This window comes from Nelumbo lutea, chromosome 3 (genome assembly GCF_056320005.1).
Source record: "Nelumbo lutea isolate HS-2025 chromosome 3, American lotus-T2T, whole genome shotgun sequence".
In the NCBI taxonomy this organism is placed as follows: Eukaryota; Viridiplantae; Streptophyta; class Magnoliopsida; order Proteales; family Nelumbonaceae; genus Nelumbo; species Nelumbo lutea.
Window position 1 is genome coordinate 108,212,789 of NC_142686.1, and position 72,089 is coordinate 108,284,877.

The 72,089-nt window shown below is 38.3% G+C and overlaps 3 protein-coding genes across 6 annotated transcripts in view; 2 read left to right on the forward strand and 1 right to left on the reverse strand.

Moving 5' to 3' along the window:
• The first annotated feature begins 7,903 nt into the window (after positions 1–7,903).
• LOC148867495 (putative histone-arginine methyltransferase CARM1) lies at positions 7,904–54,952 on the forward strand. Of its 4 annotated transcripts, none has more exons than XM_088978747.1 (15): positions 7,904–8,764; positions 8,916–8,984; positions 9,177–9,282; positions 10,522–10,665; positions 10,888–10,991; positions 11,102–11,200; positions 11,312–11,381; positions 16,695–16,791; positions 29,693–29,747; positions 32,288–32,371; positions 38,828–38,905; positions 39,317–39,420; positions 39,512–39,684; positions 39,771–39,922; positions 54,632–54,952. In XM_088978747.1, the coding sequence occupies exons 1-15, from the start codon at positions 8,564–8,566 to the stop codon at positions 54,686–54,688; spliced, it is 1,593 nt and encodes a 530-aa protein (XP_088834873.1). In that variant the 5' UTR covers positions 7,904–8,563; the 3' UTR covers positions 54,689–54,952. The 4 variants fall into 4 exon arrangements, with proteins under 4 accessions (XP_088834873.1, XP_088834874.1, XP_088834875.1 ...); XM_088978748.1 differs by having other exon boundaries at positions 39,801–39,922; XM_088978749.1 differs by having other exon boundaries at positions 7,972–8,764; positions 8,869–8,984.
• A 9,658-nt stretch (positions 54,953–64,610) lies between these two features.
• On the reverse strand, positions 64,611–65,546 carry LOC148867496 (uncharacterized). The gene has a single exon (XM_088976482.1). It carries the CDS (start codon positions 65,544–65,546, stop codon positions 64,611–64,613), a length of 936 nt encoding a protein of 311 aa, XP_088832608.1.
• A 5,948-nt stretch (positions 65,547–71,494) lies between these two features.
• Positions 71,495–72,089, forward strand: part of LOC148867497 (stress-related protein-like) — a 1,818-nt gene continuing 1,223 nt past the window's right edge. The window contains exon 1 of the mRNA XM_088979299.1: positions 71,495–71,687. Coding sequence (XP_088835425.1) covers positions 71,655–71,687 — 33 coding nt within the window. The 5' untranslated portion in view covers positions 71,495–71,654. The remainder of the gene's footprint in view (positions 71,688–72,089) is intronic.

The window sequence follows — 72,089 nt, forward strand, 5'->3', positions numbered from 1 at the left end:
AAATTCAAATCGAAACATAATGCAATTAAGTGAACCGAATTTGACTCATTTGTAATTGGATCAAATACCATCTTACACACTTTGAACCAATATGCATCTAGTAGTAAAATTGGTTTGGATGTTGTAAGTTTACTAAAACGTCATAGGTTCAAGTCTCATACAAGTAATTTTTTAAATCATCTTATTCATCATATAGAATATCAAAGTCATTTCTAGTTAAAATTATTACTATATATAATGTATTGATTATTTTAGTTTAATTTATTATTGGTATACAATGTCTGAATCCAATCCGAGTCTGATTTGAATCTGAATGATGTAATATCTAGTAATAACATCTGATCTATTTGCTGCCTACCATTCACTGCATGGGGAAAGTCATTCCCATACCCACCTTCTATTAGTTCTTTTGCCAAGAAAATTTGCCTGAAAACAATTCTGGGAACAAAGCAAGGGGTTTTAAGATTAAAATTGACCATTAGCAGAGGCCGGACAGAGGGCAATATGGGGCCATTTTGAACCCCAAATCAAAACATTCCACGTGGAAAATCCTTAGCCGTTCTGTTGTCTTCACTAGATAACCCGACTGGTAGAATAGACACCCTTCCCTATATATATCGACAACCAAGATAAAACCATATTAGTTGGAGTGGTTTGATTGGTTGGCAAAGGTAACAAGCTTCTAGTATTTTAATGTATTTTTTTGCAAAATTATTATAAATTCTGCATTTTTTTTATTTTCTTGTGATTTCTACAAAATTTCAGGTATTTTCATGTATAATTGTCTATGGCTTTTAGGCATTTGTCACTTATCAAGATAATATATATTGGGTTTGTATTTTGCATCATGCCATTTAGATATTACCATGAGAAAAGGCAAAAACCGTGCTAGGCATCCTATGAGCACTCCTACTAGGGGTAGTAATCAATCCCAACTGAGCTCTAGCCATCGAATTGAGTCCCAATCAGCTGGCAAGTGATGGTGGTGTAGGAGGTGAGTATATATATTTATATTCATGCTTTATATATATATATATTTTACGCTTGTTTTTCGTAATTTTAAATAAATGCATTTTTCATGTTGTTATTTCTTTTACTTTTACTAGACAATAATACCTCACATAAAAGAACTCAAGGACCTACAAGGTGTTTGGGCGTGTGGACATTGTTTGAAGGAAAACAAATTCCTATTGAATCAAACAAATATACACAATTTATTGGACATACAAGTCAGAAATTGGTTACCTTTATGAGCACGACGGCAAGAAATGGAAGTTTAGCACCAATAACATATAATGATTGGAGATCCATGCCTAAGGACAAAATGGAAGAAATATGGAAAATTATCAAGGTATGCTAATTTAAAAGCTACAATCAAGTTATAAGTATTTTTTATGAATATTTTGACACATGCAATTAATTAATAAATATAAATGATGCAGGGGAAATTTGATGTCGATGACAGTAGTAAATTTTGGGCAATAAAATCTAGTGTGTCTTGTGTCTCTGATATAATTATTCAAAAGATTGTTGCAGCACTGATAGTTGAAAAAGTTACAACAGCTTGGGTATCCATTCACCCAAGAAGATATAATACAACAATGTCCCAATAATAAAATTACAATACAGCCCAAAATAGTTTATATTTTGGTTAAATTTGCAATGTTAAAAGCTTATATTCACCAGCTTTTCAATTTTATGGTCAAGCTATTGCTCCTAGCCCTGACTGTGGCCTTATTCCTAAGCTTCTAGCTCTATATTTGTTTCAAAGGCCTGCCCACAAGTCAATGTCAAGATAGATATTGTTAGAAGTGGCCTTGAATGCCCAAGCTTAAGCGTCACCTCCATTGCTGCTGTAGAGTGCTTGCAGAGGGAGGTCCCCTGAGAAAGGAGGTACTGAGACCCTCAAAACTTCATCCTGAGCACAGGTTCTGTTATTTGTCGTGTTCAGGGCTGAAGCTAGCAAGAAATTCCCCTGTATATTTCATGGTTATTGATCCGTTTGGCCTAGACATTTTGTTGAGATCCAGAGATTGAGGGTGTATTCTTCATATTCATACTTTCATATGCGAAAAATATTGATAATTGTTAATTTTTAGATATATTGTTTTTTCTGAAAGGAAGTGATAGAGGAGCTGACATGTCAGATCTGAGATTTTCTAAATATATATTGATGGGTAGTGGGATTATTTCTGTAAATGTTTTGAAGTTTTTTTTTTTTCGAGTCATTAATAGTTTTCCTAACTGGTTCAGAGTTATTTTATTCAGTCTGAATTCTTATATTTTTTGGGGGGTAAACAGTCAGTCAAAGTTATGTTAGTAGGTCATGATCATGGTCACAATTCAAGCTGGATTTGTTTTATTCCTAGTCCTAAGCCAGCAAGGATTTGTCTTAAGTCAAAGCCCCAGTCCTTAGCCAACTAGGATTGGTTCTATTCCTAGTTAGTGCCTTAGTAGCATTTCTTAGTTGATTTTGGAGTAGGAAAATAAGGGAGAAGGACTGCCCAACCTTCCTATATTTGCCTATTAATATATATAAGGCCCTCTCTTTTTGGCATTGGATTATAACATTTAAATTCTTTACATTCAACATTGCGAGTAAGTCTAATTCTCTCGATGGTACTGATTCCTTCTAAAAGCTATTAGTTGATTATTCCTAATAGTATCTCTAAGTGCCGACTCCAAGAGAAGCCTAGGTGCTACTGATTCCTAGTCTTATTTTCTTTTTCTTATTTTGCCGATCAATCCTGCATTACTTGGTATCAAAGTAGTTAGTCCCTCGTTAAGAAGTAATCTGCACTTCCATGAAACTGCACAAAGTCCATGAAACTGCACAGAGACTGTAGATGCTGGGATAGTTGATGATGAGTGCAGGAGAGTGTGGTGAGAGAGTTAACTGCTGCCTTGTGCTATTTGTAGACATGGCTAGTTTGAAACCATTTAAGGCATTAATTTGAATGTTAGCATAAATTCACATTTTGGTAGTATAAAGTGGAGGGTGTGGTGGGGTGCACTACTTGAACAAGGCAATTCCTAAAGAAAAAACTCTCTTGTCAGTTTTAGCTGTTAGGAGAGGTTTTGATTTGATTGGTGAATTTGATTTATTTGATCACATGTATTTAACATCTCAAAGGCAAAAGCCAAAAACCCACCACATGCATGCTTTATTTATTAGTTGCAGCTGGCTTTTAGGGATGGTGGTCATTGTGCTGGTTTACAACAATATTCTCCATTAACAATTGTCCTCTGTCAATAAGATAAATAGCTCTTATGTTTTTAATTCCTTTCAAGTGAGGTAGAGGTCAACAAATATGGTATATTTATTAATTATTGAGCCATGCATTGCTGATTGCATTATAACCATATAAATTAGCTCAACAGCCCTAAATACTGGGTCGGTCTAGTTTGATCTTAATTAATTTTCTGTCAGATATTTATGTTGGTTTAAATTTATATCAGAATTGTGTCTAACCACAATGCTGGTGGGTTGAGTAGGGTGTCTATCTGTAGGTTCAGTAAAGAAGTAGGTGGTTTCAGGGTTGACTGATTAAGGAACCGTTCAACTTCATGATTGCAAAGGATGCATGATAAGGTGGTTTCAGAATTGCAAAGAATGCATGATTGCAAGGAACCGTTCAACCACAATCGAGGGGAAAAAAAAAACATTTTTTTGAGACTCTCGTAGAAATTTCAGGGTTGACTGATTAAGGAAGGGTAAGCTTGAAACAAATTCTGATTGATGACCCATATCGTGTTCATATCAATCAATCATAAGGGGAGCATTATTTGAACTGCTTACACTGCCATATTCTTTAGTAGGTTTGCCAAGAACCAGCAGGCTTTCCTCTGAAAAATTGAGTGAAATTGGAACTTGATCTGCTGGCTCACCACAGTCACCATGCCTCCTAATTTGATCTGGTGTACAAGAACAACTTTGATACCACCTTACTAGAGAGATGGCATCTTATTGGCACTTGGTAACATGTGGATTTACTCTGTAGTCTGTACATAGTATTTAGTACCACAAATGTATGTGTGTGTGTGAGAGAGAGAAAGAGAGAGAGAGAGAGAGAGGAAAAGAAAATTTCTTTTCCCTATGATTTGCTTGGCTTCGTGGAACCTCTACTAATGCTAATTTGCTACATTGCCCTTGACCTTCTGTATTCTTTGTAAGGCCAAAAGGCCATTACTCAGTGTTGGTTCATTATTGTATAAACAAAGGCAGAAAGGGCAGAAAAACAGAGGCCAAAAGGTAGAAAAACAAAGGCTAAAAGGACAAAATCCGCCAATCAGTTTATAGATTGAGGGAGATTAAATGCCCCCCCACCCCCCCCCCCCCAAAAAAAAAAATTATAGTTCTCCTCTAGTAACCTCTCTCCTGGTAATGGAGTCAACAGACAACAACAAGGACATTAGAAGATTCTAATATCCAATAGAACTAGATATTCAGATTGGATTCTAACAACCTTTCTTCTCTCAGTAAATGTTTAATACCTCGATAATTAGGTTGCTTTCAATGATGTCCTGTTTATTTATTTATTTTTTAAGATTGGATTCTAACAACCTCAATAAATGTTTATTTTTTTTAAATAACATGCATTATAAACAGAAAGAGGAAGGACGTACATGGGAGGATGTAAGTGGGACCCACAAGTAATATCTGCATATTTTAATGTGTTATTAGGTCCCACACATAATATTAACATGTATGTAAGAAGAACCGATAAGCATGTTTGCCAAACGGTTTATCTATCTCTATGCCATCTATTATTAGATCCAAAGATATAATATTATATCTAGTTTTTATTAACAAGATGTATTTGTTTTTTCACGAAATTGTTAACATGGAGGGTATTGAAGATGTATACTTTGGATTTTGATGAAGATTTTGGACATTATAGAGCGAAATGGTTTTTTGTTGGTTTTTGGACTATACATTGTGGGTCTATGATTTGAAAGTGGCAGTTGTATATATAAACATTTTATGATAAATTTGTTTTATATGAAAATGGTTTCTTTGGTTAAATTTTCATAATTATTTGATTTTTTAATTAAATATATAATATGCATTTGATTTAAAGGGCATGATGAAATTAATATTTATTGATACAGGTCCAATTACCATTATATAATAAGCAATATCTTTTTTGTTGCTTCATTTTTATTATTTGTTAGCATGCATGTATGAATATGTTTAAACATCCTAAATGAATTGAATGATTATAACTTTTTAGTGACAATTATAAATGCCAGATAAATATTTTATGACATTTAAAAATGCCGCTTTTACGATACCCTTATAGTGGCACTTATAATTGTCATTATAGCGGTTGTTATTTAGTGGCACTACGAATTGCTACTAAATGTGCCAATAAATGCTATTATTAAATTTAAAAATAGCATTTGAAAATACCACTAAAGGATGAATAAGACACCACTAAAAATAATTTTTATCGGTGTTTATATAAGTGCCATTAAAATTTGGATAAACGGCAAGTTTTATTGGCATTTATTTAAGTGCTGCTAAAAATAGGATAAATGCCACTAAAGCTTTTACTGACTCAGGTATCGGTGGCGTAATTTGAAAACGCCGCAATAGCCTTTAGTGGTGTTATTTTCTATCTTTAGCGGCATTACTTTTCTTGTAGTCCAATCTCCTCCCCATATGGGTTGTGGCATTTTACTAGTGATTGTCCTGTAAAAAAAGGTAAATTATAAATATCCTTTGTGTACTATGGGGTCAATGACAAAATGTCCACCTCAACTTTCCTTATTTTTTATTTCCTTTACTTTTTTTCTCTTAGCCCCATATTTAACTAAAAATACCTCCATTTTCTCCCAACGAGACCAACAAAAATAACACGAATCGTTTCATGATAAAAAAGTTTTTATAATTATTTATTCATTTCTTCATATCAAAATATAAAAATTATCCACTCATTTTTCCAATAAAAAAATAAACTAAGCAAAAACTAAATTTATATCTACTAAAAAGAAATTTCCGTCACTTCCATTTGAATATTGAATCAGACAAAAAATCTACAAGGATCTATTAAAGCAATTGAGAGGACTTCAGTATTATGTTTAGAAATATAATCGAACCATAAATCATTCAAATAAATAAAAAATGACAATTTAGAAATTCAAACAATTTTAAACTGCTAAATCAGAGTTATTTTGGAAGTTTATGACAGAACTATGAGATATTTATCATAAGGCTCCATTTGGAAGGAGTACAAATACAAAAATGTAGAGTGCAAAACCCTGTATTTTGTATTTTTTTGTACATTACATATTTGTGTTTGTACTCCTTCCAAATTGAGCCTAAGGCTACATTTGTTTGGGGTGGAAAATCGAACTAGGGTAAACTTTACACCCTGGTTCGATTTTACATGTGTTTGGTAAACATGTAATTTTACACAAAAAATCGGTGTAAATTTTCATAATTTTATTTACATCGATAATCAATGTAATAAATACATCGCTCATTATTCTCTCTCTTATTCTTCTTCTTCTCCTTCTCTCTCCTTGTTCTTCTTCCTCCCAGTTTCACTCTCATCTGTTCGTACCTACCATCAGTCTTTAGCTTCCCCCCTTCTTCGATTAGTCTTCAGCTTGGGTGCTCTACTCAGCCTCCATGCTGCAAGCATCTTCACCGGCGTAATAATCAGTGTTGTAGATTTGTACTTCCTTCACCCAGGTTGGTACCAAATGACAACGAATTGGAACTCGCACCTCTTCCCAACAATGTAGTGGTAAACTAGGTTTGACCGACGTTTCCACCATCGCATAGCACCTAGGGTGGGACCTCACGGAGCTAGAGCCGAAGGACAATGGGATCTGTCTACCTCATGATTTTTCTGCTAGAGTTCTAGAGTTCTTGGTAAGTTTTATGGTGATTTTTCTCCTTGAGGAAGATTTCCTAATGATTTTTTCTGCTAGGCTCCGTTTGGTTTGTGGGATTGGGATGGGAAAAAGGGAATATTCCATTTTTCTCTCATTTGTTTTGAGGGAAATAGAAGGATGGGATGAGAAAAATATGGGATGTCACAAGATTGCTAGAGTTATAGAGTTCCGGAGTTCTTTGATGATTTTTTTGCTAGAGTTCCATAATTCCTAGTTAATTTTCTCCTCGATGAAGAGTTCTAGAGTTCTTAGTGATTTTTTTTTTGCTAAGCTCCGTTTGGGTTGTGGAATGGGGATGATAACAAGGGAATATTCATTTTTCTCTCATTTGTTTTTAGTGAAATAAAATGATGGGATGAGGAAAATGTGGGATTTCAGATCCCAAAATCGTGGATTTGGGGTCACACCAAAACAGTGCGACCCCATTGGAAAAGTTTGAGAAACCACTGTTACCATCGAAGGAACCATTGTTACTGGCTTCCTTCTTCACCTGGAAAGGAACCAATGCGAGGGGCGGTGGCGATCTCCCTCCATCTTCTTATTCTCTCTTCTCCCTCACCTTCTTCCCATCTTCGCTAGATTTGAGGCGATTTGCGAGGGGCACTCCTATTCTTGATGTCTTTTGCCAGATATGTGGTAATATGCGAGGGGCACTCCTATTCTTCTCGTATTCACCAGATTTTCTTTCTCAACTCTCATTGCTACAACTCATGGAGCTCTGTTCTTCAACTATCGGCAACTCTCGTCACTGCAACTCATGGAGATCTCGCCGTTGCAACTCATGGAGCTTTGTTCTTCAACTCTCACCGCTGCAACTCATGGAGATTTGCTTTCTCAACTCTGGTGAAACTCCGACGAAGAGCCAACTTGTTATAAAAAACCAAACCATCCTATCTCATATTTTCCCATCCCACTCAAATCTTTATACTTTCCCATATATAAAAAAACCAAACAATGGAAAGGTAAATTTTTATACTTTCCCATACCATCCTATCTCATATTTTCCCATCCCACTCAAATCTTTCCACAAACCAAATAGAGCCGTAGAGTTTCTTGAAGCAAAATCTGGTAACATACTTGAGAAGCTTTTGACTTCATGGCGGCCAAACATCATCAGCGTAGAAATTTAAATCTACCTTTGGTTCTATTTTTCATCTATCACTAAACTGGCGCCAACTTTTTCTTCGGTGTAAAACTGAATTTACACCGAAACAAACACAGCCTAAAGTGAAAATTCAGGGATGTTTGTTACAAAGAAAAATTCGGGAAGTATTTGTTACAAAGAAAAATGGGGTCTTTATGATTTACCAAAACAAAAAGTAACGACCGTATCCATTGCTTGCCAAAGGGGAGTTCACATCGGCGCCCCACTGGGGGAGTAGAGAGGGTATAAACAAATTCGGAAATCATTTCAACAAGACTACAGATAAGTACTTGCACCTCCTCTTCTCTTTTTTGGCGGCTGCGATTCTTTTCTTCGAGCTTTTGTCACCTATGTTCCATAATGACGCAGAAACCCTAGTTTCTCTTCGCAGATATTACAGCATAGCGATCAGTTTCAGAGTATTACCACTGATTAGTTTCAGAGTATCACCATTGATCAATTCCAGAGTATCACCATTAAGTAAATAAGCAAATAAATAAAAACCAGCCTCCAATGATGGAGGTTTCTCTGGGGCAAAAACAGAAGCAACACGAGTTCACATTATTATCCTTCTCTCTACTACCATCCTCTTCTTCACCTTCTTGTTCATCAGCAGTGGCTTGTTTCAGCACCGAGTGTGGAGCTACCAAGCTTCAGTTCCACCAAAAATCAGAATCTGCCGAGGCTGTTCACGTCGATATTTCTACCGCACAGGTTGGTTTCCTATCGTGTAATTCTCTGAAGTCGTTACGTGCCCGAAGTTCCTCTTAATAGAGGGTTTATTGAGTTACTTTCTATGGCCTCGAAAATCTGTTCAGCAATGGCGTTAACATGCACATTGTGGTCGATGTGCTGCTTGTTTCAGCTTTTCAAGTTAGGCCCTGTCAAGTCCGTATGCATAAGCGAAAATTCTGAAGGCAACAGGATGGGAAAGGTAGGCCAGCTATTTTAAGAATTAAGATATAAAAAATGTATTATCGAGTGGTAACTGGTAATCCGGGGCTCTAGCACAGTAGTACCTTTGTATGAAGTTTGTTCTTCCTTCTGATCCTTGTACATGAATTTGTTTACACTATTCTATTTGTATTGCGTCTTTCTTATACTATATTTCATTTTCAACCGGCAGTCTTATTCAAGGGGAATTACTCTTCGATTTAGAACAGAAGACGAGAGCAAAGCCTTCCATTGTGCATTTGAACAATGGAAGAGCAAAGCAGTTGATGCTAGTGCTGGTATCATACCTACTCCTAATTCCTTTGCCATTTTATTTGGTGCACAAATCATTACCATCATAATACGTTGTCAGACATAAAGTATTGATAAACATGTCACCAGAAATAAAGTGTGATACTTTATTTCCACACCTCATCTGTTGCTTCTTTGAACACTTAAAAAAATCTATTCTATCTCCTATTGAACGTGGAAAGTCATTACTATTTTGTTTCCTTTCCTGTAATGACTAAACATGTTATTAATCTTTTTACTGCCATCCCTCGGAAGAAGTTTTGGATAATTTCTTTCTTAATGTAATCTGATATTTAAGGTAGTGAAGTTTGATTTGAAGATAAAGGAACTAATTATTTTAAAACCTTTTTTTTTTTAATTTGCTAAGATGTAGTGACTAAATGGGTTCAAGCTATTGCATATTCAGGTTTCAGGGCATGAATTGGGTAGAAACATATTCACTTTGACTTTTCATATTTTTTTTCCTCATATTGTGATAGACTTTCTTTAAGATATATCCAGTAAAGCTGTTGGGAGTTTAGGACTACAGATTGCGTTATTGAACATGGAAAAACTTTAGGATATTTGACAATGCATGTTGCTTATTGCAAAATTCACTAACGGATTCTGGATTAACACACTTCAAGGAAGTTGGTTGCCAATGGAAGTTTCAAGGTCATATAACATGGGCATTTTATAGAAAGCTTTGTAAGCTTGACGATCTCATAACATGCTAAGTATTGTGAACTATTATTGTAAAGCATTATCTGACAGAGCTCATTTGTCTTGTGATAGACTTTCTTTAAGAAATATCCAGTAAAGCTGTTGGGAGTTTAGGACTACAGATTGCGTTATTGAACATGGAAAAACTTTAGGATATTTGATAATGCATGTTGCTTATTGCAAAATTCACTAACGGATTCTGGATTAACACACTTCAAGGAAGTTGGTTGCCAATGGAAGTTTCAAGGTCATATAACATGGGCATTTTATAGAAAGCTTTGTAAGCTTGACGATCTCATAACATGCTAAGTATTGTGAACTATTATTGTAAAGCATTATCTGACAGAGCTCATTTGTCTTGGCTGGTGAAAATTTTAGTTTTCTGCATTTTCTTTCTGAATTTGATTTCTTGTTGCAGTTTTCTAATGCAAATCAGATAATTTTTGGTTGAATGCATTTCTATCATAGAACTACAGTTGAATCTAACTTACTAGGATTGTGATTGCTTATTTTTTCCATTTCAGGAGCATGCTTAGAAAATGGAAAAGTTGTAACTTCTAAAAGCAAGTTTGACAGAAAAGTAGAGGCAGCTTCTGCTAAAATGTACTTCCATTACTATGGACAACTGCTGCATCAACAAAATATGTTACAGGATTATGTGAGAACAGGTTATACCATAAACCTGTAATTTTGTTGCTCCCTTGAAGACTCGTGTCTGTTCTATCTCAGTGAAACTGCATTGTTGTTCTTATGCTCTTAAGGTTAAAATGCAAATGTTTTCAGATTTATCGTCAGCATTTGTGGATAACAGAGAAGAATACGGGTGTATGTGTAAAATATCCACCAAGAAAAATCTGTGTTGATCCAAGTAATGTTTCTATTGGCTTCAGGAACATATTATGCTGCTGTCATTGAGAATCGCAGAGACTTTATTGGCCGTGTAGTGGTTGATGTGGGTGCAGGTAGTGGTATTCTGTCACTATTTGCTGCTCAGGTAAGTCCATGATGCTCTGTGCAAGAGCTTATGCCTGTTCCATGTATGTGCATCTCTATGTTTTATGCTGAAAACTTCAAAAGTTTTCTTTGGTACTGTTTCTGCATTAGGCTGGAGCAAAGCATGTTTATGCAGTGGAAGCATCTGAAATGGCAGAATATGCACAGAAGCTTATTGCTGGGAATCCATCGCTAGCTCAACAGATCACAGTAAGATTCAGTTTGCCACTTAGAATCAGAGCTAAATTTCAAGTTTTTAGGTAATGCCTTTATTGGTTCATATTCTCATTTTTTTTGTGGTTATTTTATTATCTATTGCAGGTGATCAAAGGCAAAGTTGAAGAAGTTGAATTGCCTGAGAAAGCAGACATTCTGATCTCTGAGCCAATGGGTAAGCTTACTGGTTTACAATTTGTTTGTCATTGGCAGGGAAAGGTGGTATTCTTTCTGGAAAAAAAGTTTTGCTTTATCCAATGACAACTGGAGAGTTGTGTTGCGCACCCTGCCTATCACAGCTAAGAGTGTCCAAATGAACCAAGGTTGAGATGAGAGCAAGGATGTTCTCAAAAGTACAAAGGGTACATCTAAGGTTGCACTTTTTATCTGGGAAACAAAGGGGTGACTGTAAACTAAATATTCAATATCTTTATTTTCTTGCATAACTGTAGCCTATATTGATTTATTTGTGAAACTGCATCAATATCTTAAATTTAGAAAAGTTATTTTTTTTACAAGTGCCCGGCTAGTCTCTTCTTTCTCTAATTAAATAAGAAATTAAAGTTTTTAAAGTGTCAGGAACACTTGTCTAGCTTTGAAGTTTGGAGAAGCAGGATAGAAAGGAAATTAGGAATAGGAACCCATCCAAATACACTAGTAGCAATCAAAAGGCCTTCTGGCCCCTTTATGATTTGAATAATCACCACCATGATTAGTCTTTTCTCTTTTTCCGATTAAATAAGGAACTGGTTCACCTTCGTCTTCTCAAAATGTTTTTGAAGGTACTTAACACATTCAGAAGAGTTAGAAGGATCAATGTGAACTAATTCATATTCAGCCCACAAGTCAAGGAACCCAACATAATACTCCTGTATCCTCTTATTTCCTTGAGTATAAACAAAGATTTCAGATTATATTTGATATTACCTTGACATGTTAGACTAACAATAATCTTCAGGTTAGTATACATCTCATAGGTTGTCCTCATTCTCCTCATAGGTACAACAACAGGAGGCACAATAGCACTAAGGATCCAAAGGAGGGATAAAAAAAAGAAGGTTTCAGGACTGCCGGTCCAAAGGAGGGATAAAAAATCCTTCAAAAAGTAATCCAAAATTGAGCCAGACAATAGATATGATAGATAACCCTAGGATGACACCAAATCTGAAAACCTAAGCTGATTGGATCAACCAATTGGGAGAAAACTATTAAAATCCAACCTGCGAGGTGTCTTTTCCAGGTAGAACAACGGCTTCTTGGACTGATCAAAATAGTCTCCAGAGAGCTCTCAATCCAGCAACCGAAGATGGAATAAGAAGCCCTTGAAACACTCTTCTAAACCCAAGAATCAAACTTCTTTCTCAGTAGATCGAATTGTCTGCTTTGATACCATGTCAACTTGGTGGTTCAAATAAGAGAGAAAACATATATTTCATGGGTGTCAAGAGATTGAATCGACCCCCACCCCCAAAGAGCCCTTTATATATATAAATATATGTACAATTACAAAAATTCCCTTACAGGGCTAAAAAGAAAGCAAACAAAGAAATAAAGAGTATATAAAGTACAATAGGGACTATGAGAGTATAGCACATCATTAGGATTCACAATTTTTTGGTGAAGATCAAATCTGTTTTTCTATGGTTTTGTTCCCTTCTCTTATTCGATTTCTCTGAGAACTCTCCTTTTTTGGACTGTCAAAAGTTTGATGGCACCAACTATGCCCTGTGGGAATTTCATTTCTAGTTTTATGTTGATGGAAAAGAGCTGTGAGGGTGTATTGATGGAACCCCCACCAAGCTTGAGAAAACTGATGCGAAGGGGGTTGCAATCTTGGAGGATTAATAATGTTCAGGTTGCATTCTGGAAAAGGTTTATCAACAGTCTAACATCTCAAGGCAGTACCAGATAAAAGCTGAGAAATTTTCATACAGCTAGGGTAAAAGTAAAATTTAGGAGTATGCTGGTTTTTACAATCCTTGGATAGAGTATGAACTTGTTCATACTTGTGAGATATCTTCAACTTGCTGTATCAAGGCACTAAAGGAACACTTTGATAGGAGAAAAGTAATGCACTTTCTGATGCATCTCCGTCCTGAATATGAAATAATAATATCAAATATTCTTTGTAGGAATACTGTACCGACCCTTGACACTATCCTTGGTGATTTGCTTTGGGAAGAAACTAGGATGATCACTTAGTCGGCAATGAATGCAAAGATTGATGGAGTGGAGGCTATGTTTTTTGCAGCAGATAAGTCCAAATCAAAGGACTTATCCAAAGTACAATGTTATGAATGAAAGGAATTTGGGCATGTGATATCTCACTACGGAAAGAAGAATACTTGTACTTAATGCAAGAAACATGGATATATTATTACCGAATGTCCTACTAGGCCATCTAAGGGAAACCGATTTGGAGCAAAGCAAAATCAGCATAGGGTTTACCAGACTATTGTTGGGGGATGCGGTGATGCTTTATCTTCCATTGATCAGACCAAGAGTGACACTGCTAATGTTACGATTGAAGATAAGATTCAATAGCTTATGTCCTCAACAATTTCCTCTGCCTTTTCTGCTTTTGGCTCCTCAACAAAATTGAGTTGTTGAACACAAGAATAGTCATATTTTGAGTGATGTTAGAACCCTTTTTTAGATTTGCATGCTCTAGCAACCTTCTGGGTGGAGGTGGCCAGCACTGTTGTGCATTTCATTAACCTTCTTCCATCTTGGTAACCTGTCTCCACATCGGTCCCTCTTTAGAACTCCTAATGTTCCTATGCTTCATATGTTTGGTTGCATATGCTTTGCACATCTTCCTCATGAGTGTACTAAGCTATCTGTTCAGTCTGCCTTTTGTGCTTTTTTGGGATATAGCCTTGATCATAAAGGGTTTGCTTGTTATGATTTGAAATCTCACCGGACTATGATCTCTCAGAATGTATTTTCCTTGAAAATCTTTCATTTTTTTAGCATATCACCAACATTTCTACTCCTTCAGTGTTCATTTTGCAACATTTTGAGCCTACAGGTACTTTAGAAGCACCATCCCTTAGTTGCTGCATCAAACATATTTCAGGAAGTGGATATTTTCTCTAGTTCCTACGATCCCCACCTCTCCTCCTCCTCTAGGGCATGATACCTCATCTACGCTAACTCCTGTAAGTATACTATCATTTCCTGTTACTATTGCTACTCCACCTATTGACATTCCTACCTTACGACACACTACTAGAATTTCTAGACCACCTTACTGCTATGATTTTCCGCTGACCATAGTTCCTTCTTTGTTGTATTGTCTACCATAGATATTCACAGGTCCTACCAACAAGCTATAGTTCACATTCACTGAAGAGAGTCCATGGATTTTGAGGTAGATTCTCTTCTTGTGAATGATTCTTGGGAGTTAATTCCTCCTCCTCTTGATGCTTCAGTCATAGGCAGCCGGTGGGTGTACTTAGTTAAGCTGAAGTCTGATGGTAGTCTTAACAGATAGTGTATAATGAGACTTTTGCGCTAGTTTCCAAGATGACCACAGTTCATCCTCTCCTTACTACTTTTCAGTGAAAAGTTGGGTCATTCATCAAATGGATAAAATGTTTTCCTGCATGAGGATTTTAAGGAGATAGTGTATATGAAACCCCCTCCTAACTATTGTGACGGTTCTCATCTTGTTTGCTGCCTCAAGAAGTTTCTTTATGGTTTCAAACAGGCTCCCCATGTCTGGTTTTCAGAGGTTTAAATCAATTATTATTTGATGCTGGTTTCATTTAGAGTTCATGAGATTACTCACTCTTCACCTCACAACGCCCTCAAGGAATTACTCTATTGCTGCTTTATGTTGATGATATTCTCATAACTGGAGATGACCGAGATGACATATATTATCCGCTGAAACACCTTCTCAGTCAATCCTTCATGATGAAGGATCTGGGACCAGTGACATTTTCTGGCTTGGAAGTTCATCATAATTCCAGTGGTTACTTTTTTAATTTGTAGAAGTATGCCACTTACTTGGACATCTTATGCTGTCCAAATTCCTGGGTTACTTATTTCCTGGAGATGTAAGAAGCAACAAACAGTCTCTAAGTCATTTATTGAAGCAGAATATCGAGCCATGTCTTCAACATGCAGTGAAATCATTTGGCTTCAGTCACTCTTATGTGACTTCAATATCAAGCCATGTCTTCTAATCTTGTTTTTCATGAGAGTATGAAGCATATTGAAGTGGATTGTCATTTTATTCAGGAGCTCCTCACTATTTGCTGCATTTCACTTCCTCATGTATCTTCCAACCTTCAGTTGGTGGACATTTTCACAAAAGATATGACTAGAGCCAGACATACCTTTCTCATGGGCAAACTAATGCTAGTGTCTCTACATCAATTTGAGGGGGAGTGTAGATATTAGGGATAGTGAGGGTTGAAGTTATAATTTTACCTCTTATTGTATATATTCTTTCATTCTTTTATTTTGTATCATACTTGTTGTATTTTTGTGACAGAATTGTCCTCTTACTTCACATTAATATAAATACTATTCTTTGGTGTAGTCGATCCATTAGACTCATCCCAAATCTTTTCATCTTCTCTGGTTCGAATTGCACTGCCAACCACCAGATAGAGGGTGGATGAAGGTGAAGTTTGAAGATAGCCGTTTGGGCAATCCTGGGCCTTCTGGAATTGGGTGTGTAATAACAGATGAAAATTGAACGATAAGGGCGATGCATTCAGTTCTAATAGGTGAAGGAGATTCAGTTTGGGTAGAAGTAATGACAATAGTTTTTGGGGTGCACAAGGTTAGAGAAATGGGAGTGGAAAGTCTGGTCATTGAAGGTGAACCACTGAATCAAAAGTAGTGATTGGTTGGCTAGTGAAGAACAAAAGTGCATCATGGAGCTTCAGAAATGAAATCGGAAGATTTAATTGATATTCAAGAGAAATGCAGATTGAAATTCGATGGGTGCAAAGGTCAGCGAATAGTTTAACTGATAGGCAAAGCAAGGGGCAAGTAGGCAATAATTGTTTAGGCCTCAAATGTAAGATTGGGGAAGGAGTGAGATAGTGGGGACTATATCATGTTAGATTTTTGTTTGTAATTCACAACCTGTTGTTGTACTTTCTCTTTAATTAATGAATGGATTCATCTTACTGATCCAAAAAAAAAAAAGAGTAGTAGGAGTGATTCACTCATGGTTGGTGAATCATAAACTTTTTATAGTGAGGAGTTACAATCCTTTTTTTGAATATGGAAATCTTTTTGTAAACATCTAAGGACTGATGATACAGTGAATACTTTTATAGTTTGTATATTTCCAATGTACAGTGCCTAGTTGTACAATGGCTATTCTGTTTCACTTATGATCGATACAATGCCTTTTCAAAAACCAAAAGTTTACATGTGAACATTATCTACGTCTTAGTCTTACTATACACAAAAAATTCAATATCAAACAAATATTTATGTTTTTTTATGTTTTTCTAATTAGGTACTTTATTGGTCAATGAAAGAATGCTGGAATCATATGTGATTGCAAGAGATCGATTCCTTGTCCCTAAGGGGAAAATGTTTCCAACAATAGGAAGGTAACATGCAGTCACTGTATGTACGTCTATGCTTCTTGAATTTTTTCTATTATGTGCTTTTGAAAATTTTCATTTGTTGGCTTCTCAATTTCCTTTTCTTTTGGTTATAATCAAGCCTTTCTTTTATCTACTAATACCAAAACATTGGTAGCATTGTTATTGTTTATCAAAGCTGAAAAACATTAGTAGCAGTATTTACTCTAACTGACTTATATTATATGCTTTTTTCCCCTTTAGATTGCACTGTTGTTGTATCGTATACCATTAAATGTTCAAGTTTGAATTGCAAATAAGATAGTGAAAATCATTTGAAGGAACCTAGAATAGCTTCAATTAGTGATAAAATGAGGGAAAGTAGATTAAAATGGTTTGGTCATGTACAGACAAGTGATCTGTTACAAGTTGAAGGGGCTAGAAGAGCCGGGTCTGACCAAAAAGGACATGGATTGAAGTTGTAAGAGATGATTTAAGGGCTCATAATTAAACAAAGAATATAACACTCAACAGAACAAAATGGCGAAACAGGATTCTTCTAGTTGCTACATATGGTTGGGACAAGGCTTAAATGATGATGAAGATGATGATAATGAAAAATATCTGCTCTTCAACTCAAACCTGTGTTCTCGTGCATGTTTTCCCAATATCTTACCATTTTCCCCCAAGCAATTGGCCCTTCTTTTAACTACTTAAATGTGCATTTGCAAAAAGAGGTTTTCTTTCAAATGATAGACACAATCACACAAAATATATTTGTTCAGATTGAGGCTGTGATCCTTCACCATACCCAAAGTTTGCCTTTCAAAATTTGTTCCATTATATGTGCTCAGTGCTTCTATCAGTGCCATCATAAGGAATTTCTTACGTTTGCTTTTTGTTTTTTTCCTTCTTTTTTAATTTGCAAAAATATATTTTTAGTTTGACGAAAAAAATCTCTTAGTAGAGCATAACGGCAGGGCATGATTCGTGTAGCCAACCCTAAATAGTTGAGTTTATATTTTTAAAAAGTGTTGACTCAGTTTATTATAGTGGGATTTGTAGAGGATAAGGTATATAAAAGAATGTGTTAAAAAAAAACCCAACTCCATAATTGGCTAACAGCTTCAGAGAACCACCTGATATTATTGATCAGGGTATACAAAAGCAAACAACCAGACTTGGATACCCTCATATCATGGTACTTAGCCAAATTGTTGGCAACTTTATTAGTATATTTTGGCACTAAATTTCTAGGTAATCAATTTTGTCATTCTTGCCTCCGCTCTATTAGGAAATATTTTCTTCCCTAATTTTTGAAGTTTCTTTGGTTTTACTTATTTTCTTTATTTTATCTTTACCTATTTTCTTGATAAACACTTGAAAGAAGAAGGAGAACTGTTTACTATATTACAGGTTTGAAGAGAAGAAGAGAGAGAGAGAGAGAGAGAGAGAGAGAGAGAGAGAGAGAGAGAGAGAGAGAGAGAGAGAGAGAAAAGAAAGAAGGGGTTTAGTGGTGAATGATTTGCTGCCCCATACACTCCTTTATTTATAGCTTTTAGGATCCTTACAAGAATAGGAAATAAACAAAAAGTAGAAACAATAAGGCCAGCCAACCCAACTTAACAGAAATTAGAAACTACTAATAAAAGAAATTAGAAACAACTAGGTGTGGGTATGAAACCACACACTTTAGAGCCCGAGTGTGGGTATGGAACCCCACACTTGTGGCTAACCAATTGTTTCTTCACTCCCCCTCAAGTTGGGAGTAGATATTAGTCATGCCCAACTTGCGTAGATGTGTCTCCAATTTGCCTTTTGTGACTGCTTTGGTGAAGAGATCAACTAACTGCATGTTTGAGGCAATGTAAGGAAGGCATACTTCTTGAGATGCGACTCGCTCTCGGATAAAATGTCTGTCAACCTTGATATGCTTAGTCCTGTCATACTGTATTGGGTTGTGGGCAATATTAATTGTAGCTTGATTATCACAATACAACATCAGAGGCTTCTCATAATCAACCTCCAACTCATTAAGCAAGGATTTCAGCCATAACACTTCTGCAACACCATTGGCCATGGATCTGTATTCCGCTTTTGCATTGGAGCGAGCAACAACATTTTGTTTCTTGCTTCTCCAGGAAACAAGATTTCCCCCCACAAATGCACAATATCCAGAGGTGGACCTCCTATCATCAACACGTCCAGCCCAATCCGCATCTGTATACAATTCTATTTTCATATGACTATTATTCTTTAAGTAGGCAATGATCCTTTCTACTGCAAGGAGATGGGTGGTCCTAGGAGAATGCATGTATTGACTGACAACAGTGACGGCATAAGAAATATCTGGTCGGGTTAGATAGAGATAAAGAAGTTTCCCAACCAGCCTTTGGTACATAGCCCTGTTCTCAAGGAGTTTTCTACTTTCTACACTTATCTTATGGTTAGGCTCAATGGGATTATCAATAGGTTTCACTCTTAACTTGCCAGTTTCTTCTAATAAGTCCAGAACATACTTCCTTTGGGAGATGAAAATGCCATGCTTAGATCGAGTTACCTCAATTCCTAGGAAATAGTGCAACTTTCCTAGGTTTTTGACTTCAAATTCCTTGTGAAGGTGCTTTTAAGGGTTTCAATTTCACTAGTGTCACTTCCTGTTATCGCAATGTCATCTACATAGACTACAAGTAGAGTCAGGGAATGACCTGTCTTAAAGAAGAGAGTGTGATCTGACTGAGCCTGTATGTATCTGAATTTGTCCAAAGCCAGTCTAAACCTATCAAACCAAGCTCTTGAGGATTGTTTCAACTCGTACAAGGTTTCTTCCCTTCAGAAATGTTTCTGTATAGTTTATGCCATAAGTTTGTGTGAATCCCTTTGCAACCAATCTGGGCTTATACCTTTATATAGTATCATCAACATTATATTTCACAGTAAACATCCATATGCATCCAACAGGTTTCTTCTGTTAGACAGTCTTGTATGCCCTTAGCTTCAATCGAATTTGATGTACTTTTGTTATTTAGTGGAAATAAATTAAAGTGCATGTTTGATTCATGTTGTTTGGTATAATTCTGTGTAAGACCCTAAAATTGGACACTTATAGAAACTTGTGTTAGTTTTTTAAATGTTCACAGCCATTGGATAAGTCTGGGGAGATTTATCCTGCCAAGGCTGATACTGGTGTGCCACCAAGTGTTGGGATGGCTTGTTTCGGCCATCAGGGTAAGACCCAAGGCACATGCAGTATGGGATTGCTTGAACCCTTGAACCGGACCAGATTTCCAGTATTGCCCTAGACCTTGGAGACAGATGGGCAAAACTGGAAAGTTACATCTGACCCCTAGACTCGATTATGACACATCACTAGGTGTTGGATCGAGCTGTCTTTGATGTGTCAATCAGTGAGATCCTTAGTGGGGGTCAAAACCTGGACATGTTGGGGCAGTCTGAGAATTCATCTGAGTGAGTGGTCATAGTGACAGGATCAGCCCTTTTGTTGGACAATGGTAATGATCGGTGATGCACTATCTCTGATGGAAACCAAACTGCCGGCAGTTGATTTCAATTGTTGGAATTTTGTTTTGCAAAATAAGATATATATATATAAAATATGTATATGTACGGTTTCAAAAGATTTGCAAAATGTTTTAATTCCCGGGATCCATGTGAGTAGAGAGTGCGGCACTGTTCCTTGCAGCCGAGAGAGAGGTCTTCTCTTGCCGGACAATGCTTGATCATTAAGGGCTAAGTGTAAGACAATTTAGGATAATACCTGATGGGCTAATCATGCACCTGCCCACAGTCCCTGGGTTTTTATAAGATGGCTTGGCCCAGGGACCACTTAATGTAAGTGTTGGGCCCATAGGGTCCATGTGATGGGATCAAGGGGGTCACTGAGTCTTTTAGTGAATTCGGCTGGGCCTTGTAATAAAGGCTGGGCCGAACCCATGTGGCTGGTGTGTAGATCAATGTTTGGGTCCCACGCCATACAAAGAAGCCCAATTGTGCAGCAGGTTGGAAACTAGTTAAACACTGAACACTTAATAGGCCAATAGCCCATTTCGAACTGGGCTGATATGATCACCAGTTCATAGGGCGAATCTGAGATTAGTGTTAGTAAAAGGATTGGGTCTTTGACCTTATCCACTCTAAGAGACCAAATTCAAATTAGATTTGAATCTAGTAACCTCCTGATAAGATCAGGAATTAACTAACTTAATCTGCAGATAGGATTAAGATTAACCTCTATCCAAATACTGATTTGGATTGGGATAATTCCCAAAATATTGGGAGGTTTCTTAATCAAAAAGAAAGAGGAGAAAACCCTAGCAGAAATATCAGATTTTGAACTAAGGGGGTTGGAGTAAGCAAGACACACATCCTGCAATCTGAGATTTGATCTCTCACAGACTCCAGAGAGAAGAGAAAATTCTGCCCTCTTTGTCTCTGGACTTCTCCTCCTTCAGCCGCCGCCACTACCTGTTGGAAGATTGGATCTTTGCAGCAACAGGAAGTTAAGAAAGCAGTTCTTGACAATAGTCTTGCAAGAAAGACACTAGGATTCAGTGTTCAAGGTTTCCAAAGGGTTCTTGTGAAGAATCCAGTGTGTAGGACGCACCCTGCTGGTTCCGTTCCATCCACGGCTGTGTCATCTTCAGCAGGAGCGGATCTTGGTCACTTCTTTGGGCGTGAACACCAACTTTGGGAGATATAATTTCTCCGGATCAGGTATAATCCTTACTGTTTTCTTTTGATTCAGATCTGGTTTGTGTATGGTTCAAGTAGGATCCTTGAATAATGTATTCTAAATTTAGGGAATATGATTCCTAGTTGGAAGAAGGTAGGAATTTTTTTTTGAAATTCGCCTCCATTCCGCACCTTTTTTGGCGTCCATTAGATGGATCCTACTATTCTTTCATCTTCCCTTCAGGCTGGTTAATTAGTTCCCATGTGTTGTTCTTGACAAGAACATCCATCTCTACTTGCATTGCTTCCTTCCATTCAAGTATCAAAAGAGCTTCTTGCACTTTTTTGGGTAAGATTCTGAGAGACAATTATAGGAAAGGAACTTGGAGATGCAATGGGCAGTGGATGAGGTGCAACGACGCTTTCCTTTACGAATAGCAATTGGAAGATCAAGGTCATCTGTCGGTGAAGGTTGAACCTCTGTAATAGTGGGATCAACAGTGGGAGTAGTAGTAGTGTCTGAATCTGGAGTTGTAGAAGATGTTGGAATTGGCCTGGATTGCTGTTTAGTATGAGAATCAACCTACCTCCACCACTTTTTGTGATACACTCTCAACTCCCTGCATTTTTGACAACCTTCTTCGCATCTCCCCCCCAGTAACCGGGACAGGTAAAGGAACTCTTGGAGCTGAAACTGAAATTCCTTCCTCACTATTCTCTCCCTGAGGAGAAGCCTTATGATAGTAGGGCATATCCTCAAAGAAGATGACATCCATGGACACAAAGCGTTTCCTTGAAATTGGCTCATAACAGCAATATCCCTTTTGATTTTTGTGCATATCCAAGGAAAATACACTTAGTGGCTTTGGGATAGTAGGAATCTGCTGAATTAAAAAATATGAAAGAAAGTAGTATCTTGAAGAGAGAAGGAGAAGAAGAGAAGAAGAGAAGTTGAAAAGAAAACTATGCCCTTATAAGGCAGAAAAACATAAAACAACATATATAACACTCAGAAACATAATAAAAAATTGGACTCACATAACTATTGTGGTCTCCACCTCCTATCTAACAACTAACATAAAACATGTACTAAAAAAACAACATAAACTAATTAATCTTCAACACTCCCCCTCAAGTTGGGAGTAAATGTCACACATTCCCAACTTGTGTAGATCATGTTCAAGCTTGTTCCTTGCCACCCCTTTAGTGAGAACATCAGCCATGCAGTTAGCTGATCTTTTATTACTTGGTTTAAAAGACTGTCTACAATGCTTTCCTAACTAACAATTCTCACACCCCAAAGTAGATAATTGAACAGACTCAAACAACTTTTGGAAAAGACATTTCAAAGAACTAAAAGAAAGATGTTCCAAGTGATTGTGCCAAAACATAATCTGGTTCACCGACTCTGACCCACTACTACTGCTACTACTAACATAATGGCCCTGATGTCTCAAAATCTCATCCAGAAGGTAGACTCCATTCACTTCACGACCACTCCCAATCATCTTCTTTGACTCCAGATCCTGCAAAACACAATTATCAAGAAGAAATGTCACTGAACAATTCAATTTTTTTGTCAAAGAACTAACAGACAATAGGTTGGTATGAAGTCTAGGGACATGTAAAACAGAAGACAAAGTTATATCATTGGTCACTCTAACTGTCCCCTTCCCAAAAATGGGCATATGTGAACCATTTGCTGTAGAGACTCTATTTCTACTAGAGCACAACTGATAGGAAGTGAAAATGGTAGGGGCATTAGTCATATGCTCAGATGCTCCTAAGTCTATAATCCAGGGAGTCCCTCCTTACCTGAAGTGGATGCAAGATTTGTAGTTGCATATGAACTACCTGTATGTGCAAAGGAAGTGGTGTAGTTGGCTCCTGCATTCTGCTGTCCATCTGGAAGACTAGAGCTGGGTGAATCTTTCTTACTCATAAGATGTTCAAACCTCTCCAATTCTATTCTCATTGCTGCGACTGCAATGGATTCCCAATCAGTTTGGGAGAAATGGGCTGAAGAGTCTTCTGTAGTGGCTACATTTGCATTTCCCTTCTTGTTTCTTATCCGAACAGGCATAAGATTTGAATGAAGCTTCCAACAAGTGTCCCTAGTATGCTTAGGCTTCTTGCAATAATCACACACCAAGTTCTTATCTTCCCTTCTAGTCTCACTACTCCCCCTGTCTCCATTCGACTTAGGTTTTGTTGTACCAATTATAGCTGACTGGTCAATCCCAGGCTGTCTCAGCATTACATTCCTCCTACTCTCCTCTCCAGAGACAAGCATAGGCATGAGAGAGTGTTACACCCTCCCTAAAAAAAATATGCTGCCTAGCAATGTCAAATTCAGGGTTCACCCTGCCAAGAACTCAAAAACCCTATTCCTCTCTACTAGTTTGTGATAAGTTGCTGCATCATTTACACTTTCCCATACCACAGTTTCTAAGTGATCTATTTCCTACCATAGGGTTTTCAGCATGGAGAAATACACAGCAAGAGGTTTTTCTCCCTGTTTCATACTTATCACTTGTTTTCTTAACTGATAGGCTTTGGTTTCATTTTGCTTCTGAGAGTAGGTTTCAGTCACTCCATCCCAAATCTCCTTAGCAGTATTTGCCCGTATAATTTTTTTTTTTTGCAATTTGAGGTAACGTAGAATTACACAGCTAGGACATTACCATGTAATTCTCTTGCACCCATGATCAAGGAGATAGGGTGCCAAGGGTTTTGCAAAGTATTCTTTGGCATTATCAGATCTAAGAATTTTGATATTGGTTTCAAATTGAGTAAGGATAATCTGATGGAAAGCTTGGGTCAGAGAGGGGATCTCATCTCGAGAGTGCATAAGATAGACACATGAAAAGGGGGTATAGTCATCAACAAATAATAAGAAATATCTGTACCCCCATGGCCCCATGGTGGGAGTATGGTAGGGCCCCCAAACATCGGTATGCACAATCTCAAATGGAAGGTTGCTTCTTTTATTACTTAAAGAATAAAATGATCTACTATGTTATGCAAATTCACAACTTTCACATTTTAACCCAGACACTTCTACTGACTCAAATAAGTTTGGAAAAAGACTCTTTAAAGACCCAAAAGATAAATGACCTAAGCGGTTGTGCCAATGCATAATCTTACTACAAGACTAAGAAACAAACAATTTCCCTGCTTCACTCTACTCCCCCTGTGAATCAAGGTTTAAAATGTCGATGTCGATAGAAATGTCGCTCACCAAAATATAGGACATATGTTGGAAATGTCGAGGGGAAATATTGTAAAAATTAGAGACATTGTGGAAATATTATGAAATATGCAAAGATATTTTGTAAAATGATAAAAGAAGCATTAATACATATTTCTAGATTATTATCTTATTCCCAACCATTATATAAAGCTAAGAAACTAAGATCAATAACAAATTAGTAAATGATGATTTATTGATTTATTATGCATTTTGATGTTTTTACAAGGTTATATGATATTTTCTTTTCTTATTTTTAGTTCTGATTTATTATAAATTCTAATATATTTATTTCACACTAGTAAATAGAAATACATTTATTCTGATTTTTAAATATTAAAGTTATAATACATTATGTTTTATTTTATAAATTTAATAAACTGATTCTCCTTTTTGTAGTATTAAGATTATGATAAATTCTGATTTCTTATAAAACTTAGTGAATTTATTATGATTTTTAATACTAAATTTATACTAAATTATGATTTAGTTTAAAATTTATTAAATTTATTTTGAGTTTTTATATTAAATGTAGAATATGGTTTATTATAAAATTTAATAAACATTTTCTGATTTTTAAAAATATTTTAAAAATACTAACTAGTTAATATTTTATTACTTGAAAAATATTTTATGTTTTATATTATAAAGTAATTAATTTATTCTTTTGTTTTTATATATTGTTAATTCTTTTTATAAATATTTTATTTGAAATATTAAATAGAAATATTAATGGAATAATATATATTAATATACTGTATTATATTAATATAATATGCTAATATATTATATTTTTAATGTACATTAGTTGACATCCTGTCGACATTAGTCAACATCTTGTCGACATAATAGGAAAAACTGCATTTTTTTTTGGTTATTTGGACCGATTTGGTCGACATTTCCGAAATATAGGAAATGTATACCGATATAATGTAATTTTTATATTACCATCCATTTTCATGTCGGTGAGCCTCGACATCGACATATGTCGGGCGACATTAGCAACATTTGAAACCATGCTGTGAATGTTCTAGCAGGTAGACTCCATTCATCTCAAGGCCAATCCCAATCACCTTCGTTTCCAGATCCTGAAAAATACAATGATCATGGAAAAAAGTTACCGAACAGTTTTGACTTTTAGTAATACTAATAACTGAAAGTAAGGTAGCACTAAGCTTGGGAACATGCAAAGCTGAGGTAGGGTAATAGTATCTAATAATCTAATGTCTCCCTTGCTAGAAATTGGTACAAGAGAATCATCAACAATAGAAACTTTGTCTCTCCCAGAGGATAAACAATAGGTGCTAAATAGAGTAGATATGCTGGTCATATGATCTGAAGCACTTGGATCTATTACCCAGGAAGGTCTAGTATTACCTGGGACAGAAGCATGACAAACAGTAGCTCTTGTACTTGTATGAGCAAGGGCTGAAGTAGGCTGTTGAGCTGATGTAGGTTGAGCTGAATTACTAAATTCATTTTCTAGTTGAGTTAGAGCAGCTCAGACTATGGGTAGGGTATCTAGAGGAGTGCCTCTTGTGCCTGATGAAGTTGTACTATCAGTGTTGACAGCCATACTAGCATTCCCTTTCTTATTTCTGATCTTTGCTAGAACAAGATGAGGGTGCAACTTCCAACAGGTGTCCTTAATATGTTTAGGTTTCTTGCAGTGTTCACATACCAAGTCCTTCTTAGCTTCCTTCTTCTTATCCCCCCCTCGATTTAAGTCTAACTGCTACCAAGGCTGATTCGGAGGGTTGTTGCTACAACATAACCTTTCTCCTAGTTTCTTCACTATGCACTAGGAAATAGGCTTGTGATAAAGTCACACTATCTCTTATCAACAACTGTTGTCTCACAATGTCAAATTCAGAGTTCATACCAACTAGGAACTCAAAAACTCTGTTAGTTTCAACCTGCTTTCTATATGTTTGTGCATCTTTCTGACTCTCCCACTCAATTGTTTCAAGATGGTCAATTTCATGCCACGGGGATTTTAAGGTTGAAAAGTAAACAGAGACCTGCTTCTCTCCTTGCCTCAGATTTTTAACCTCACATTTTAGCTCATAAGCCCTAGCATCATTAAGAGGCTGAGAGTAGGTTTCCTTCATAACATCCTGTATTTCCTTAGTTGTTTTGGCCCACAAGTAGTTTCGGCTGATGTGTGGCTGCATAGAGTTGCACAACCATGTCATCACCAAACAATTCTCTTGGACCCACCTAGCATAAGTAGGGTCCTCCTTGGAGAGTTGCTTCACATCCCCTAGCAAGAAATTCAATTTTCCTCTACTCCCAATAGCCATCATGGCTGATTGGGCCCATTTCAAGTAGTTTGATCCATCAAACTTAACAATTGTAATCTGAAAGGTGTTTTTAGTCATGTTACTTGAACCACCAGTCCCAAAAGCACCTTCCCCTTGGTTCTTGTACTCCATTAGTTAAGAAGAGGCTTTAAACTACTGTGACAAGAAAAAACTGTATTCAAGGCTGATAACAGCCGGCCTAGGACAATGATTTTGCAGTTAGATAACAATCAACTACTGTCCTGGGATTGATATCAGTCCTGAGATTTTCTACCCGTACCTCTCTGAATGAATAACAAACTCCTTTTTGAGTATCAATTTCAAGAAAAAAATACTTACTTTATGAAGAAAAAAGCCTAGAAAACTGATTTACCTTCAGTCTTCAAACTTGATCAATCGATTATTGTCAGCACCTTAAATCTTGATCAAAGAACCAAGAAAAAACTGATCGACACCTCCAATCTTGATCAAGAATTGATCTTGATCACTCAATTCCTGCCTGATTCTTCCTGATTACAAGAAGCCCTTTCCAATCTTAGGACAACTGCTAAGGCCTTCTTGCAACATCCAAGAATCAGCCGAAATAAGGATCTTTCTGAACTTTCAGCCCTAAACAATTCTCATGTGGTCGGCTGAATTAAATTCACATGAGAAACCCTAGATCTAAGGCTCTGATACCAACTTGAAAGAAGAAGAAGAAGAAGAAGAAGAAGAAGAAGAACTGTTTACTGTATTACAGGTTTGAAGAGAAGAAGAGAGAGAGAGAGAGAGAGAGAGAGAGAGAGAGAGAGAGAGAGAGAGAGAAGGGGTTCAATGGTGAATGATTTTCTGCCCCATACACTCCTTTATTTATAGCTTTTAGGATCCTTAGAAGAATAAGAAATAAACAAAAAATAGAAATAATAAGGCCAGCCAACCCAACTTAACAGAAATTAGAAACTACTAAAAAGAAATTAGAAACTACTAATAAAAAAAAATTAGAAACAACTAGGTGTGGGTATGAAACCACACACACTAGAGCTTGAGTGTGGGTATGGGACCCCACACTCGTGGCTAACGAACTATTTCTTCATAAACTACATATACTTTCATGCTATTAATGCAATACTTAACACTTCTCTCTCTCCAAGAAAAAGGAAAGAAAAGATAAACTAAATATACTTCTGTACTTTCTCTCAGTGGCATTGGTTAACCTCATAGGACTAAATTAGTGAGTGGCTTTTTATTCAAATTTTCCCACTATATAAATCTTTTTTGATTGTTCTCTTGGGATAGGATAATTAAGTCTTTTATTCTGAGTTTTATGCCCTTTAACTTATTTTATGCTAGGCCATGTATTTAATCATTTAAGCCTAACTAATTGTTGAAAGAAGGTCTGGTTAACTAGAATTATTCATGGTTGGGTTCTAAACGTTGACTGTGTGGTGTAGAACAATGTTCCTGACTTCCTGTTATATCTGAATGATATTTTTAGGCACCTAAATGTTTTCAGCATTCAAGTGTAAGCTGCATCTTACTTTTTTCTTCTTTTTTCCTGGGAATTGGAAGTTTAAATTTGATTGAGATGCAAGACTAATAAATTTGTACATACACCTATCTATTTGAGTTTCACAAAACCAAATTTCTAATTGAATCTCACTTGTCTGGATGCGTTATATATGGGCTGTATACTTGTTATCAATTATAAGAATTTGTTCCATTCCACCGCCAGAGGACGATCAAAAGAAAATGTAAAATATGTTCCAGAGCCAAGTTAGAATTTGTATGTTAGGTAATAGAATCTTAGACTTTTTTTTTTTTTTATTATTTCTTAAATTTCAACCTTTAAATGCATTCCAATTGTGGGGTCCACCAAATGGATAATAAATTGAATTTAGTCTCCCTCTTCCTATCTTCCTCTCCTCTTCCCTATATTGGTATATGAATATCTATTTCTTCTTATTTACTAGAGTGAGGAACTTTTTCTCCCTTTCCTTCCCCCTCCTTATGTGTATCTTTTGTCATATCCTTTTCATTAGCTTTTCATTTGAGATGGAGTCACATTTTCATTTGAATTGCAGATAAGGAAATTTTCTTTACGTGCTTGTCATATAATTTTCTCATTTTTGGAAGTCATTCTTTTCTAAATTCTATAAAGTATTTCTTTCTTTTATGTTCTTGAATTATTATTCCTGTAATTTTGATATAAATTTTGAATTGTAAAATAGATTTCTAGATGCATAAAGAACTATATCTTCAATGCCCTGTTATATTCTTGCTATTAGGCCCATGAAACAATTTATTGGTTGTTAGTCACTGTGGTTGTGTTTCTAGTTTGTTTCTACTCTTTGTAGACTTCAGTCTAATGAAAACACTAGACTTGTCAGTATAATTTTCAGATTATTTCAGAGGCTAATCACAACCAATCATCATTGTGATACTTTCTCAAATTTCCTTATGCCATGGCAGTCATAGGATGGTAACTTGTTTTGCAGCTTTTCAAATGCATATCATTAATCATCAATAAATGAAGAATGAGGACTTGCTTTTTTCTTTTCTTTTTTTTTATGTTTATTATACCTTTACTGGTTGGGACAAGACTTTGATGATGATGATTGTAGCTTCCTGGTATCTAATGTTTCTTCAGATTTATTGTATCAATTGCTTTTTGGTTCTGACTTGTTAAACTGTGTTACTGCTCTAGGATACACATGGCACCATTCAGTGATGAATACTTGTATGTTGAAGTTGCAAACAAGGTATTTTTAGTCAATGCAATTATCTGTTCATTTATTGAGAAACACTTTGATTCTTCCACTGATACACTGTTGAATATAATCTTAGTGATGTATGTCTGCTTCCTCTAAGGCTTGAGATTATCATTTCTCGAAATGAGTCATTGTTGGTTCCTCCTTTGTTTATCATGTTGTAATAATCGTGAACATCAGGTTTCAAGAGAGAAGTTTAACTAATCTCCAAAGAGAAGGAACCTATTTTCTTCTTTTTACATGACATTGGGAACTTCATGTTAGTAAACCTCTTTGATCTAGTTACTGATGGGGGGTGGGCCCTTTCATATTTAATCATTAATACAATTGTACTTTAAAAAGGTCATTACCCAATCCTAGTCCCATCTATCTGGGGCCTCATGAAGGGTGAACTGGACTTAAACCTACCCCTGTTTTTGCACCAAGTGTAGAGAGGGAACAAATGTTCTGGGCACAGTTGTAAGCAAAAAGAAAAAGAAAATCAAGTGGACTTGTATATATATATATGTATATATGTGAGCTTATTCCTTTATAAATAATAAAATTTGACAGTTACAGAAAAAAGATTTTCAGTTCAGGTTACATAAGGACACGATGACAGTAAGGAACAAGGAGATTTATGAATATTTAAAAACAACTCTAGAATTTATAGTTATGCACAAAATTTCAGTACATATGAGAATATAATCTAAGAAAAATGTTTTAATAATATCTATAAATTGGTGGTTGTCCTATGAGCTTGTATTTTTTTGGAAAATGACCATCCTTCGAAGTACTATTTTGTATAATACTTATGAAATAGAAACAGCTAGTAAAATACAATGATACTAGCGGTGACCTGTGCGATGCACGGGCTGCTTTTTAAAAATGTATTTTAAGGGAAAAATGAAGTAATAGTGACTTACCAAAGTTTTTATATATTTCTAGTTCTTTACATATAAAATATTAGAAAAAATGAATTTTCTTTTCCTTTTAAGCTATTGAGATTCAAATATCACTGCCACTAAGGTTGGGGGAATAGACTACCCTCCACTGTAGTCCTATAAAGCAAAAAAATGTGCTTAATATGAGATCAATATCCAAGTTAAAAAACAATTTCAAAATTGAACTGACAAAGATAACCAAAGGCTCATGTTAAGTGCTTTCTTACTACATTTTATTGTTGAACCAGAAGAATCCATGAAAAACATCTCCATTAAATAAATAAAAAATAGAGAAAAACCTAATAATCTATGAAAAGGAGAAATGATTTCTTTAGACTTTTATAAGAAGAAAATTAGTTCACTCCATGTATAATGTATTAGAGGGCAAATCTGGGTTTTGACATCAGTTTGTGTCCAGGCTAGGGTTCATATTTATTGGCCCTTGACCTAACCCAATCCATCTATACCCCTACTTTAGAGGTGTCAATGGAGATGTTCAGTCACAGCTCAATGGCAGGGGGCATGGGAACTCTATGAGGGATGTAATGTGACAGTTGAAGAGGACTAAAACTATGTTTGGATGGTAAAAAGGGTAGCAAAGAACCCTGGCAGCATAGACACACCATGAGAGAAAAAAGAAGCCTAGGAAGAGGAATGATTATCAATGCCTATTGAGTCCCAAGGGCAGCTAATGACTTGGCAGTTACATTGGCCAAGAATGGGTGAACAGGCATGAAATTTTTCAGGGTCAATTATGAACAAGGAATGTAACATGTAAACAAAGGGTTAGATACCAGTTGCTGGCCTAAAAAGAGGGCTGCTAGGCAAGCTTCATTTTAAATTATAATTATTTTTCTCCATAATGAACAAAGGTTCTCATTTACCCATAAAAAAGTGCCTATGGAAGTAGTTTTTGCCTTGTGATGTCCTGTTTATTGATTGTTTATCGGCTGAGTGTAAATTTGAGTTGATTAAGTAATATATTATTAATATTACTTTTTCTTATTGAACTTTGGGTTAATATGATTTTGATACATATGGTTGACACTGGAAAAAAGTATAGGAATATTTTCCGGAACTAAACTTTGGTTATTTAGTTTTCTTTCACATTTAGTTAACCTGGTTGATGATTTCTAGTTAAGATGAAAGAAGTATTGTCTTTCCAGTGTCTTCAGTCTTCACATTTATGTGTTTTCATGAATATGAAGCTGCACGGTTTGGTTGCAGAAAAAATGTTGATACCTCCCAACATGGATAAACTAGTCATACAAGAAAAAAAAGATCACCCAGTGTTTTAAATTTTGAAAAATGGGGATTGTGTCGGTGCTTTATTGAGCAGTTGGAAATTTGCAGCAATCATGGTTGCAGCAGATGTGAGCTCAGTGAGTATGGTATAGAGTGATATTGTAACTTTCACTATGGATTAGTTTCCTGTGGGAGTTCTTATCTGTACAGCTTGTTTGTGTAGTTCCATTTGTAAATTTTGCTTCTTAATATTTGCAACTTTGGTTTCTTCCAAAAGGTTCACATTTTTTTTTTTTTATATTGTTTCCTCACATCTTACTCTAACCCTTGGTCCTCCGTATGTTTTTCCTTTGGGGTGTCTAGGCCCTCTTTTGGCAGCAGCAGAACTACTTTGGCGTTGATCTCACTTCTTTGTATGGATCTGCATTTCAAGGATATTTTTCTCAGGTACGCATGATTGCTCTTCTCTGAAATATATTGGTGCCATTTCTGTTTGCAATCATGAACCTTAATAAGCAACTGGCTGTGACACCATTTTGCAATTCTATCCATTTATATATGATGAGTTGAAATCTCAAGTATCAACTGGAAATCTTATAGGCTTTAACATGGTCTTTATTAATGTTATACCATCTAAAAAATTGAATTACCGAAGATGCATCATGAATATAGTTTGTACTTGCTAATAGTCACACCTCTAAGTAGGATATTTATAATTTGCTTGTTTGTCTCCAATACCTTTGACGCCTCTATATCTTTTGGTTTTTGTACTTTTGTATTTGCCCCTTTATTGTTACCATTAATTGCATATTTAACCTGAAGCAAATATATTATCATGCTCGATGAAGCCAAGAATGCATGTTTCGTTGGGGGGGGGGATATTGATTTGATTCTGTTCAGCAAAAATGTGTTTTCTATACATGGATCATGTTAAGAAACTTAAATACACCTTGTCAGGGGTGTACCAGATGAATGCGCTTGATGTGGGAGTTTTTCTGACAAGGAGTAGCATGACATAATATGTGTCCAGTGGATCCAAGCATTCATTACAGAAGAAGAAACAATGCTTTAGAGCACACACAAAGGAATAGCATGACATTATACATGTCCAATAGATGTTTGCTTTTCTTTTTTTTTTTCTTTGAGGGTTTTCCTTTTTTGATCATAAGAGTGATGCTCCCTACATATGGTAGATCTGAGCACAGAAACTGATTCCCACTGGTGCAAGAAAAAGTGGATTGGGGAGTCTGTTGTGCACCTCTTTCATGAACATTGTGCTCTCTACAAGTAGTTACTGAGATTGGTTTTCATCACTTGAAGTGCTTAATACTGGTTTTAGCATCTAGGATGAGGAGATTCCAGTTAATTGTATGGTCATCTTTTTGGTAGCTGGAAAACCATATTCCCCCTCCCTTTGAATTAATCAAGAGAGAAATGCAGCCATTACAACAGTGTTACATGGACTTTCCTAAATAGGCAAAGTGTCAGTGGCTCCTTGGTGGACATGCATTAGGCAAAGGGACGCTTGTACATATGAGTTTCCTCTTTTTCCTTGTTCATTTAACATAAAAGAATATCTAATATATGCCAGTATTGACAATCTTTTCTTCTTTAGTATATTGCTCGACAAATTCATGTATAAAATTACTAATTTCGTTGACTTTTATAGTTACCATGGGTGTTTCTCAATTTCTTTTTGGAAGCAAAAGAAAAAAAAATGCCTTAGAGTAGAAGAATACTTAGGTATTTCTTCTATTACCCTAAACATGCCAATATTAGCACTGATGGCCATGGATGTAACTCATTGATCGAGCAACTAATCAGAGTTCCTAAAGTTCCTCGTAAGGCCTGTTGGGAAACTTGTCACACTTGGACTAATCAATCTTTATTGTTCAAAACGAATAGTGTCATTTTTGTAATTTTCTAATCCTTCCGTGTTCTCATAAACTCAACAAATCAAATCAAAATTTTCTCGTTCTATCTCATTCTATTTCAGAGTATCCAATGCCTCCTCCACTTAGTTCTGAATTTTAAATAGCATTGATGATCAATTCCGTCCTGGTTTCTACTTTTTTGGTAATAAAAATAAACCCTTAGATTAGAATAATACTCAAGATCAATTTCATCTTTGTTTCTACTTTCTAGGTAATAAAAATAATGGTATAAGACTTATACATATCCTGAGTTTTTGGTAATTTACTTAAACATACCCTGAGGTTTTAGATTGGACTTAAATATACCTTCTTCCTAGTGTATTAAATGTATACAGTAGAAAGACTTTTTTGTCCTCAGTTAATATATGAAATCAAAATGGATACAGTAGAGACTTGAGATCCAGTTTTTATTTCTCCAGAAAAGAAAACTGGGAGAAAGGAAACCCAGTTTTTATTCCTTTGGTGGTGGAAGGCTGATGCCTCCTAATCTGAATAGCTCATTTATCAAAATTCTGAAGGTGTTTGGGTCATACAAGTACACACCATAGATTTCTCATCTGAAGAAGAGTTAGCTTGGAATTCTAACACTTTTTCAGCATTGTTTCACTGTCGTTAGACAAAGATGAAGAATGCACTAAAAGCAAATAACATGTTCAAAGCCATCACACTTATACTTCCAAACGAATAAAGCCATGGATAAATGCTGGTTGCTTTGCCTTCTAGGCAAAATTTCAAAGTAGCATATTCATCAAAAAAAAGAAAAAAATTTCAAAGTAGCACCAATCACCAGAAATGAGGCCTTTTTTTTATGTCAGATCAGAATCTGCAGAAACTATCATTTCATATGTAAAATGTTTAGTCGACCATGGTTCATTGTAAGATAATTCATTCAATTCAATGGGACACCATCAACAGCATTGCAAGAACGGCAGAGGAGGAAGCATACCGGTGTTGGAGCATTTTGGTGGCATCTCTGGTACAAATGATCTGCTTCAATTCAAGAAAGAATGGAAAAATAGGGGTTTTCAAGTTTTAAACGGGCGAGATAATGTTACATATAAACTAAATGAAACTCTTACTAATGAAGGGTATATTTAAATCTAATGGGGTCAGCCCGTAAGGTATATTTAAGTCTATTCGAAAAAATCAGGGTGATGTTTAATTCAATTTATGAAAACTCAGGGTATGTTTATATCTTTTACCCTAAAAAATAAACCTCTAGATTTACTCATGCAACCTTGTGTATGTGATGTAGGCTGCAATAGGGGTCCTAGTAATTTAAGATCTGGTGGTGGGCTTTGTGGGGTGAATGAGGGGCTGTGGATGATTAGACGAAGAATATGGATGGAAAGCAAGTATAATGCTTTCTGTTTAACAAGGAATGAGTAAGAAATTAGCAAGAAAGAGGTGAACTCTTGCTGCTAGGATATACAACAAAGAAACAAATTGCTTAGAAGAAATAAGAGAAATTTCTAGTAACAATCAAGAATTCACTAAACCAAACTTTATTTCTTCCAATCGGCTTTTCTTGAACTCCAATTACAATGACTATTTATAGACTCAATTTAATAAAATAAATAAAATTCTAAGATATAAACTATGTTATTAAGACACCGAAATAAATAAAAAACTGAAACAGTACCAATATACTAAACCCAAAAATTCGGAAATTGATATAGGAATTGGAAAGCTGACTTGATCCTCCATGGATTCTTTCTTTGCTTCCATTTCTGCATCACATGTATATGATAACAGGATTTGCAATACATGGAATTTTTAATGGTAAATACTAATTTGGATGTGTTCCCAAGTTCATTTTTCATACTGTCAGGTGCCCAAGTACTCTTGGAAACATTTTGAGTTCTGATTCCTGTGTCTATGACCATGCACAATAAGTCACAATAAGGGAAGATGGCAGAAAAGCCACAGGGTGAGAAGCCAACCTTCTATTACACCATAAAACAAACAATTTGAAGTATATTGGCTCTAATACATCGCCTACGTATGGCAAAAGAATCAGCTGGTTTATTGGATTATTCTGGTTTCTGATGAGACATGATATTTACCTTGATGCCAAAAAGGAAAAAGAAAACCAGTGCCTCTCTAATGATATTCCAAAGATACTAAGCTCCTTCTCCCCCTTTTGGCATTTATCTAATTATCACTTGTGACTCACTGTCAACCTCCACCCCTAGATCTGTAGGTTTTGGAAGAAGGATGACTGATGTTGTTGATAATTTGTTTGTATTTGAATAAAAATCTTCCTCTTTTGATGTCATTAGAGTGTATCCTTGCTTTCTTGACCATAGATGATGAATGATGTTGTTGATAATTCATGTGTATTTGAAAAAAAATCTTCCTCTTTAGATGTCATTAGAGTGTATCCTTGTCTTCTTGCCTATAGATATTAATTTTGAAGGAGATGAGAGGCATTAGTTATGGTGGTCTAGGAATGGTCTGATTGGTGTGCTCCATTCACCTTGCATGAATGCCTTGTAGTATTGAGCCTATCCTACCTTTTTTTTGGGTGAAGAGGGGGCCCAAGGGGTGTTCAAGATGCGACCTGATGGGAAATCTTTTGGAAATGGCACATTTTGGCTTGGTGGTGTATCTTTTGATGATGAAGGCTTGATGTGGTCATGTCTGCAGGCCTTAATGTTAGGGATGCAACTTGGGATGGGTTGGGGTTAGGAATTTGTTAAATTTCTAATGGGCCTGAACCCTGTGTAGGTGATTTTTTTTTTTTAAAAATCTGGCAACCCAACTTGCAGCCCTACAATGTCTACACATGTAGGCCCAAACCCACAAGTCCACAGTCTCTTACTAGCTTAATTGAAGAAAAAGAATACGTGGATTTTCCACCACTTGACAGTTTCTTATGGAGAACATACTATTAGATGCTGTCTTACTTTTCAGGCTAAGGTTTTGCCTCAGAAGCAAACCCATCCATCACTACAAAAGGCATTATTCCTCATTTTAGAATTAATGAAAGCTTGCCAAAATTTTTTCTGCAACTTGTGCTCAAAACAAAGGGTTTCTTCTTCCTTTGGTGGTGAGACTTTTCTGTCCTGTTTTCGGTCTGGAGAGACACCATTCCTAGGTGGTTTTGTGTAGTTTGGTTCTACCTGTTGTTGATTTTCCTTCGATGTCACTTCCTTTATCCTTCTTGTTTTCTTTTCTTTCTGGTGAAAGCACCATTAACATTAAAGGGAAGGGCTTGCCACATTAAGAAGGAGATGGAATTGGTTGGGGTGACTGTGGTCACCCCTTGGGGCAGTATGGTTTCTGTACATTTTTACTTTTTCTCTTACTAATGAAATTAAAGATACCAATAAAAATGCTACCATTTAAGGTTTGCAATTTGAGCATCAGAAACTACCTTGGTGTTCATGTCTTTGTTGTAATGTTGCCTTTGATCTGTGCCACTACCAATGCTGCATCATTTTGGTCTTTAGTGGGTCACATGGGGGGGGGGGATTTGTTGCATTTGATGGAGGTGCCTATTTCTTGAATGGTCTTAGGATTGCCAAACACCTTTGCTTCCTTGCAATACTGGTGGAAGTGAACTTGGGAGGCACAGTTCATTGGAATAATATTCGTTGCAACTGTAGTTGGATGTTCCATCATCTCTAACTAAGGTTAGAGGTCGTCTCCATATTCTCTCTTATCTGATAAGGTGGATTGGTCCTTAATGCAAAAGTTGCTAAAGGTCCATTACCAATGACAGTCCTGGACAACCAGGGTCTTGGGAGGGGGTTAGACTGGATACAGGCCTAACAATTCACATTTTTGGCACCAACTGGCCACTTACAGGTTTGAACCTCTGTTTTCATTCTTGTGGGCCTGAATGCAAAAGATGCTGATTAACATTATATGGTGTTGGATATTTTTTATTTTGGGAAAAAGGTTTAGTAGTTGGGTCAAATAGTGGGATTCCATACAATGCCTGTCATATTTCTTCCCCTCTGGAGAGATGACGTGGCCAATCTGATTCATCAACCAAATAAGGTACCCTCCGGATTAGCCATCTTTCTCTTGCTCTTGATTCTCAGGATTACCCAATTATTCAATCCTATAGGCTGCATTAGCCCTGTACCCCACCTTTTCTAAGTGTTCGCCACAGTTAGTATTGACTATTGAATGTTTCAGTATCTTATTGTTAAACTTCCCCTAAAACAAGGCTTTATTCTGACAATGTAGCAAGGGTTTTGGAGCTCAAATTTGGCCCATAGATAGAGCAGAGTGGGAGGAATGTGTTGGGCCATTTTGGACCTTGAACTAGTTTTCAAGCAGAATATTCCTTAGTTGTTAGGTCTTTGCTAAACAATCCAACCAGCACATCCACCCCCTTTATTTTATTTTTGACAAATGTGTGTACTGTATTAAACTGCAGAAGGAAAGGAGCCAAGTCATACAAGTCTTATCTGGTCTATAACTCATGATTTAATGTACAGTATATATGGCCTTGAACAGCATAATTAGATGGGAAGATAATGCTTTGTTAGTGATCACATTCAAAGAAGATAATCTTCGATTTACAAAAATAACAAATGATCAAAAGTTCAGTTTGTGAGTCGCTTGGGTGGCATTCAGTAGCACTGAATTGATCACTGAACTCTGATTTTTTTAATTCTTTCAGATGTTTGACACTGATATTTAGTTTATATATATACTCACACACACACACACAAATATATATATATATATATATATATATATATATGTATGTATATATATATATTATCATATTTTCTTACATGAGCAATTAATTTTTTTTATCGGTTAGGCATTTTCACATTACTCCTTGTGTTCAACCCTTTTTGTGCAATTTTCTTTGTTTTGGTGGCAATGACTTTTCATTTTGACCATGTCAAAAAAATACTGGCAGTTATTGTACTAGTTATGATGCATATATCATTGTAATTATGATTTAATCTTTTATTTTTCTCCTAATTCATTTATTGTTCAGCCTGTGGTGGATGCATTTGATCCAAGGTTGTTGGTATCACCAGCCATATCCCACACAATTGACTTCACTTCTGTAAAGGTATAATTGGCTCTTGGAATAGATCTGTTTTCCGCTTGAAAGGAATCTTTTAGGCTCCTTTTTTTTGTTTTTTAATCTGTGTTCCCTTTGTCACTTTGTGGAATCTTTTGTTTCTTGTAGCTTTCTCGTCTGAAAATGTTCCTTCAGAATAGTGCCAACCTCTCATTTAGCCATGCACCTTCAAAGCACTACCAGATTCTCATCTAAGACATGCATATTCAGAACAAACTCCTACTCCACCCCTGCACCCCTACCAAAAAAATGGCGTAGATCCTTCTCTGTCAAACATTTCTCTTGACTCTTCCTTTGTCTATCCCCTTGAGAAAAACAGCTGTCTTGTCCATGTATATTCAAAGAGGAATTTTTTTGCTTCTCAATACATGTTTGTTCATATTTTCTTCAATTCTGTAGGAAGAAGAGCTGTACGAAATTGATATCCCACTTAGTTTCATTGCCTCTGGGGGCACTAGAGTGCATGGGCTTGCCTGTTGGTTTGATGTATTGTTTAATGGGAGGTAATCATGGAGCCTTTCTTTGTAATTCTCTTTTTTTGCAGCTCCTTTGTGCTTTTTATTCTTGTAATCATCCAACTGGTTTAATCTGCAGTACTGTACAAAGGTGGCTTACCACTGGTCCTGGTTCACCTACAACACACTGGTACCAACTACGTTGCATTCTCTCTCAGCCAATATATGTTATGGCTGGCCAAGAAATTACAGGACGATTTCACATGGTTGCTCACAATGCTCAGAGTTATACTATATACCTAACCATGTCAGGTTGGAGAATTTGTTATGCTCTTTGTTTGTACTGTTTTGGCATTGATGAAGGGTTGCATCAATTACTAACATGTAAGTTCTAAAAGCTAAAATGTATGGTGCTGGTGCTGATCAAGGAGGAATACTTCAGACTTCTTCATGCAAACTTGATCTAAAAGAACCATATTATCGAATGTCGCAACCACAGGCATACACATGGACCCAAGATCAGCAGCCACATCAACTAGGTCATGCACAGGTTTGGCTCCTGTCACATGTGATTTTGTAGGCATTAAACTCTCATTATATGTTGCAAATGTTTGGTTTGGGAATGCCATATGCAGCATGGGGCTTGAAGCAGAATCCTCCCAGGGTGCAATCACCCTAGTCTTGTACTTGTCATCAATGGTAACCTTTTAAAACGTGCCAGACAACACTGCTAGTTACCATCACTCCTACCTAGGGCTGTGAATATGTCGAGCTTTGCCAAGCTGGTTGTGGGATCCTAGACTAATAATTAGTCTCAGGCTTGGTTTTGGCTCATTTTGAGCCTATGGTGATGAGATGAGACTTTGCCTTCTAAGTATTTGCCAGGTTTGGGCTTGTCACAGCCTTGTATTAGCCTGTTTAAATCAAGATTTTGTTAAGCCTCTTCAATTACTAATGTATACCTAACAATTTGAGGCCCAGAATTATTGTTTTACTAAAAGAAAGAAGAATAAGCCAACTAGCCAAGCTTAAACGAAGCGAAACTGCCCTAAGCTGGCTTGGCTTACTTATACAGCTCTTAGCTCTAACTCAGGCCATGTTCAAGTTTGTTTCTGGAATATTAGATATTAGCTGATAACTGAAAGCCCTGTTTGGTTGTACTTTTCAAAATATTTTTTATACTTTTGAAAGTATGAAAGTACAAGGTTGCGTTTGTTTGATGTTTTTTACTTTTAAAAAGCACGGAGTAGAAGTATAAAAACCAATGTTTAGAGAACCAGTCTAGTCATAGAGCTGGATAAGGGAGAGGTTCACGTGTCATTGGTTCAACCGAGGTTGAATTGTGATGATGTGGCATATATTTTTATATATTATGGGTTATATAAATATTATATATAATATATTTGACAACTTTTAATATACTTAAATGTGGTGGATGGATGGCAATTTCCCTAATTTTTAAAGCAAACAACCAAGGTTCAAGTCTCTTTAATTACATTTTCTTTAAAATACGTGTGTAATAAAGTAACATATACAATAAGCCATTAAATAGCACAAGCAAAGAGGTGGATTAGTGGTAATTAAGCAATATATGAAGATAAGAGGTCACGAGTTCAAGTCTTGTTACACTCATTTTAGAAATTCAATTACTTGGGGACCTAGGCGGTTTCATGAAACCGGGACCAGTTTTCCTGTTAAATCGGATGGTCAGCTGATTTTCATCGGTTTTTAGACATGGCCCAGAGTCACGGTTCAAGCAGTTCGATCGTCCGGTTTAGTCTGGTTCTCTAAGCATTCAAAAAAACACAAAAAGAATGGAGTCGGTTTTTGATACTTTCTAAAACATGTGCACCAACCACACGTGTAATGCTTATAAAGAAGAGCCAGAAGGAAAGAGGAGTGGGAAGGAAGATTGAAGGAAGTAAGGTATATTTGAGGAAGAAAGGAAAGCAAAGTGAGTTAGAGAAGCTTAAGTGTGGAATAAATTATGAGAAGAAGGAAAAGAGGAGCCTGAAAAGAAAAAGAGGGGAATACTAGGCAGTTATTGATAAGGGGTCACAAGAAGGTTGAAATGAAGATAATTGGCTGGAATGTAAGAGGTCTATGAAGTGCCAAAAAGATGAGGGCAATGAAGAATACTGTTAGAAAAGAAAGACCAGATCTGATCTTGATTCAAGAAACCAAATTATCAGAACTGAATAGAAGATGGATAAGAAGTATTTGGGGAGCCAGGGGCCTAAGATGGTCGTATGCCCCATCATGGGGAGCCTCAGGAGGGATTTTGACCATTTGGAGGAATGAGGAAATGGAATGTGTGGAGGAATTGATTGGGAGAGAATGAATGGTAACCAACGTATATGGTCCTAACTCCTATAGAGACAAGGAGGCTTTTTGGGAGGAGTTATGTGCTATTAGGGGAATTTGGGAGGGACCATGGTGTGTGGGAGGTGATTTCAATGTCATCAGATATTCGGGGGAAGCAAACAACCCGAATCAAGGAATCACTACCAGCATGAGGAAGTTTAATAGCTTAACTGATTCCTTTGAATTGAGTGAACCTCTGATGCTACCGGTGGACTATACTTGGTCAAATTTTCAATGCCCCCCAACCTGTTCCAAACTGGATAGGTTTCTCATTACTCTCGATTGGGAAGAATTGTAGGGCTCAATAGTAGTGAAAGGGCTACTTAGGGTTACTTCAGATCAATGCCCCATTTCCATTGAAAAGGAACTTCCAGGGGGCAGCCCTACTCCATTTATATTTGAAAATATGTGGTTTGAGGATCACACATTTAAGACCAGATTGAAGGATTGGTGGCGGGAACTCAGACCTTTGGGGAGTATGAAAATATTAAGCTTTGCTAGGAAATTAAATAGGCTAAAAGGGAAAATAAAAGAATGGAATAAAGAGCATTTTGGGAGGGTAGAGGAACTAAAAATAACATAGTGAGAAAGATTGAGGAGCTAGACAAGAAAGAGGCTATCAGAATTTTATCAGAAGAAGAGAGAGAGGATCGATGGAAAATCAAACAAGATTTGGAAGAGATATTAAGGAATGAGGGAATCTGTTGGAGATATAAATCAAGGTGTAAATGGTTTGTTGAAGGAGATGGTTGCACTAAGTTTTTCCACGCAATTGCAAACGGAAGGAGAAAGAAAAATCTAATCCTTAGTGTGGAGGAGGGGGGGGGGTCAGGAAGTAAGAGAGAGCCACGAGATCACAAGGATCTTTGTAAACCACTTCAAGGAAATTTTCACAAATTCAAGCGGGGCGACTTTAGAGCTACCAAAAATGGAAGGGGATAGGCTTTCAAAAGAGCATTCTCTTTTTTTTTTTTTTTTTTTTTTCTGGAAAGGAATTTTACTTTGGAAGAAATCAAGGATGCAATCTTCTCCATGGAAAGATCTAATGCCCCTGGGCCAGATGGATTTTCAATGGCCTTATTTCAAGAATGTTGGGATTGGCTGAAAACTGATATTCTAGAAGTGTTCAATGAATTCATTCTCAAAGGAGAGAGGTGTCTCGAGGGGTGAATGCCACTGTTATCACTTTAATTCCGAAGAGGGAGGCCAAAACTCCTAAAGATTATAGGCCAATTAGCCTTATTGGGAGTGTATACAAAATTATTTCAAAGGTTCTCTTAGAAAGGATCAAGAAAGTGCTACCCTCGATCATCTCACCTTTCCAAGGTGCCTTTGTGGAAGGAAGGTAGATTGTGGATCAAATTATAGTGAGTGTGTTGCAAAAAAAAGAAAGGGTAGAGGAAAAGGGTTGGTGTGTAAAGTGGACCTAGAGAAAGCCTACGATATGGTTAACTGGGAAGTTCTCCTTCAAACGTTAGAAAGCTTGGGTTTTGGAACCAAATGGAGATCTTAGATTAGGGGATGTTTAAATTCTGTCCATTACTCAATTCTTATTAATGGTGCAGTGAAGGATTTATTTTCGGTTGAGAGAGAATTAGGCAAGGAGACCCCTTATCCCCTTTTCTCTTCACTCTAGTGGCTGAGGTGTTAAGCAGAATGGTGGCGAAAGTTGATTTCCAAGGACTGATTAGAGGGTGGAGGATAGGTAGGAATCAAGTGGTTGTTACTTACCTCCAGTTTTGTAGATGACACAATCCTTTTTTGTGAGGGAGGTGATGAGGAAGGAGTGGTAAACCTAAAGTTGCTATTGGATAACTTTGAGGGGCTGACTCCATAGATTTGCAGAGATTTTGGGGTGTGAAATTAGAAGTTGGCCAATTAGCTACTAGAGTTTACCTTTATGAGGAAACTCTGGATTAGAAGGGTTTTGGAAACCAATCATTTAAAGATTTTCTAGGAAGCTAGCTTTGTGGAAGAGGAATTATATCTCTCTAGGTGAAAGGATAACCTTGACTAGATCCACTTCGGCGAACCTCCCTATTTACTTCCTTTCAACCTTTAGAATACTCTGTAGAGTAGCAAGGGAACTTAGAGAAATACATGAGAGATTTCCTCTAGGACCCAAGAGAGGAGAGGAAGGTTCACCTGATTAATTGGGATCAAGTTAAAAAGCCCAAGGATCAAGGGGGGTTTGGGAATAGGAAACCTTTCACTCAGGAACTCAGCTTTGCTAGGAAAGTGGCTGTGGAAATTCCCTTTGGAGAGTGACAGATTGTGGCACAAAGTCATTTAGAGTTTTCATGGTTTGGATGGAAATGGTTGGGATGCAAAAGTTGCCCCTCATGTTTCTTCAACTTCTCCTTGGAAAGCAATTTATGAAATCTACCCTACCTTCCTTAATTCAATTTGACTTGATGTGGGTCAGGGCAATAAAGTTCATTTCTGGGAAGACCTTTGGGTGGGAGAAAGCTCACTTAAAGATCTTTTTCCTGACCTCTATACTTTGTCAAATTTTAAAGGGGAAATTGTATGTAGTTTGGGAACTCTTGGTCCAAATGGGGTCAATTGGAATCCGGGTTTCAGACAGGGCCTCAGGGAAAATGAACGTGACTCTTTGTGACTCTTCAGTTCAGTTGATAGATCTAATAGGACAAGTTCACTTGGACCCATCCTTGGAAGATTCCAGAATATGGAAAGGCTCTTTAGATGGCCTCTTCTTGTGTTTTTCCTTTTTTAGTGTTCTTGCTTCACCTAGCATCCCAGTTGGGGATTTCCCTGTGAAAGAAATTTGGAGTAAGCCTATCCTCCAAAAAATTCAAGCTTTCTGTTGGGAATTTTCCTTGACAAGGTAAATACTTGTGATATGTTACAGAGAAGAAGGCCTTTTGCTTGCCTTTCTCCCCACATGTGCTCCCTTTGTAAGGCAAGTGGTGAGTCCCTAGCACATCTATTATTATCTTGTTCCTCTGTGCATCACATTTGGGAATTTTTTTGCACTCTCTTTGGTTGCAGGTGGGTTTCCCCTCAAGATGTGGTAGGACTTTTCAACCGAGACTTCTTGAGCCGACCAAAGAAAAGAGAGAAGGTTATGTGGAAAGCTATGAAGGCAACTATTTGTTAGGTGATTTGGGAAGAAAGGAATAACAAAATATTCTTGGAGAAGAGTAGAACAATGGAGGAGGTAATCAACACCATTAAAGTTAAAGTAGCTCATTGGGTAAAATCTTTGCATTATCTTTCAAGACTTTTAGTCACAAACATTCTAAGATCTTGGACAAAAGTAGCACAATCCTCAAGAGTGAAAGAGAAAGTAAGGATGGAATGGAAACCTCCAGAAGGCAACATGATTAAATTGAATTTTGATGGAAGCTCTCTTGGAAATCCGGGACTGTAAGGTATTGGAGGAGTAATCAGAAATTCTGAAAGGAGAACATTAGTATTGTTCTCTGGACCGGTTGGCATTGGCAACTCTCTAAAAGCTGAGTTAATGGCATTGCTACAAGGGCTAAAGATAGCTAAGCAGCTAGGACTGAGGCATATTGAGGTTGAAGGGGATTCAAGGTGATCATCTCTTGGGCTAAAAACAATAGAAGTACTCCGTGTGGGCTTTCAAACAAGTGATAAGGGAAGTTGAAAATGTTGCAAAGGAGGTAGAGGCTGAATTCAAATGGGTTAAGAGTGCAAATGGGCTAGCTGATTATCTTGCTAAACAAGGGGCTTTGAGGCAACGATTGTTTTGGGCTGCAATGTAAAGTGGGACAGAAATATGTACTAGTGTGTGAGCATTAATCCCCCATACACAAAGCTGTAAAACTTTAATCTAACCCTAAATACAAATAAAGCTCTCTTTTTCTGATAAAAAAAAAATGTGGAAGCATATATGAATTCCAAGTGGAAGCATAGGCACATTAATGTATTCAGTGACATGTGTGCCATGTGGCATCCATGTAACATTACCTTACCTTAAGATGCCACATGGCGTCTTTATGCATGTGGCATCCATGTATCACTGCCTTACCTTCAGATGCCACATGGCATCTTTATATCTTGCCATGTAGCATCCACATGTTATTGACCCAACATTCATATGCCATGTGGCAGCATATATTATCATTGACATCCATCTATTCTGCCAACATGAAATATATTATAATTGACATCAAATGTCACGTGACATCCATGTATGCTACAACATGGCACCCACATGGCATTGACCCCATATTTAGATGCCACATGACATTCACATGTTATTGACATGTGTTTGTGCCATGTGGCATCCATATATGATGCCATGTGGTATTCACACACACACACACAAAAAAAAAAACATATTGTTGTATCTAAACACCAATATTTACTTTTACTTAGAAAAACATGTTTTGGAAAAATTTTCATCCAAATGGTTTTCAAAGTTTAAGTACCAACATTTGCTTTTGCCATGTGCTTTGTACGTTGGTACTCTTAAAAGTAAAAGTGCGAATTACCACCAAATAAGGCCAAAGCTTTTATTATTGCTTACAAAATATTTAAAATTTAGTCAATATAGATTCAAGTTATGTAGGATATCCTTTTCAACCCCATGGTTTCTTTGAGGTGTCTCTTGGTAAAGGATTTTAGTTGTACCTAAGGTTCAAAATTTTGATACAGCCCAATACACTGGTAGGGCCGTATTGGACTGTATCGGGGCTCACTCCCCTATTTTTTTAGTTTTTTTTTTAAATCCGGTTCGGAGGGGTTGGTTTAAGGGCTGTCTACCCCCTGAACCGGGTTAAACCCTAAAACACCTCCTGCAGGGGCGTATCGGGAATCCCCCGATACATCCGATATGGCCCCGTTACATATCAAAATTTTGAATCTTGGTTGTACTATCATTTCTACCCATTGTTAAATTTGCAGTGCATGTACTTTGTCTTATTCTCACATTTTTCTGAGGTGTCTCTTGAGTTTAAAGCATTTCTTTATAATTTTGTCTTTGCAATGTGCATTTATCTCTACTCTAGGCTTTTCAATTAGTACTATTTTGTCAATAAACAACATTAGGCACAATAACCAGCATGTAAACTTAATAGAATTGAATTCAGTCAAAGCGGGCCACCTCTCTTATGCTGATGTGGCGAATGGATTAGAAGGATGGGGCAGTCAAAACGTATGCTATGAATCGGTGTTGGGTGGGCCAAATACTATATCGAGCGGTAATGTAAAGTACCCTTGTGCGGGCCACTTTTCATCTGCTGATGTGGCGAAGAAGTTTAAAGGACAGAATAGGCGAAATGCATGGTTCGAGCTGCTTAAAATGATGGGCGGGTCGACCATTAAACCGAGAGGCATTTTAAGTGACCCACGTGATAACTTAAAGCCTGACGTGGGTCGGGGCAAGGGTTTGGAACAGGTAGCAATGGTAGATCGAAAATTCTGTCTATCATTTTCATTCGCGAGTTTTGTTGATGAGAAGTTGCAGCGGCGGAGAGAAGGAAAACAGGGTGGTCTGCAATGGATGCCTTGCAGAAATCTAGAGAATTGTAGCTCAATGCAATGTTTCCTAGAGAAACCGAATCCATGGTATACAAGAGAAAGAAACGAAGAAAGGGAGGGTGCGATGTGGATGAGATGGGTTTGTTGAACTGTGCGTATTTTTTTCAGGGGGACTTGGAGGAGAAACGGATGTCTAGTCCAGACGGCCAAGAAGTTCTGGTAGGTGGTGGAAGCAAGCTTGGGTCTTGTGAAACAAATGGGGATAAAGAGAGTAGTCAGAATAACCCACTCCCAATATTACAGATTGTACAGGGCACAAAAGAAGGGGATAATCGGGAGAACCTGAGGTAGAGCAGGAATATACTGATAAGGGGTGAATCAAGGGTAGAGAGGAGAGTTAGCCATGTTGTCCAAAGGACAAAAACTCTTCCCAACCAACTCAGGGAGACAGTTATAGACCAATCCTCTGAACAAGGAAGGAAGGCTGGGTATAATGTCCTGTGTACTTTCCTAACTTGCCAATCAAACCCAGGTAATCATGTGAATTCTTTTTGTGCAACTAATGTTACTTCTGCGTCTTTAGTGCCAGATTCTGCTCCCTTTCCAAGTCCAACGGATCGTGAATGTGTAGCTAGCCAAGATGGTGGGTCTTATAAAGTTATGGAGAAGGGATTGATGGGTTGTGAGGAAATGATGGAAGGAAGATATAGGAATGTGAAAGTATGGGAAATTATTGAAAAAATATTCAGTGAAGTTGAACAGAACATGATGAGGAGGAAGGATTTATAGGAGAGAACATGGGAGGGATTAGTTTAGAGGGGAGAAGGAGAGGTGGGGAGAAATGGAGAGGAATATATAGAGAGAACAATAGTGGAGGGATCTAACAGAGAAGACCTGATAGCAGACTTTGTGGGGAAGCTAGGATGTAGAATGGAAGATTTAAATGGGTTGAAGAGTGGCCTATAAAAGAAGAAGAAGGAATTCAAAATAAAGAAAAGAAAATTGAGTGAAGTTGAGAGACTGAAAAGAGATGTGGAAGGTGATAAGAGTTTAGGGGTAAAAGGAGATAAAAGGAAAGGGGGGAAGTAATGGTGAGTTGAAGTAGGGAGCTAAGGAAGGAGTGAATATGAAGATAGTTGGAATGTGAGGGGCATAGGAAGTGCGAGGAAATGAGCTACGATTAAAGAGGTACTAAAGAGGTTTGACCCAGACATTGTTTTAATGCAGGAATCCAAGAGAATGGAGTTTAATGGTAGTTGGGCAAAGAGTGTTTGGAAAGCTAGAGGAATTAGCTGGGTGGCTACTCTCTCTTGAGGTGCTTCAGGGGGCATAGTGACTGTGGAAGAGGGATACAATTGAAGGATTGGAGGAACTAATTAGAAATTACTCAGTATCACCGAAGTTCAAGCAACAAGAGGATGGGTTTGTGTGGGTGCTCACAAATGTTTATGGACCAAATGACTATAGAGAGAGAAAGGAATTATGGGAGGAGATGGTTGATATTAGAGGGCTATGGGATGGTCCTTGGTGTGTGGGTGGGGACTTTAATGTGATTAGATTCATGGAGAAAAACATTAATACTAATCAAAGGGTGACAACTAGTATGAGGAAGTTTAATTGGTTTGTGGATACATTTCAACTTAGAAAGATACCTTTAGCCCACAGAACATTCACTTGGTCAAATCTCCAATTGAATCCCATTTGCTCCAAGTTATATAGGTTCTTGTTCTCTTTGGACTGGGAAGAACATTGGGGGAACTTAGATTCTAGAGCTTTTCCAAGATTGACCTTTGACCACTGGCCTATAGTGATTAGCAAGGTGCAAAGGTGGAGTGGTGGACCCTCCCCTTTTAGGATTGAAAATATGTGGTTATCTCATTCTGGTTTCACTGAAAGAGTAAGGGAATGGTGGAATGAGTGTAATCAGGGGTGAAATGGGAAGGGATGAGGTTCCATAAGAAATTACAATTTCTGAAAGCAAAGATCAAGGAATGGAATCAATTGGAGTTTGGAAGGCTTGAAGAAAGAAAGAGAACTTTGATGGACATACTTGAGAGCTTAGATGAGAAAGAAGAAAGGGGAGATTTTGGAGAGGTAGACAAGGAACAAAGAAGAGGTTTGAGAAGACAATTAGAGGACTGCCTACATAAGGAGGAAATAAGTTGGAGGCAGAAATCTAGATGTAAATGGTTGCAAGAGGGAGATAGGAATACTGGGTTCTTTCATTCTTTGGCTAATGGGAGGAAGAGGAGAAATTCTATTTCCAAATTGGAGGTGGATGGAGCTGAGTTAACACAACAAGAGGAGATTACAGGGGCCCTTGTAGGACATTTTAAATCTATTCTAAGAAGGCCTGTGAATAGGGGGTGTGGTTAGTAGGTTTGGACTGGCCAGATGTAGGGGTTGTATAACAGGAGGAGGTTGGAAAGAAGGTTTGAGTTGGAAGAAATTAAGGAGGCTATATTCTCTATGGATATAACAAAATCTCCAGGTTTGAATAGTTTCACAATGGCTTTTTATCAAGACTGCTGGGATTCATTGAAAGGTGATCTGTTGATGGTGTTTGAGGAATTTCACAGGAGAGGAGTGGTTAACCGGGGTGTGAACTCCACCTTTCTAGCTTTGGTTCTGAAAAGGAAAGATACATCCCATCCAGAGGATTTCAGGCCAATCAGTTTGGTAAATAGCTTGTACAAAATCCTTGCAAAGGTTTTGTCTCTGAGATTGAAGGAAGTATTGCCTGATATCATTACACCAAATCAATGAGCCTTTGTGAGTGGAAGACAAATTACATATCAAATCCTAATTGCGAATGAGAGTGTTGAAAATGTCATAAAGGATGGAAAGAAGGGTGTGTTATGTAAGTTGGATCTGGAAAAGGCATATGATTTGGTAGATTGGGATTTTTTAAGGAGAGTTCTGATCAATTTGGGATTTGGGGCTAGATGGTGCAAATGGATTATGGGCTGTGTTCGGAATCGTCATTATTCTATACTTGTGAATGGGACAGTGGTAGATTTCTTTCCAGCGATTAGGGGTATAAGACAAGGGGATCCCCTTATCTCCATTCATGTTCACTTTGATTGCTGATGTTCCGGGGAGATTGATTTATAAAGCAGGCTCTAGGGGTCTCATTTGAGGATGGAGAGTTGGAAGGGAAGAAACCACCCTTACCCATCTACAGTTTGCAGACGACACAATTCTGTTTTGTGAAGGGGGGAAACTTGGAATATATTAGGAACATGAAATTGGTGATATTACTTTTTGAACAAATGTCAAGCTTGAAGGTGAACTTTGACAAGAGTTGTTTTGTGGGTGTGAACTTGGAGGAGGGAGAGATTAGGGAGAGTGCAGAAGAGCTAGGGTGTGAGGTTTCAGGATGGCCTTTGAATTACTTGGGGTTACCTTTGGGCGATAATCCAAGGAGGGAGAGTTTTTGGAATCCGGTGGTGGAAAGATTTGAGAAGAGTTTTGTCTCTTGGAAAAAGAATTACCTCTCTCTTGGAGGTAAGATGACACTGATTAAGGCTACTCTAGCAAATTTACCCATTTATTTTCTTTTAGTGTTTAAAATCCCAGTAAAGGTTGCTAACAGATTGGAAAAGATGACGAGAGACTTCCTTTGGGAGCCGGGTGAGGAGAAGAGGGACCATAGGGTAAGTTGGAAGGTGGTAATCAGGAGTAAAAACAGTGGTGGGTTAGGGCTTGGAAATATTAGAGAAAGGAATTTAGCTCTTCTAGGGAAATGGTTGTGGAGATTCCCACTAGAGAAGGAGAAATTATGGGCTGAAATAGTGGTAAGCATTCATGGCTGGAACTTAACAGATGGGATGCTGGAATCCGTGCTAGGACCATAAGCGCTTTGCCTTGGAAAGCCATTCATGATCTTTTACCAACCTTTTCCCCTTTTATCAGGTATGATTTGAATTCAGGTACTTCCATAAAATTCTGGGAACAAACTTGGGTGGGGAATGCCTCTCTAAAGGACCAGTTCCCTTCTTTGTATGCCCTATCTGTTTTGAAGAATGAGCCAGTTTCTTCTTTCCTTACCCCCTCCTCTAGTTCCGGGTTTGGTTGGAATCTGGGTCTACGAAGAGCTGTGAGAGATTCAGACCTTGACAGTATTTGGAGTCTCCTCCAACTTCTTGATGATGTTTTCTTAGGCCCTGCTGCTAAGGAAGACTCTAGAATCTGGATTTCCACCCCTATTGGCTCCTTTTCCTACGCCTCATTCTTTAAAGTATTAACCCAATCCACCAGTCCTGTAACCCATCCCCCTTTCCCTGTTAATGAGGTTTGGTGCAGGCCAATTCCTCCCAGGATTGGTAGTTTTTGTTGGGAAGCCTTTCTGGAAAGAATCAGCACTAGTGATTTGCTCCAAAAGAAACCCAATACCTATTTGTCCCCTCATTGGTGTGTTCTTTGTAAAGTTGATGGGGAAACTGGTTTTCATCTACTGCTGTCTTGCCAATTTGCAAAATCTATTTGGGAGTGGGCTCTCTCTTTGTTTGGGTGTACTTGGAATCATCCATCAAACTTGCAAAGTCTTTTCGCTCCTTTTTTCAGGTGGCATATGAAAAGGGAAGAACGCCGTGGAGAGGACTGAGGGCAGCAGTCTGTTGGTCCCTATGGGAAGAAAGAAATTCCAGGATTTTCTCGAAAGCAGAGAGAAGTGCTGAAGATCCAAGGGCTTTGATCCATATAAGGGCTGTACATTGGATTAAATCCCTAGAACTATTCAAAGATTATACAGTGGATGATATGCTGAGAAAGTGGGGTGAGGTTGCTAGCTGTACCCGGACTAAGACAGTAACGAGTGTCTTGGACTCCCCCACCTGCGGGTTTCATAAAACTAAACTTTGATGGTAGTAACAAAAGGAACCCTAGATCTTTAGGGGTTGGGGGTGTTTTCAGGGATGAGAATGGGGTTGTTTCCGCCATGTACTCAAGCCAAATTGGAGTGGGTGACTCTCTTGGAGCTGAGATCCAAGCAGTTATGGTTGGAGTTCAGAAAGGAGACCGGATCTGCTCCTCACACCTGGCGCCTCACATGCACATCCTACCATGCATTGAGAATATCTTCCGTACTTATTAATTATTATTCACGGGAGATGTTCCCAATGCATGGTGGATGTGCATGCGAGGCGCCCATTTGTGAGGAGCAGATCCCGTCTCTTCAGAAAGCTAGGGAGATGGATATCAGGAAATTCATAATTGAAGGGGATTTGGAGGTGGTGGTAGGTTGGCTGAATAAAGATGACAGTGGTTTATGGAGTTGTAGCAATGTGAGGAGGAAATTCAGATGGCTGACTCGAGAAATGGAAGTTAAATTTAGATGGGTTAAAAGATCAGCTAACTCTTTTGCTGATGGATTAGCTAAACAAGGGGTGGGCAGGGCTTCAATGTTCTGGGCACAGATGTAATTTAATTTTTCTTTTTTCATTTTTCTCTCTCTTGCTTCATTTCTTGGGGATCAAGCTACTTTTGGAAGATAAGAAAGTTTGTCTTCCTCTTTGTAATTCTATTGTGATAATTAATGAATTGTGTTATTGATAAAAAAACCAGCATGTGAACTTGTTCTATTACTAGTGTAGGTGTAACAATACACATGCAGAAAGAATCCCAGCAAGAGATTGAAGGTGGTAACTGATAACAATAACCAAGCTGGAATAGATGCTTAGTCTACGGATTACAACCCAAAAATAGTTCCTTTTGATATATGCTGAAAATCAATGTAATAATTCTTAAATTGATTGAAAAGTAGACTTATATACTCAAACCTATACCAATAAACAAGTCATTAAAACCATCAAAACAGGATTGCATAGTTTGATGGGCAGAGTTACCCATAGATTCACATGGGTAACTGAAAACTGCAAGACATAAGTTGACTGAAAACTGAAAAGTTCCAATCTGCGAACAACCCATCACTACCTTGGACGTTTCTTGCATTTGTTTGTGATGACCTGAATGTTCTTGATTAATGCTACTGCCTAACCCAAAAACAAGACTACCTTCACTACCGTTTTCATCTTCAAGATTACCTTCCAGTATGTATAAAGGTTTCAATAGGTCATCTGGAATCTTCAAATGGGTCACTACTTACTCTTGTCACTGCAATGCTTGTGAGAAGTCTTCAATTATATGCCTCATCTCAAACATCTCAGCTTTCTGGAACTGAATTACTCTGCCTTCATGACCTCCAAACATAGTTCACAAGGCTAAGCAATAGGGGGACACCCAAGGTTCAAAGTACCAATACGTATCGGCCTGTATCGACCGATACTTTCATAAAAAAGTATAAACTTTATATTAGAGTCTAAAAAACAACATATACATGAGAAGAAGAATATATTGATTGGACATAATTAAGTTCTTTGCTTATTGGGTCAGGCTTTGATGTCTTTGAGGGTTAAATACACCAACATGTGTGTTGATTGAACCCTAACAAATAAGAAAATGATAAAAAAGTGAATATTTTAGTTCAATAATTAGAAAATAATAAAAATTGAATATTTTAGTTTGATGATAAGAAAATAATTTAAAACTAGAATATAAACCCACAATGAATAAGCAAGGAATAATCCCCTTACTAATGTTGTTTATTCATTCATCATAATAAAAAATATTTTTAGAATATAATTAAAATTATAAAATCATTTTTATGGGGATTAAGAAATGAAGAAGTCAAAGGTGGCTCATAGAATCCGGAATGCAAAATGTTTAACATCACATTAGCTAATTGAAATAATGCAATTGGGAAAGAAATGAATAAATCAAAAGATTGACATGATATGCTTTTTAAAACATTTAGTTTACAATAGGCTGTTATTCTATGTATTTTATTTTGAGCTAATAGGCTTTTTAAAACATTTATTTTAAAATTAAAGTTTGAAATTATTAAATTAATATTATTTTTAATACTTCCTTTATATATTTTGAATTTTTTACATTTTTGCATTTTTTTTGAAATTTGTGCCTTGTGCCTTGCACCTCGGGCACAAAATGGCCTTTGCACGTTTTTTTTGCGTTGCACTCTTGAAACACTGCCTCATCTAAAATTTCCCAAAAAGCCGAACTGACGGATGGGGGTTTAAGCCGAGATCGGATTCAGTGCTCACACCGTTCACAGGTGTGAGCATGGTCTTATGAGGGCCACATCCGATTTCGTTTAAGCCTTATCTGTGATCTTGCTAGAAGCTGTAATTTGGCAATTTGGCATATTAAAGGTGTTTTTCATACACAAGTGGATTGTCACCGTTGCCTCTGCATCACTATTCATCAGCATTTCCTGATTTTGTTTCATATACGATGGTTTTCATGATTTTCCGTAAGTTCTTGGCAGTATAAATTGCTCAAATAGTAGATATACGTGATTTCTATTATGATTGCTCAAGGCTGGAATCATGTCTACCCTTCACAGGATATACCCATTGAGTCTCAGGAAGCGGACCTTGCGGTTGAAGTCGAACTGGCTTAGCGCTGCCATCAGAGGTTTAAGCTTGGGAGGCTGGTATTGCTTCTGTTTCAGAGCCGGTCATATTTGTAATGTATACTTGCTTTCTCCCTCGGGCGTATAATTCCCGCGCTCTGGGTCTGGTTATCCCTCAAAATGGTGGCTGCCCTTGTAAATTATATATAATTCTTTTTATGGTTGTTGTTGGGTGGGTGCTGGATGTTTCAATTCATTGTCATAATGAAACTCAAACCAAATAATTAATCAGTTATGAACCAACTTTCTCCATTTCCTATGTTATTTGCCACCCGAAGCTGTAGTTGTTGCAAAATAGGTACAAAGATGAGTTGATGTTGGTAAGATCATGTTTTAGTTTTCCCAAATGGAATAACATAATTATATTGAGGGTAAAAGACTTAAGGGTCCTTGGTTCACAGTGGGAATCAGAATGGTCGATTTCCTTAAATTGGGGGAAAATGGGAATGAGATTCTAATTCCGCCCAATTAAACAGTTGGAATTGAAATAGTTCATTCCGATTCCAGACCCCTATTCCTCCTGCAAACTAATTGGGCCTGAACTTGATTTTTTATGTAAATGCTCCCCTCATTTTTTAAACATCCCTTCTTATTAGCTGATGTCATCACCTTCCCACTTCAAAAATTTAATAAGATCCGTATGAATGTGACATTGACATTTTTAAAATCCCAAGTTTGCCCCTTCAAGATCCTTTTGGCAATGTTTAACAACTGAAATCCAAGAAAGAGATCTGAATAGACAGGGTCATCAAGCAGGACCTGTCAATTTTGATCTTGTTTCAGCCTTTCAGGTACAATTTAGAGAAGTTAAAAGGTTTCCAAATATGTACAGAGAGAGTTGAGCATGGACGTTTAGTAATAGTCGTTGATCAAAATATTGGCATGTTATTGCCACATCAACATTTTTTCCATCATATTCATCAGTACACATTGATATTCATTTTTCCATCAACATTATGTGTACAACTGTTGGGGGAAGTTTCATTTTAACGCTTTCTCTGACGGTTGATCATTTATTCACTGTTCCATTGATGTAGTGTTTAATGCCACCTAAGTGTTCATAAACGGATTATGAAGTACTTTTCTCAATTTTAAATACAAATCAAGTACAACCATTTATTTAATAAATGAAAGTTATGCCAAACACATACATATTAGCTGCTCATCTATTTCAAAGCCATGATGTGGAAGAAATTGGAATCCTAGGAGATGACCTACCAAATTTTTGATGAATTTAATAATCTTGAAAAAACATTAAAGTTTGGATTTGTGTGGGAATCTATTCTCCAATGATCCTAAATCCATTAGGAGTGGGTGCCATTTAACACTCTTATCTTGCTTTAGCACTCAACTGCTCAAGTGGCCCCATCATATCTAGACTCCCCTATCAAGTATCGACTTGGCTGAAAAATGAGACCCACTGTTACCAAAAGACAGCACAAGAATGTGATGCATACTGCATAAACTAGCTGAATATTTGGCCATTCGAGTTTAGCTCATAGAAATAGTGTTAGGTTTGAGCTCGAGCTCAATTCGAGCTAGAGACTTGAGCTCGAGTTTGACTACAAGGTAAGATTTTTGAAAAAAAATAAAAACTATACATATAATTTTTTATTTAAATACAAAAAGTTAAGAATTATAAAGATTATTTACTATTATACATAAAAAATAAAAATATTATTATATATATAATAAAAAATATCTATTATATATATAGGTATTTATGTATATATGTATGTATGTATGTATGTATGTATGTATGTTTATAAAATAAAAATTATTTATTTATTATACTAGGCTCGCAAGCCTCATGAGCTGAGTTTCATTGGGCTCCAACTCGACTTGATTACCAAACAAGCCTATTTATCGAGCTCGAGCTCAGCTCAAAGCTCGGTTTAAACCGAGCCAAGCCAAACTCGAATAGCTCGTGGCCACCCCTACTCTTTCTCCCCTTCTGTTCATGTTTAGTAATAAAAAGAGCTGAAGCAATAGTGAATTAGGGGTGTCAATTGGACTGAATTGGGTCCAATCTGATCCAATCCAATTTGAGTCCATTATAAATGGACCAAGTCCAATCCAATCTGATTTATATTTTGGATTGACCCAATTCAACATCTGGACCGTCCAATCTGTCCAAATAGGTTTTAATTTAGATTGGTTCCAACTCAAACCTAGTCCATTGACACATGTAATCTTATCTTTTATCAGTGGACCAGATATTAGTTCAATCTGACTTAATCTATTAAGTCTGAATTGGTCTAAGTCAATATGTCTTATTGATTCATCCAATCCATCCAAATTGATTTTGATTTGGACAGAGTCCAATCTAAAACCAAGCCATTGACACCTCTACCACCACTGATTTAATTTTTGACTGTACTAGTCATTCCACTCTATTCTAGATTATCCTATCAACTTAGCTAAAAAATGAGGCCCACTTTTAGTTACTTGCCAAAAGATACAAGGCCCATTCTGTGCACTTCTCTCTCTCTCTCTCTCTCTGAACAACGTCCTTCCTTTTGCCTTCTCATTATTGCAATCTCTCTCAAAACTTCGATCTTCTGAGTTTCTTTCTAGTTTCTCTGCATAAAAAAGAGCTGAAGCGTCAATGAATTAGGGGTGACGGTTCCACCATATCTATACTCCCCCATCAACCTGGTCGAAAAATGAGGCTCACTTTCATTGAAATAGAAAAATGTGGTGTGTACCGAGGTTCTATCTCATGAAATAGAAATTAGGGATCCAATCCCCTTGAATCCTCCCATGTTGTGACACGTTGAAAAACAGTTCATCAGATAAAGAACGAATCGGCTATCTAAACAATACAGCCTGTGCTGCAAACAGGGCTCTCCTTGTGTGACAGTTCATACAAGCATCTTGTAACAGAATTGATGCCATCGCTTACAAGCATGTCATGCGGGGACTAAGGACTAAGGAGAGCCTCATTGACAGCCCAAGCTGTCAAAAGCGGACAGCCAAAACTTTCTCCACTCTTATTTAAATTAGGAATGGCAACAGAGTGGGGATCATATTTTCTGTTCTTGACCCTGATTTTGAATTAAATCCCCATCCCCGGTCTTGATCCTTGTTGAGGATAAAAGTTTCCATCCATCCCCGATCCCCAATGGAGACGGATTCCCCATGAGGATCTGAATGCCGAATCACCAAAAGTTTTTAATTAATTCAAAAATAAAGGAAAATTTTAAAATATAAATAATGTTTTAAATATATATATATATATATATATATATATATATATATATCATAAAATATATATTTTATATGAATAATATATATATGTATGTATGTATGATTGTATATAATTGGGGTCAGAGTGGGGCAAGGACTTCATTCCCCATTCCCAACCCTGACCAGTGATCCCTATTAGTCTCCATCCCTAACCCCATCAGGTTGGGGAGATTGAGTACCTGGCAGGGATGGGAAAATTACCATCCGTAATCCAAATGGAAAGAAAATCAATTGAAAATATCAAAATATGATTAAAACAAAGGGTAAAATAGAAAAATATCCTCTGAAGTTATATCAATCATAATAACTTCCCATGAGGTTTCACTTTAACAAAAACATGTAGTTACCTCCCTTCCATGTCCTAGTAATGTGTACTTCAAGGTTACAAAATTAACTTTACAACTTATTTGGGCATCTTTCAATATAATTCAAAATGTCAGAATTGCCCTTCGAGACTTGACTCTAAAATTTTTATAGAGTAAAATTATTTTATTCTTTTCAAATTGACTTGGGGATTTTTTTTATTTAAAAATGAAATGTTCTTTTGGGTGTATTTTAGTAAAATTCCACCTAAATCGATAGATATAAAGGTAAAACGGGTAATTTTGAGAAAAAAAACTAATGCAATAGACCAACATTTTCTGTCCAAGACAATGACGAAGGGAGGTAGCTGCAGGTTTTTTCAATGCTATGGGAGAGGTTTTTGTGAAAGAGAAAACTTGGGGGAGATTTTTATGATTGTCAGAAACCTGAGGAGAGGTTTTTATATTTTACCCTTAAAACAAATAGGTTTCAAATGTGATACCTGAAAAACTTGTAACCAAACAACTAATATCATAAAGTTGGTAACCAATCAATTGGTATTTATCAAAATTGGGAGGGTTTTTGATTGATCAAAGATCTACTATCATGTGTTTTTGGTGGCGTAGATTTTCCCAAAGGGTTCTACTATAATACCAGAGTATGGCAAAAATTTGTAACCAAACAATCAATATCATAAAAATCAAAACCAATCAGGTGGCATTTATCAAAAGTCACTTAAGGTTTTGATTAGTAAAATCTCTGAATGCAACGTATCGTTTTTATTTGATTTGAGTTCTATCAAAAGGTTAACGCATTAAAATTGAGCAGAAATGTTGTTAGTTATTTGAACTTCCTAAAGTTCGCTATGATATGGTTTTAGCATAGTATTAAAACCTGATGAGGGCAGATTTGGCCCTCCACTAACATCGTGACATGTGGCATCTCAGAATAGTTGGATGATACCCTGTCACCATGTAAGCGATGATTTGCCTTGGCTGAAATCTGACCTGGCAACCTACCTCCGCCAACCTGTCGAGTTACCTCCACTGACTAATTGGATTCCTAGTTGGCAACCTCATTTACAACTTGGGCACCTCAATAAGGTGGCTAGGAACACCTTGTCCAGGGCTAACCAGTGGTACTTTATCGTTACTGGTCCAAGTGACCTCGGCACAAGGAGCGACCTCCCTTGAGGACTTGTCGACTCGACTAAAGTCCAGGTGGCGACCTACGAGATGTGTTCTTCGACCTCCTCTGTGTGTGAATCCCATCACTCCCGGGTCTTCCAGAAGTCGGCTCTTGTATCGAATGTTTCAGAGGCACAAAGCTTGGTCTACATGCACCACTACCTCTGAAGACTTCAGCCCGGCCAGCCATGACCTCTCAGAAATCTCAGATGCAGTGCGTGAAGCCCATGCCAAACAATGCCTATATATAGGGCTCACCTCCAACCTCATAAGGTGCATGTGCAATTTAGTTCTCGTAGTTCTCTATCTCTCTAGCTCTTTATCTCTCTTACTTTTAGCTCTTTAAAAAATCTCCAATTTGTTGACTTAAGCATCGGAGTGCCCACCCCGAGTAAAGAAACCTAGGCACTCTAATATCATTTCTCTGCAGGTCTCCCAAAAAATTACACATCTCTCCATTATATAGCTCGACATCCAAGCTATCTTCTAGCTCGACCTTACTCATCTTGGCATCCGAGTCACATTCCAGCAAGGAATTCTCCAGCTCGATTTCAGAGTCATCAACCATCGGGGATTTGCTAGATTGTGCATTATCAATTGGCACTTTTTGTGGGAACCACAACAAAAAAGCCAAATTCTCACCTTCTTTACTCCTACTAAACTCAATGGCTTCTTCAAAAAACAACCATCCCGCTAATGTCAACAACATCGACATGCAAGTCACTAGGGGGCTGGAGCAGCCCAATGTTTAACCAGAACTGCCCTTAGTAACTATCGGGCAATTTATAGTACCATTGACCCTACCTGGTGTGCATGTAGTACCAAACCCATCTTTCCAGCTGTACCAAGTGAACGCCCCTCTCCCTACGGTTGAGTCATCAGCGGTTCCCACGGGGATTGATGCACGACAATTCTATGAACTGGTGCAGTACGTATGCAACTTGAATCTCTAGATGCGTGCTTGAGAGAAGTTTGGTGAATTCATGTTGCCACAAAATGACCAACAACAGTGGAACAATCAGCAATAGAACGATCTGAACAACTAGCAGATCGGTGACAGGCACCCCGAAGTGAGGCCGCCCCTGTAGGTCAAGCCCTTTGTGGTTCCCGTGGGAGTTGACGACTAACAGACTGTGGAGCTGCCCTGCCGACCTCAACCCATTCTATATTTGCACTCAATGGTAATCAACCCAGATGACCCTTGTCAGCTCTGTTTTGCGAGGTTGCCTCTATAGGTTGGGCCCTTCGTGGCTTCCGCAGGAGTTGGCGGCCAACGGATTGTGTAGTCACCCTTGCGGGTCGAGCCTTTTAAGGCTCTTGTGCAAGTTGGCAACTTACAGTTAGTAGAGCTGCCCCCGCAGGTCAAGCTCTCTATGACTTATCATAGGACTAGACAACCAGCATCTCCGAGAACTAATGTGGTGTAGCCGTGGCACCGACCTACCGTCCAACACTGACAACAACGCATGTATCGACAAAGCTATTACAAGGGTAGAATATGAACCACTAGCCTGGGTGAGCTTGAGCGATTTGGCCCTGATTGTCTCCTAGCTCGAACTGCGAAGCCTCACTATTGATCGAGCCCTTCATGGCTCCTGTGAGAGTTGGTAGCTAATTGAACGAGGAACTGACCTCACAGGTCAAACCTTTTATGGTTCTCATGAGAGTAGGTGACCCGCAAATAGCAGAGCCATCCCCTCAAGGTAAGCTTTCCAAGGCTCCAGTAGAAGTGGATAGTTCCAAGAGTAGGTGCGGTACATGTATGGCATTGACCCGCAAGCACATGCCCGGGAAATCCAATCCCACGTGAAGGCATAGATGCAACCACATTTAAAGCTACTACAGAACGATCATCCACTTTGGCGACCTGGTCAAATTGAGCTCTAAGGGAAAGCCATACCATTTTTTTAGCTAAGGCCCCCTCAAGCCGACCTTGAAACACGATGGCAATGGGGTATACTGATCTAAGCAGGTTGGCTCCCCATCTATCTAGCTCGTCGACCGAAAAAAAAGAGAAAAGAAGAGAAACGGAAGAAAGGGAGACTAGTTTCTTTCAGCACTGTAGTAGACATGCAAACTTGGCCGATTTGTTCACAGTCATCCTCGACCTTGGTTTTAGGCTCTGCATCGACTTTGTTGGCTACTCCTTTGAGGACTAGCGTGAGGGACATTGTGTTGTAGTCTACGTAAGTGGAGCGACCTGACAAGGCAATCACGCAGTTGGAAACCCCTCGTGAGGACAACATGACGACGAGCTTTACTCTTGAGGTATTTGGCCAAAAGCAGAACTCCTTGACGGTTGCATCCCTAGTAAGGTAGATGTCCTCAGGTGCCTGCTCCACTTCTCCTCAAGCAGATGAGTTTGCTCCTATGCCCTGATAATCAAGACTGCAAAGTCCTGCATAAGGCTGCATTTAACCCTTAAGACTTCTGACTTGGGGAGCGAAATGGACCAACATCTACGAGCTCATCGAACTAGTCATTTCGGGCCAAAGGACATGCAACAAGCTACTCCCTTCACCAAGCTAACCTTAGCTCGAGAGAAGGGGGAAATTGATGTGGTATCTCAGAACAGCTAGACGACACCTTGACACCACATAGGTGATGATTTTCCTTAACTGAAATCCGACCTAGCAACCTACCTCCGCCGACTTGTCGACTTACCTCCACCGACTAACTGGAGTCCTAACTAGCGACCTCATTTACAACTTGGGCACCTCGGTAACGCGGCTAGGAACACCTTGCCCAGGGCCGACCTGTGGTACCTCGCTGTTACTGGTCTAAGTGACATTGGTGCAAGGAGCGACTTCCCTTGAGAACTTGTCTACTTGACTGAGGTCCAGGTGGTGACTTGCGAGACGTGTTCGCCGACCTCCTCCGTGTGTGAATCCCATCACTCCCATGTCTTCCAAAAGTTAGCTCCTGCATTGAATGTTTCGAAGGCACAAAGCATGGTCTACGTGCGCCACTACCTCCGAAGACTTTGGCCCAGTCAGCCACAACCTCCCAGAGATCTCGGACGCTGTGCGTGAAGCCCACACAAAACAATGCCTATATATAGGCCTCACCTCCAACCTCATAAGGTTCATGTGCAATTTAGTTCTCACATCTCTCTAGCTCTCTAGCTCTCTATTCCTCTTAATTTTAGCTCTCTCAAAAATCTCCAATTCGTTCACTTAAGCATTGGAGTGCCCACTCCGGGTAAAGAAACCCAAGCACTTAAATATTATTTCACTGTAGGTCTCCTAGAAAATTACACAACTCTCCATTATATAGCTCGACATACTAGTTATCTTCTAGCTTGGCCTTACCGTTCAAGGTTGAACAGTATATATGTGTGTGTGTGTGTGTGTGTATTTTATCAATAAATAATGTATCATTATGTTCTAACATGTAATATATGTATTGTCTATATTTAATTTATGTTTTTAATTTTTTTATTTGTAAAAAATAAAAAATTATGATTTAAGACAAAAAGTTTTTTTTTTTGCAAAAATAGTGGGGCCTTAGAAGTTGGAATGCATAGATCTCAAAAAGTTACCCAAAATCAAACATGAAAAAAAAAAGGCCACCACAATTGGACATCGGAGTGCGAAGTTATGGTCTTCCAAAGTTTGCATACACATTTAATGTGCAACCCGTGACCTGATCACTGGGTCAAACAGGGTCGGACGATTTTTTTACCAAGCCAATGGTTTTTGACTATTCTCCAGGTTTTACTAAAATCAAATTCAAAATCTTGGCCGAATGACGCTTTAAACGGTTCAACCAATCATGTCAATAGCGGGTTGAAAACACTAACTAAGATGGTGTTTGGAAGCATGGACATTTTTTGGGACTGATTTTCAAGAAAAACGTCCATGCTTCCAAGACCCGTTTTTCACAAAAAAAAAATGCCTTGATTTTGTTTGGGAGTGTTTCTGGCATGTAGGCAGTGAGCAACACTATGCTATTTGGTAAGATGATTTTCATCACCATTTTTCATGTATGTATTGATAGGTAAGCACCACATAGGATACACGTAATCACCAATCAGTCAACCGTTGGGGGCAACAGTTCACCACTACCGGGTTGGTGATCAAGCTCAGGTAATGGACCTCCCTGATGAAGTCTGTGGCGAGGAGCTTCCCAACCTCCTTATCGATTACCCTCCACTGATTTGGGGTGAGGTTGCATTTTCTTTGTCTTATTGGCCTGACTAGAGGGTCCACATTAAGTTTGTGAGTTATTATTTTAGGGTCGATTCCGAGCATCTCTGCCGCGGACCAAGCAAAAATGTCTAGATTTTTGATTAAGAAACTTACAAGTTGAGTTCGGAGTGGTTCGCTAACCAAGGTTCCGATCTAAAGAGTTTTGGTCAGCTCGGTCTCGGAAACCGGTATGTAGATCGTTTCTTTTGTCGAGGCAACTCGCTCCTCTATATGCTCCGCTGGTTGTTCGAGCTCAATGTCCTCCGCTAGCTTTGCCTTTCCTTTCAGGGCGGCCACATAGCACTTACGGGATTCGAGCTGGTTACCTCGCACGACCCCCACATTGTAATCGATTGGGAACTTCATCACTAAGTAATAGGTGGACACTATAGCACGTAGAACGTGTGTGATAGGCCGACTTATGATCGTGATGTAGGGGGATGGAGTCGTGACCACCAAAAAAGTGTGCTCGAATCGCTCGATGTTCGGCCACGTGCTTGCCTCTACTGGTATTGTGACCTGGCCGAGGGGTCTGACCTCTTCTCCATTGAACCCTACCAAGGGTGTGTTTGCTAGCTTCAGGTCGCTCCGCTGTAACTGCAGTTTATCGAAGGTCTCCTTGAAGAGGATGTCCGCCGAGCTGCCCGAGTCCACTAGAATTCGCTTCACTTCGAAGTCGTTGATTTTAAGTTTCACGACTAAGGCTTCATCATGTGGATACTGAATCCCACGCGCATTGTTCTCGATGAAGTAGATGGGTTCTTTGAGTCGAGGTTGCTTTGGCGGGTTTTTGCCTTCGTTCTCCAATTCACGAACCGATGTCCTCTCTGCTATTGATGTGCACCCCGCAATGATGGACCCGTCGATGATCATATTGATTACACCGCAGACTAGTCTCTCCTTTGGTAATTGCTAAGATAGCTGCTCGTTTTGCCTGCTAGTCTTGAGGGCATTGCTTCTTTGGTCTCCCTGACGATCTCCCTACCCTCTCTCTTCCCGTAGGATGTAATTCTTCAGGTACTCGCGGCGAATGAGTTCCTCGATATCGTCGCGGAGATTCCTGCAGTTCTCTATGTTGTGACCGTGATCCCGATGGAAGTGGCAGTAGACGTTTGGGTTTCTTGTGGCTGGGTATCTCCTTAGTCTGGGTGGCCATCTAACGATGGAGGAGTCCTTGATATCCATTAGGATCTCTCCTATCTTCGCATTAAGGGGGGTGTAGTTAGTTTGCTCTACTAGAGGGGTTCTGGAACGCCGACCTGACTTGTAGCCACGCGAGGGGGACTTACTTCTTGAATGTGGAGATTTGCTTCTTTTTCTGCTCGGGGACTTACATTTCTTTCTTTTTTTCTTATTGTTGCTTGTTCCTTCACCATCTCTCTTCCTCTTTTCACCTGGCAGATTGTCAATCTTCTGGTTGATTTCCTCTTCGGTGTCGATGAACTGATCAGCCATCTTGGGGAACTCAATTATGTTCTTCAGTTTGTTTGCTACCACATGCCACTTGAACTCTCTATGGGTGATCCCCTTCTTTGCTGGCGTGAGGCGCACTGCTGGGTCGAGGTCCGGTATCTGTAGGCACGTTTCATTGAAGCGCTTGATGTAGCTTCTGATAGACTCTGCTTCCTTCTGCACCACGTCCAGAAGGTTCTCCTGTGACTTCGGGTACTTCTTACTGGTGATGAAGTGTGCCGTGAACAGGTCGGAAAACAGAACCCAGCTCTTGGCTGAGCCCGGTGTGAGGTTCCTATACCAGGTCCGAACTACCCCTATGAATGTGGTGGAGAAGGTCACACACATGCAGGTTTCGTCAGCCCCAACGAGGTGCATCTGAGATTGGAAGGCATCCACGTGGTCATTAGGGTCGAATGACCCATCATACTTGTCTAGCGTGGGAACCTTGAAATCCTTTGGCATCGGGGCCATTAGGAGCTCGGGTGACAGGGGGGATGACCGGCTCAACAGAGCAGGGGTAGTTTTCGTTGCCACCGAGCTTACCTCTTCTCTTTCTTTGGTCCATTCCACTAGCTGCCTGGGCTTTGCTGGAGGACTGTTTCTGGCTGAAGAGCGGCGAGCCTTGCGACATTGGTGCTGATAGCCTCAGTCTGGTCTGATACCTCAACCCTGGCTCTCTCGCGCTCCTGAACACTGTCGCGAGGTGGATCGGGGTTCCTTCTCGCTGACTCCTCTTGAGTGTGAAGCCTGCGTTGGTCATGGTGAGGCACGGAAGGGGCTTGCCTTGAGTCTGCACCTTGGGCTCCGACCTGATGATCTTCTCTCCGTGACTTGCTGTTCTCATGCTGTGAATTCTATAGTTGGTTGCTTCTGTTGGGCTAGCTGACTTCGAGCCTATCTCCCGGATTCCCCCTGGGAGATCGGGGGAGTGCGTTGCCCGTCCGTCCTGCCCCGTGGTGAAGTCTGGCTCTTGGGAGGTATTGGTACTTGCAATGTCTCCTCACCCCGATGGGGAGATTGGCAGACATCTTGAGCGAATCTGTGCGGGCTCCAATTCTGCCCCTGATGCTGAGTGGCGTGTCGAGGTGGACTCGACTACAATGGTGGAAACTGTTGCTAATACTGCTGGTAGAGGAAGTTTTGTTGGAATTGCTGGACCTGTTGCATCTGGATTTGCATCGTCAGGACACACTGAACCAGGTCGTTGAACTGGGAGTGCCCGACCCCATGGGAAGTCATGGAGGGCTTTGAGAAGGTGGTGCCCACCTGGGGGAGTGGGATGCTCACTTGCGGGATGGTCCGCGGTACAGACAATGATGGGACCCCCGAAACTGTGAGGGGGATGGTAAACTGACCGATACACATCGTGGAACATTGAGGCAGAGTTGATTGTTGATCTTTCCCCCTGGGGCGTTCATGTCAATACCTTTCCCAATGTTGCTAGAGGAGTCCATTGAGAGTAAGATAGAAGTTGGAATGACCTTTCGATCGAATTCCCATAGACGACGCCAAATGATGGAGCACGATCTGGATGCTCCTAGATGGAGGATGATCTGGAAGTTGGATGCGTGGTGAGCTGGTTCAGTCTGCAAAACAGTGAAGTTTAGAGAACCCGGGGTGGCTAACCCGGTGAGGTCGCTCTGATGCTTAAGTTAGTATTGCGAGCTGAAAGTTGAGTGATAAGTATACTAGTGAGCCAATAATTGTGCATACCCGAGACCCAGAGGGGTTGATGCCCTTATATAGCTGAGCTACCGTGGACCTCACGAAAATGGTTCCGGGGTCTTTGGCCTAAGTGGATAAGATTCGTTTCCGCTTTAGTCGGGGAGTAGCGCTTCAGTTAATGAAGTCTATCGCCTCCGTCCGATCCGGGTGAGGAGAGGATAATGCCAGCCATTACGCGGCTTGATCCCGCGAAGTTTGGAGTCTATTGTGAAGCTTTTGGAGTCGGTTACGTGTTAGTTTGGTTCTTGGGCCCTGAACTGAATTAGGTACCGAGGTGGCTTTATGCGGAGATGCCTTTATGCCAAGGTGGCTTTGTGCTGAGGTGACCGAACACCCGTGCTCTAAATTCTGCTGACTAGGTTCCTTTTGCTGAGTTGTCATCCTTCGGGCAGATTACGTCCACGTGACCTTTACTTACTAGATCGTGCCAAATCACCCTTCATCAATATGATTGATAAAATAAACTAAAAATGACTTCAATATTGTATTCCATTAACAACATGAATTTAAAATAACTTTTATAAAACTTAAACATATAGCAATCTAATAAAAAAAATATATCCTTTAAACATATGACTTTAATAGTATTAAACTATTAATAAATCTCCTTTTCCATTGTAATTTTGTTTTGTAACAGTCTTCATGCGTGTTGATAGATATTAGTAGTTTTTTTTTTTGGTACTTGGTGGTGCGTTTGAATCCCCTATAAGGGTAGGGATGGCAATTTTCCCCATTTCTCCGATCCCCGTGGGGATCCTTCCTGAATGGGATGGAGATGGGGATGATTTTCTCCTTGGGGACAGCAATGGGAAAATTTTCATCCCCGTTAGTGGGGACAGGGAGAGCACTCTCCACCCTGTGGGGACCCCGACCCTCGCCTCGTGGGATCCCCACTAATATATATATGTATATATGATCTATATATTAATATTTTTAAAAATATAGTTAAATATGTTTGAATCTTTTCTAATAAGATTGTAAATTATAAATATTTTATTTTTATTTTTTAAATAAAATAAAAACAAAAGCAAAATGATTAACATTATAAAAAATCACGGGAATGGAGATCTCTGTAGGGATGGGAATCCCTGTGGAGATGAGGATGAGAATAACCTTATCGCCGTTAGTGGGAATGGGGACGGAGATGAGAATTGGGATTTTCATGGGACGGGGATGGGAAATACTCCCCGTCCCCGCCCCACCCCATTGCCATTCCTGCATAAGAGCCGCTTGAATAGTACAACACCACACTTAGACCCGAAACAATTTGATGGTAGTAGAATTGAATTCCCATCTCTACTGGAACGAACCAACTAACATACCAATTGAGTCACCCCTCTAGTTAAATGTTGGGCATACTCCACCAATCATGGTGTTAGAATTCAACTTTTGAGAGTACAACCAAGTAAGGGGTGTTCAGTTTGTGCCTGTGTTTGTATTGTTTTTGGTTTACGAACACAACTGACTTCAACCTTATTTTTGTATGCTATTGGAATGTCGAAACATGTAGATTGGCCTTTCTTTATCAATATACAAGTTCTTAGCGCTTTCTTAGCGAAGAAACATGGTTGTTGATGTAAGCATAACATAAGTAGTTATATGGTGTATCACAGAGACCAATATAGCTCCAATCATAATATTTTCATTTGACAATGACCATTGGTTCTTTTGGATAATCGGATTTCTGATAAACCCCTCCTAGCAATTATCCCCTAAATTTTCAGATTCAAAAAAAAAAATCCCTTTTTCGTTAAATCGAGTGACAAAAGAAGTTAATTTACCAAAATATCCATTCAAAAAATTTCTATAAAATGAAAATTGCAAAAAAGAAAAAAAAAAAAAAAAACTAAGGGCTTGTTTAGTTCGTGGTAATAGGGTCTAGATTCAGAATTTAAATGGCCCATTTTCATTCTAAGTTTCCGACCTAGTGAAATGGCATTTTCTCAAATTCACTCCCCTCCTAGGAGAACTCATTCTAATTGATTCTAAGTTGGATAATGATTTCCGTCTAAACCAAACAAGCTATAATTTCGATTTGGATTGCAATTTTGATTTTAAATAAAAATCAAACGGACTTTAAAATTTTTATAAAAACTTAATTGGTGTTTGGCATCGATGTTGGGAACATCACATCGTTTTCTCATAAAAATGGTGCTGGGTATGTAGAGTTGTAAACACCATTTTCTGGTGGTGCTTATTTTTTGTTTGGAACTGGTGTTACCACATAGGCGTTTTATGAGAAAACATCACTGGTTTTGTTTGTTACTAGTGCTGACAGTTACGTTTTCAATATTGGTTTATATTTATTCAATGCCCAAGATGATATCACATCATTACATTTCTGGCAGCAATGCGTCGTTTTCTCATAAAACATTGAATTTGGTGTTGCTCTATACCACATTTTCCCCATTTACAAGATATGGTATAGAATAATAATTTTTTTTTCTAAAAAAACTATACCAAATACAAAGGCATTGTTTGAAGCACTGGTTTATATGTAGTGCCTACGTGGCACTGTTTTCTCAGAAAGCGACATTGAAGCCCAACATCACGATGAGTAATAAATTGAAACTAAAAAGATGATAAAATGAAAGGAGAATGACTGTTCAACTCATCTTAGAATTCTTAACCTTATCAGACAGGTGGGATGAATTTTGACCGTGAATTGATACCAAATCGATGGATAGGATGCAGTGTATACCAGGGCTGTAATTTAAGAATTGGGCTGCAATGTAATTCTAGTAAAATGAATTTAGAATAATTTAAATAGTCACATCAGAATCTCAGGTTATGTTGAAGATAGGAAAAGGTAAAAAAACCTATATAATATTGGTAAAGGTTTCCCTATCTTTCACTTTATTTTCTACTTTTTCCTTCAAACCAAACATAGCATCAATGAAAGTTCGGGAGAGTGATGGAATTAGAATGGTTCTAGAACCATGGTACCCCATTTTTAAATAACCATGAACCGAATACCACCTTAATTGACTAATTGTTCTAGATGTTTCTATTATGGTGCACCCAATTGATTGTGATTAGACCCGTTCATGGGCCGGATGGCCCGATGGGCCAGCCTGGCCCCCAAACGGGCTTGAACAGGCAAAAGAGTCTGCGAGCTTAACCTCGGGCAAAAAAGCCTGACTCACAATAAATTTGAGCTGGCTTGGGATTTGCCAAAATAGTCGGGCCCAGCTCGACCTATAGATTAAAGTTAAAAAACCCTAGTTGAACCCCTCTTCTCTTTCACCTCTTTCACCTCTTTCCAGCCGAACCTATCTTCTCTTCAGTCTTCACATCCTCCTCAGTTTTCAGTCCTCACATTCTCAGGCAGCCACATAATCGGCGAGGCGACGAACATTCACCATTCCTCTTCTCACTTTATCTCTCTTTCTCTCTTTCTCAGATGCGAACTGATCACTGTTGAAATCGTAACTTACAAATCTCAGACACCGCAAACTCAACTTATAGTCACCGGCAAGGCGACGAATATAGGCACCGGCGGCGGCGGTGAATTCTCTCTCTCTCTCTCTCTCTCTCTCTCTTTCTCTCTTTCTCTCTCTTTCTCTCTCAGACGCGAACTGATCACTATTGAAATCGCAGCTTACAGTCACCATGAACTCGAGCTCGGGCTTTGAGCTTTTTATCAGGGGCGGGCTCGGGCTCAAGTTGTAAGCCCGTTGGTCGGGCCAGGCTCAAGCTCGGGCCTAACAAATTTCCATTCATGTGATATTCAAGCCTCCAATTACGTCCTTCCGATTAGTATTTATCAGAGGAATCAATCACTGATCCGATTCCATGTCGCGTATCAGCAAACTTCATCAACTGTCACGTGTCATATAATGGGTTCTCATGAGAATATCGAGTTCGGATGTACTTCTCACAGAGTATGCCTGACACTGATCTCATTGTACGTTTCAATCGTGCATCTTAAACATCTTTATAATTTAAAATTAGAGATATTCTTAATGTATGGATGAAACATGTTATGAGACGCACTGTGAGAAGTAAGAATTCACGTATACACCCTAGAGAACATCTCCCGATGATGTCATTATCGGGAGATGCACTGTGGGACGTTGTGGGGCGCAGATCTGAATTCGAGAAATAATAAAATTTCGAAAATATTTTTCTTCTTATAAAATTGGATTCACACAATCTTTACACCGACCCTACAATCATATCCCACCGTGTGTTGGGAACATCTTCTTTGTTCTATTAAAAAATATTAGGTCTGCCCGTACTTCTTCGAAATATGGGAGATATTTCCGCTGATATATGATTTAGATTGGTCAGAGGAGCGCTACGTGAGAGCAGATCCGGGCTCCTCATCTCTTCATTCATGGGAAGATGTTCTCGATGTGCTATTGTAATGACATGTTGGGAGTGTTGTTGGAAGCAGATCTGAAGTGCTCCCAGATAGTTTCATTGCTCGTCGTCCCGTCGAACCGTTTTCGTTGAGGTATGTAATTCCTTAACCTCGAAGTTGTCAACGCCTCAACGCCAACGTACATGACTCATGACTCATTGAGTTGAACCAGAACCAGACCGGTAATTCACTCGGGCTCCGCGTGGGAAGCCGGCTTAATTCAATTCAGTTAACACACTATAGCCGTCTGATTTCCTGGAGATTGCGTCTCTTGATTCCCCTCCCTATATATTAGAGTTGTTGCAACTGATTCTTCCGCAAAACGTCGTTAGCTTCTGTGTTCTAGACTCTCCCAAATTCTCCTCTCCAAAACAGAAAACAAAAACTCTTCCATCTCTGATTCTCTCTGAATAGTTGTGTTTCTGTTTCACCTAGGGTTTTTATAACGATTTCTTGTGCTTGTTAAAACAGTGGGAAAAATGGCGGAAGGAGATGCCAGGCAGCAAGAAACGGTAAGTGAAATCTCTTATGAGTTTTGATTCATAGGTAAATAATCCATGAGTTTTGGCGATAGTGGAGGAATTAGGGTTTCGTTTCTTCCATTTTAGACCGTTTCTGTTTCTCTGGAGTTTGATGATGAGGAACGTAAGATGTATACTATTGAATTTCTCTTGTTTTACTTTCCTCCGCGCAATCTATTCTCCACTCCCGTTGAAATCTTTCCAAAAGTGGTGAACGATTTTAAGTCTACTTTGTGATGATCAAAATAAATTCGTTTTCATGTCTAATAATTATTTTGCTGTTCTTTTTTCCGACCGCATTGAGCAAATTTTAGCATATTTACTCTTTAGTTGAGATCCATCGGGAGATCGTTATTTTATCGATGGATATGTTTCGATTTCCCTTGGGTTTTT

Bases quoted from the DNA above. Each gene is read 5' to 3' on its own strand.
- LOC148867495 (XM_088978747.1), top strand. From the start codon at position 8,564: ATGATGGAGGTTTCTCTGGGGCAAAAACAGAAGCAACACGAGTTCACA. The intron at 8,985-9,176 runs GTAGGCCAGCTA...TTCAACCGGCAG, and splicing joins AAGGCAACAGGATGGGAAAG to TCTTATTCAAGGGGAATTAC. The intron at 10,666-10,887 runs GTTATACCATAA...TATTGGCTTCAG, and splicing joins ACAGGATTATGTGAGAACAG to GAACATATTATGCTGCTGTC.
- LOC148867496 (XM_088976482.1), bottom strand. From the start codon at position 65,546: ATGCCAAAGGATTTCAAGGTTCCCACGCTAGACAAGTATGATGGGTCA.